Here is a 57648-nt window from a genome sequence, read left to right as displayed (position 1 = left end):
CAAGGACTTCATGTCTAAAACACCAAAAGCAATGGCAACAAAAACCAAAATTAACAAATGGGATCTAATTAAACTAAAGAGCTTCTGCACAGCAAATGAAACTACCATCAGAGTGAACAGGCAACCTACAAAATGGGAGAAAATTTTCCCAACCTACTCATCTGACAAAGGGCTAATATCCAGAATCTACAGTGAACTCAAACAAATTTACAAGAAAAAAACAACCCCATCAAAAAGTGGGTGAAGGATATGAACAGACACTTCTCAAAAGAAGACATTTATGCAGCCAAAAGACACATGAAAAAATGCTCATCATCACTGGCCATCAGAGAAATGCAAATCAAAACCACAATGAGATACCATCTCACACCAGTTAGAATGGCGATCATTAAAAAGTCAGGAAACAACAGGTGCTGGAGAGGATGTGGAGAAATAGGAACACTTTTACACTGTTGGTGGAACTGTAAACTAGTTCAACCATAGTGGAAGTCAGTGTGGCGATTCCTCAGGGATCTAGAACTAGAAATACCATTTGACCCAGCCATCCCATTACTGGGTATATACCCAAAGGACTATAAATCATACTGCTATAAAGACACATGCACACGTATGTTTATTGTGGCATTATTCACAATAGCAAAGACTTGGAACCACCCCAAATGTCCAACAATGATAGACTGGATTAAGAAAATGTGGCATATATACACCATGGAATACTATGCAGCCATAAAAAATGATGAGTTCATGTCATTTGTAGGGACATGGATGAAATTGGAAATCATCATTCTCAGTAAACTATCACAAGGACAAAAAACCAAACACTGCATGTTCTCACTCATAGATGGGAATTGAACAATGAGAACACATGGACACAGGAAGGGGAACATCACACTCTGGGGACTGTTTTGGGGTGAGGGGAGTGGGGAGGGATAGCATTAGGAGATATACCTAATGCTAAATGACAACTTAATGGGTGCAGCACACCAGCATGACACATATATACATATGTAACTAACCTGCACATTGTGCACATGTACCCTAAAACTTAAAGTATAATAATAAAAAATAAATAAAAATAAAAAGAAAAATCTGTTAAGCTATTAATCAGACTGGAATAACAGATAAAATCAGCTGTAAAGTTAATAAGAAACTATTTCTGCCACAGATATATGCAGCTGTAGAATGTCATAAAATTTCACCTCTGCTTTCTTACTGAGAAACTTTGTTCTCTTATAGACTAACAGAAACATGTTAGAAGTTATATCAGTAAGAATGGAACACTCTACTCTTCCTGGCACATCTGTCACTTTGACATAGAGAAGCAGCCTCAATTTACAACCCAATTCATGTAAGAAGTTTTTGGACACCATATTCTACACCTATCTTAATTTTGTGGTTCCCAAGGAAATGAGCCGGGGTGTATTTCATAGGCCAGACCTGATGACCCATTACTCACAACCCTGCTTGGCTGCATGCCCATTAAAACACTGCTTTATTTAAATTTCACTTAAACTCCACCCTTCCCCAAACTCTTATAATAACTTATGTTTTCTTTAGTTGGTGAGACACCCCACAGTTCTGGGGTGTTATCACCCTCATTGTAATGGGTCAATAACTCTGATTTTGTTGGAGTGCAGGTTTATTCCTTGTAGTCTGAGGCTGATTGGGCTAGGACAGGGATTACTGGACTTTGGCTCTGAATTGATGTTAAAACCTGGGAACCAATATATTACTGTTGTTCTCCAGGGTAGGAGCTTATGGAGCCAAGTAATGAAGTTGTAGAGTCCCTGAACCTACCCCATGGTTATTTATCAGACATAGAATACATAATATCCCTTTCTGTCCTCAAGTTGGAGCTTGTGCAGGTGACTGTAAGAGCAAGAAGCAAACTGTGCATCCAGGAAAAGAAAGGACAGACAGCCAGGTATCCTGACAGGGACCCCACATCCCTGGTTCTGATGCTGCTTTCATCCCTCTTACTAACATGTCCTGTCAATTCATTCCCTAAGTTTCTCCTTCCCAGCTCAATTCCATGCTCCCTGGGGCCCTGAAATTCCGTGGGAAATGAGGACGGGGTATCTGGAACAAGAGAAGAGATGAACCACTTTTCTCAAGTGAGAGTTGGCCCGTTATCACTGTGAGGCCTCTCAGGTGATTTTGTGAGCTGGAGATAAGAGTGTGGCATATAGTAGTTGAAGGTAGGAGCAAAGGGTCCTGGTTGGAGGCTGAGTGGAATCTTTCTTTAGGCACTGACTACTTCAAAATTAGATCCTTGGAGCTCCAGGAATTCATATTCAAGCTGTGAGGTCAGTGACCATAACAGCAAAGCTGAACATGTGCAGTGCTGTGTCCTTTACACAGAGGTGTTGCAAGTCACCAGGTGACTGTCATAGTACCAGGTCCTGCTGGGAGGCCACATACTCTCTCACAGAAGGGGCCTGATATTTAGAGATTACAACAATGTGTCCAAAGTCAGGACCTCAATATTTTGCCTCCAAGGTCCAGTGATTCTCCCACCATGTCTCTATCCTAAGTGAGTAGGACCCTGTCAACAAAGAGTGAAACTGTAAAATATTTGAAGAGATTTATTCTGGGCCAAATACAAGTGACCAATGGCCCTTGACACAGCCCCAGAAGATCTTGAGAACATGTGCCCAAGGTGGTCAGGCTACAGCTTGGTTTTATACATTTTAGGGAGACATAAGACATCAATCAATACATATAAGATGTACATTGGTTTGATCCAGAAGGGCGGGACAACTGGAAGCAGGGGCTTCCAATTTATAGGCAGATTCAAAGATTTTCTGATTGGCATTTGGTGTAAAGAGTTTATCTAAAGACCTAGAATCTGTAGAAGGGAGTGTATGGGTTAAAATAAAGGGTTGTTGAGACAAAGGTTCTTATTATGTAGATGAAGCCTCCAGGTAGCAGGCTTCAGAGAAAACAGATTGTAAATGTTTCTTATCTGACTTTAAAAGGTGCCAGACTCTTAGTTTATTCTCTCCTGGATCAGGGAAAAGACCTGAAAAAGAAAAGGGATTCTCTATAGAATGCAGATTTTCTCCACAACAGCTTTGCAGGACATTTCAAAATATGTCAAAGAAATACATTTTAGGGTAAAATGCTTTCATTTCATTCAAGGCCTGCACTCTGACATATGATGCTATATTCAAGTCAGGCTGGAATTTGGTGTCTTATTGTTATAAAAAATCTTCAGATCTCTGTTTTAATGTTAATGCTGGTCAGTTGTACCTGAGTTCCAAAGGGAGGAGAGTACAATGAAGCATGCCTGGCCCCTTCTTCTTGTTATGGCCTGAACTAGTTTTTCAGGTTAACTTTGGAATGCTCTTGTCTGAGAGGAGGGGTTCATTGGTTGTGGTGGGCTTAGAATTTTAATTTTGACTTATAACCCCTAACTAGCTCCATCCATGGGTCATCCCCAGGAGAGCAGAGCAGAGTGAGAAGAAGGGTCCACATTTTCATTCCCTTCCACAAGTTCTTTCTCAGAACCCCATGTCTGAGAAGACCTGGCTCTAGGAACCAAGGACCTCAATGGTTGTGCACCCAAGGCCTATGGGTAGGAGAGGTGACATTTACAACTGCGACAGCCCAGGCTTGAATAGCAAAGTGCTACCCTCAAAAGCTCCCACTCTTCATTTCTTCCTGCCTTGGCATTCAGCTGAAAGAGAAAGACAGTCAAGGAAAGACATATATCAAGACACATTTCTCACTGTCCTTATTCCACATGACCTAAAAGGAAGAAGCTGAGGCAAAATTTATGTAAGTAGACAGTTTATTTAGGCCAAACTTGAGAATTGTAACCCAGGATCAAAGATTTAATTTGCCCTGAAAATACACTCCAGTTAGCAGCAGTTATAGTGGATTTTTTTTTTCATTTTTTAACAGAGACAGGGTCTTGCTCTGTTGTGCAGGCTGGAGTGCAGTGGCACAATCATAGCTCTGTATAACCTTGAATTCCTGGGCTCAAGCAATCCTCCCACCTTGGCCCCATCAGTAGCTAGGACTACAGACATACACTACCATGCGCAGCTCATTTTTTGAAAGTCTTTTGTAGAGACAGAGTCTTGCTCTGTTGCTTAGGCTGGTCTCAAACTCCCAGCCTCAAGTGATCCTCACACCTCAGCCTCCCAAAGTACTGGGATTACAGGCATAAGCCACCACTTCCAGCCTATAAATTGATTTTTAAAGGGAAAAAAGAGGCTGTTCCTGAGTTATTTACCAAGAATTTACATTAAAATAAGCTATTGATTGGCTTTACATTGTTAAACTATGGGGTGTGGGTTTTAGTGCTCAGCATGGCATGTTTAGGTTAATTTGTAGCTACTTGTGGCGATAGCAAGCAGTTTCAGGAGATGAATACATAGCTAAAAAGTGGGGGAGTAGGATGTCATTACTGTTTTCTTTTAATGCTGCTCTGGGCCTAATAATTAAAAACACTCACATTCCTCACATAAAAGTTTTCTCTCATCTCCCTCTCTTGATAAAAAGTCTTTCTTCTAGAAAGCTTTGATGATCAAAATATGAGTGTCAAGGTGTCCCTTGTCACTGGGAATGTACATTTCCAATAGTCCTGTCAAAGACATTGATCTGTAGCTGTTATTACTTGTGGAATCATCTCTAGCCTTTGGAGTACCACGGAATTAGTTTTCTCAGAACAAGCATAACAATGAGAGATATGTAGTAGAAATATAATGTACATAAGAATTTTTAAAAATTTATATGCCAGAATTTTTTTAAAACCCTATTCCATTGGGAGGTCAACTAAAAACATGAAAATTAAAACCCAGTCTATTTTTAGAGACTTGTAGCAAGGACATCATTTAGGATTTAGTCCAAGTTGTAGGAAAATAATAAGAGCTCAAAAACAGTGGTCAGGTATAGAATCCCATAACAGGTATACTATAGTTTTTTTTCTGAAATTTTTTTCTCTCAAGTCCCCATGTTTTTTTTGTTTTTTGAGACGGAGTCTTGCTCTGTAGCAGGACAAGCCATAGACAAAACCCCTCAGACACCGAGTTAAGGAAGGGCTTTACTTGGCCAGGAGCTTTGGCAAGACTCACATCTCCAAAAACTGACCTCCCCGAGTGAACAATTCCTTTCCCTTTTAAGGGCTTACAACTCTAAGGGGGTCCATACGAGAGGGTTGTGATTGATTGAGCAAGCAGTGGGTATGTGACTGGGGGCTGCATGCACCAATAATCATAATGGAACAGAACAGGACAGGGATTTTCACAATGCTTTTCCATACAATGTCTGAAATCTATAGATAACCAGTTAGGTCAGGGTTTGTTCTTTAACCAGGCCCAGGGCATGGCGCCGGGCTGTCTGCCTGTGAATTTCATTTCTGCCTTTCAGTTTTTACTTCTTTCTTTGGAGGCAGAAATTGGGCATAAGACAATATGAGGGGTGGTCTCCCTTAGCTCTGTCATCCAGGCTGGAGTGCAGTGGCACAATCCCGGCTCACTGCAAGCTCTGCCTCCTGGGTTCACACCATTCTCCTTCCTCAGCCTCTGCAGTAGCTGGGACTACAGGCACCTGCCACTACACCCAGCTAATTTTTTGTATTTTTACTAGAGACAGGGTTTCACCATGTTAGCCAGGATGGTCTCGATCTCCTGACCTTGTGATCTGCCACCTAAGCCTCCCAAAGTGCTGGGATTACAGGCATGAGCCCCCATGCCCAGCCCAACTGGTTATGTTACTTCTTTTTTTTTTTGAGATGGAGTCTCACTCTGTCGCCCAGGCTGGAGTGCAGTGGCACGATCTTGGCTCACTGCAAGCTCCACCTCCCGGATTCACGCCATTCTCTTGCCTCAGTCTCCTGAGTAGCTGGGACTATTACTTTAAGACAAAATTCACCATACAGACTTTTTTCTCATACAAAAAGCAAAGGGAGTGGATTGCTCCTGCAGGGCCCAGGAGACACCCAAAATACTGTGAGTGCCCAAGCTGTGAAAGTGGGAAATGGGGATCATTCGACCCCAAACACACATCCTCACTGAGGAACCTGAAGGTCTAGATCACAGGAGAAGGATCTGACCTTACCTGGAGCTGCACCAAATTAGAGAGCCAAGCAAAATACAGGGTTAGAGGAAGCAGTGGGAAAAGCCCTGGGAAGCCATTTCTACCTTGTCTCACAGGGGTCTTTGGGGAGGGCTGCCAGAGGAACTGGGAAAAGACCAAAGGGAGAAGGAAACCTCCAGCTGAACTTTGTAGCAATTCCAACCAAACATGAAGTCTCCTGGCCAGAACTCACAGGAGTGTGTGAATTCAGTGTGCAGACTTGGCAGGTGGGGAGGCACGAATGCCCTCCTTGCTTTCTTAGCTGGGTGGCTGGTAACCTGTTGAAAGTTCCAGGCCTGCTCACCCACTGCTTAGAAACAAACTCAGTGCCACTGGGGGGGGGGTGCACAGTGAAAGTGAGACTGGCCTTTAGGATTGCATGGGAGCTGGGTGAGGCCTGTAATGTAACTGCCAGCTTTCCTCCACTTCCCTGACAACCTGCATGACACAGCAGAGGCAGCCATAATCCTCCTGGGAACAACTCCATTGACCTAGGAACCATACTCCCAACCCCACAGCAGCAGCAGCAAGTGCTACCCAAGGAGAGTCTGAGCTCAGACATGCCTAACCCTCCTCACACATGTTGGGCCTTCCCTACCCACCCTGGTAGCTGAGGACAAAAGTCATATTCTCTTGGGAGTTCTAGGGCCCTGCCCACTGCCTGATGCTTCCTATACTACCACAGGTGATGCTCTCTTGGAAGCACCACCTCCTGGCAAGAGGCCAACCAGCACAAAAATAGTGCATTAAACAACCACAACTATGGACCTTCACAAAGTCCATTTCACTCCCCTGCCACCTCCACTGGAGCAGGTGCTGGTATCCATGCCTGTGAGACCTGAAGATGATCCACATCACATGAGTCTGTGCAGACAACCCCCGATACCAGCCCAGAGCCTGGTAGCCCTGCTGGGTGGTTAGGTCTAGGAGAAAAATAGCAATCACTACAGCTCAGCTCCCAGGAAGTACTACATCAAAAGAATATCACATGGGACAAAAGAATCTGAACAGTAGCCTTGAGCAGCAGATCTTCCCCTGATATAGCCTACCCAAATGAGAAGGAACCAGAAAAACAATTCTGGTAACATGACAAAATGAGGTTATTTAGCACCCCCCAAAAATCACGCTAGCTCACCAGCAACAGATCCAAACCAAGAAGAAATCACTGACTTACCTGATAAAGAATTCAGAAGGTCAGTTATTAAGCTAATTAAAGAGGCACTAAAAAAAAGTGAAGTCCAATTTAAGGAAATCCAAAAAAATGATACAAGAAATGAGGGGAATCTTTAGTGAAATAGATAGCATAAATAAAAAACAATCACAACTTCAGGAAATAAAGGACACACTTAGAGAAATGCAAAATTTTCTGGAAAGTGTCAGCAATAGAATTGAACAAACAAACAGAAGAAAGAACTTCAGAGCTTGAAGACAAGGTTTTTGAATTAACCCAAACCAATACAGAAAAAAATTAACAAAATGAACATAGCCTCCAAGAAGTTTGGAATTATGTTAAACAACCAAACCTAAGAATAATTGGCATTCCTGAAGAAGAAGAGAAATCTAAAAGTTTGGGGAACATATCTGGGGGAATAATCAAGGAAAACTTCCCCAGCCTTGCTAGAGACCTAGACATCCAAATACAAGAAGCTGAAAAAACACCTGGGAAATTCATCACAAAAAGATCATCACCTAGGCACATTGTCATCAGGTTATCTAAAGTCAAGACGAAGGAAAGAATCTTAAGAGCTGTGAGGCAAAAGCACCAGGTAATCTATAAAGATAAGCCTATCAGATTAACAACAGATTTCTCAGCAGAAACTCTGCAAAATAGAAGGGATTAGGGCCCTATCTTCAGCCTCCTTAAACAAAAAGATTATCAGCCAAGAATTTTGTACCCAGTGAAACTAAGCTTCATAAATGAAGGAAAGACACAGTCTTTTTCAGACTAATGTTGAGATAATTCACCACTACCAAGCCAGCACTACAAAACTGCTAAAAGCGCTCTAAATCTTGAAACAAATCCTGGATACACATCAAAACAGAACCTCCTTAAAGCATAAATCTCACAGGACCTATAAAACAAAAATACAATTTAAAAAAACCAAGGTGGCAGGGTGCAGTGGCTCATGCCTGTAATCCCAGCACTTTGGGAGGCCGAGGTGGGCAGATCACGAGGTCAGGAGATCAAGACCATCCTGGCTAACACAGTGAAACCCCATCTCTACTAAAAATACAAAAAAATTAGCCAGGCATGGTGGCGGGCACCTGTAGTCCCAGCTACTCAGGAGGCTGAGGCAGGAGAATGGCATTAACCCAGGAGGCAGAGCTTGCAGTGAGCCAAGATCATGCCACTGGACTCCAGCCTGGGCGACAAAGTGAGACTCCGTCTCAAAAAAAAAAAAAAAAAAACCAAGGTATACCTGCAACAAATACCATGACGAACGGAATAGTACCTCATATCTCAATACTAATATTGGATGTAAATAGCCTAAATGTTCCACTTAAAAGATACAGAATTGCAGAATTGGTAAGAATTCACCAACCAAGTATCTGCTGCCTTCAAGAGACTCCTCACCTAACCCATAAGGACTCACATAAACTTAAGGTAAACACATAAGGACTCACATAAACTTAATGTCCATTTGCACGGAATGTCTTAAGGAAAAACACATTCCATGCAAATGGACACCAAAAGCAAGCAGGAGTAGCTATTCTTATATCAGACAAAACAGACTTTAAAGCAACAGCAGTTAAAAAAGACAAAGAGAAACATATAATGATAAAGGGCCTTGTCCAACAGGAAAATATCACAATCCTAAATATATATGCACCTAACATTTGAGCTTTCAAATTTATAAAACAATTACCACTAGACATAAGTAATGAGATAGACAGTAACACAATAACAGTGGGGGACTTCAGTACTCCACCAACAGCACTAGATAGGTCATCAAGACAGAAAGTTAATAAAGAAACAATGGATTTACACTATATTCTGGAACAAATAGACTTAATAGATATTTACAGAACATTCTATCCAATAACTGCAGAATATACATTCTATTCATCAATGCATGGAATTTTCTCCAAGATAGAACATATATAATAGGCCACAAAACAAGTCTCAATAAATTTAAGAAAATTGAAATTATATCAAGTACTCTCTTAGACCACAGTGGAATAAGCTGCAAATCAACTCCAAAGGAAACCTTCAAAACCATGCAAATACATGGAAATTAAATAACCTGCTCCTGAATTATCATTGGGTCAACAATGAAATCAAGATAGAAGTTAAAAAAATTATTTGAACTGAACAACAATAGTGACACAACCTATGAAAACCTCTGGGATACAGCAAAAATGGTGGTAAGAGGAAAGCTCATAGCCTTAAATATCTTCATCAAAAAGTCTGAAAGAACACAAATAGACAATCTAAGGTCACACTCAAGGAACTAGAGAAACAAGACAAACCAAACCCAAATCCAGCAGAAGAAAGGAAATAACCAAGATCAGAGAAGAACTAAATGAAATTGAAACAACAACAACAAAATACAAAAGATGAATGAAATAAAAAGCTGGCTCTTTGAAAAGATAAATAAAATTGATAGACCGTTAGGAAGATTAACCAAGAAAACAAGAAAGAAGGTCCAGTAATCCCAGCACTTTGGGAAGCTGAGTGGGCGGATCACAATGTCAAGAGATTGAGACCATCCTGGCCAACATGGTGAAACCCCATCTCTACTAAAAATACAAAAAATTAGCTGGGTGTGGTGGCAGGCGCCTGTAATCCCAGCTACTTGGGAGGCTGAGGCAGGAGAATTGCTTGAACCCAGGAGGCAGAGGTTGCAGTAAGCCAAGATCACACCATCACACCCCAGCCTGAGCAAAAAGAGCAAAACTCCGTTTCAAAAGAAAAGAAAAGAAAAGAAAGAAAGAAGCTCCAAATAAGCTGAATTAGAAAAGAAACAGGAGATATTACAACCAACACCACAGAAATACAAAAGATCATTCAAGGCTATTATGAAAACCTTTATGTGCATAAACTAGAAAACCTAGAGGAGATGGATGATACAAATTTAGGAATCCTCCCTAAATCACTGTATGAAGCCAGTATCACCCTAATACCAAAACCAGGAAAGAACATAACAAAAAAAAAAGAAAACTACAGGCCAATATCCCTGATGAACATAGATGCAAAAATCCTTAAGAAAATGCTAACTAACTGAATCCAACACATATCAAAAAGATAATCCACCATGATCAAGTGGGTTTCATACCAGGGATGCAGGGATGGTTCAACATATGCAAGTCAATAAATGTGACACACCACATAAACAAGAATTAAAAACAAAAATCACATGATCATCTCAACAGACACAGAAAAAGCATTTGGCAAAATCCTGTGGGTGAAAGATTACCTAGGTGCCAAGGCAAGAGACAGAAGGCACAAACTGTTTCAGTATAATAAAGAAAATAGTTAGAATAAGAATAGTCATAATACAAATTAGATATAGAGATGATCATGGACAATTATCTATCATTATAAACATTAATCATTAGCTTTTAATATTACTCTTTGTTGCATTACTAATATAACCTAGGAATAACCAGTGGGTATAGGGTCAGGTGCTGAAGGGACATTGTGAGAAGTGACCTAGAAGGCAAGAGGTGAGCCCTCTGTCATGCCCACATAAGGGCTGCTTGAGGGCTCCTTGGTCAAGTGGTAACGCGTGTCTGGGAAGATCCTCATTACTTAGCAGATCGTGAAAGGGAGTCTCCTTTCCTTGGAGAAGTCAGGGAACAGTCTGCTCCGCCAGCTTCTTGTGGAAGGCTGGATATTATCCAGGCCTGCCCACAGTCATCTGGAGGCCTAAACCCCTCCCTGTGGTGCTGTGCTTCAATGTTCATGCTCCTTGTCCACTTTCGTGTTCCTCCTGTACTCCTGATTCCTCTTTGAAGTTTGTAGTAGATAGCGGTAGAAGAAATAGTGAAAGTCTTAAAGTCTTTGATCTTTCTTATAAGTGCATAGAAGAAAATGCTGACGTATGCTGCTTTCTCTCTCTGCTTGGCTACCTAAAAGGGAAGGGCCCCCTGTCCTATGATCATGTGACTTGCTTCACCTTGTCAATCACTTAGAAGTTTCACCCTTCTTATCCTGCCCCCCTTGTATTGTATGCAATAAATATCAGTGTACCCAGCCATTCGGGGCCACTACCGGTCTCCACATCTTGATGGCAGTGGTCCCCAGGCTGAACTGTTTCTCTTTATCTCTTTGTCTTGTGTCTTTATTTATTACAACCTCTCATCTCCACATACGGAGAGAACACCCACTAAGCCCTGTAGGGCTATACCCTACAAAATCCAGTATCCCTTTATGATTAAAACCTTCAGCAAAATTGGCATACAAGGGACATACCTCAATGTAATAAAAGCTATCTATGATAAACCCACAGCCAACATAATACTGAATGCATCAAAGTTGAAAGCATTCCTTCTGAGAACTGGAACAAGACAAAGATGCCCACTCTCACCACTTCTATTCAACATAGTACTGGAAGTCCTAGCCAGAATAATTAGAAAAGAGAAAAAACAAAGGACATTCAAACCGGTAAAGAGCAAGTCAAACTGTCGCTGTTTGTTGATGATAGGATCATATACCTAGAAAACCCTAAAGACGCCTCCAAAAAGCTCCTACAAATGATAAATGATAAGTGAATTAGCAAATTTCAGGATAAAAAGTTAATGTACACAAATCAGTAGCTCTGCTATACACCAACAGCAACGAAGCTGAGAATCAAATCAAGAACTCAACCCCTTTTACAATAGCTGCAAAAAATGAAATACTTCAGAATATTCCTAACCAAGGAGGTGAAAGACCTCTACAAGGAAAACTACAAAACTCTGCTGAAAGAAATCATAGATGACACAAACAAATGGAAACACATCCCATGCTCATGGATGGGTAGAATCAATATTGAGAAAATGACCATACTTCCAAAAGCGATCTACAAATTCAATGCAATTCCCATCAAAATACCACCATCATTCTTCACAGAACTAGAAAAAACAATCCTAAAATTCATATGGAACCAAAAATGAGCCTACATTGCCAAAACAAGACTAAGCAAAAAGAACAAACCTGGAGGCATCACAGTACCTGATTTCAAACTGTCAGGCCTCTGAGCCCAAGCTAAGCCATCCTATCCCCTGTGACCTGCACGTACACATCCAGATGGCCAGTTCCTGCCTTAACTGATGACATTCCACCACAAAAGAAGTGAAAATGGCCTGTTCCTGCCTTAACTGATGACATTGTCTTGTGAAATTCCTTCTTCTGGCTCATCCTGGCTCAAAAGCTCCCCCACTGAGTACCTTGTGACCCCCCACTCCTGCCCGCCAGAGAACAACCCCCTTCGACTGTAATTTTCCTTTACCTACCCAAATCTTATAAAATGGCCCCACCCCATCTCCCTTCACTGACTCTCTTTTCGGACTCAGCCCACCTGCACCCAGGTGAAATAAACAGCCGTGTTGCTCACACAAATCCTGTTTGGTGGTCTCTTCACACAGACACACATGAAACAAACTATACTATAAGGCCATAGTCACCAGAACAGCATGGTACTGCTATAAAAATAGGCACATAGACCAACAGAACAGAATAGAGAACCCAGAAATAAACTCAAATACTTACAGCCAACTGACCTTCAACAAATCACACAAAAACATAAATTGGGGAAAGAACACCCTATTCAACAAATACTGCTGGGATAGTTGGCAAGCCACATGTAGGAGAATAAACCTGGATCCTCATCTTTCACATTATAAAAATCAACTCAAGATGGATCAAGGACTTAAATCTAAGACCTGAAAATATAAAAATTCTACAAGATAACATCAGAAAAACCCTTCTAGACATTGGCCTAGGCAAAGATTTCATGACCAAGAACCCAAAAGCAAATGCAACAAAAACAAAGATAAATAGGTGGGACTTAACTAAACTAAAGACCTTTTGCACAGCAAAAGGAAGAGTAAGCAGAGTAAATAGACAACCCACAGAGTGGGAGAAAATCTTCGCAATCTATACATCCAACAAAGGACTAATATGCAGAATCTACAAGGAACTCAAACAAATTAGCACGAAAAAATAATCCCATTATTAGGAGGCTAACGGCCGGGCACGGTGGCTCACTCCTGTAATCCCAGCACTTTGGGAGGCTGAGGCAGGTGGATCACCTGAAGTTGGGAGTTTGAAACCAGCCTGATCAACATGGAGAAACCCCATCTCTACTAAAAATACAAAATTAGCCTGGCATGGTGGCTCATGCCTGTAATCCCAACTACTCAGGAGGCTGAGGCAGGAGAATCACTTGAACCGAGGAGGCAGAGGTTGCAGTGAGCCAAGATCACACCATTACACTCCAACCTGGGCAACAAGAGCAAAACTCCGTCTCAAAAAAAAAAAAGTGGGGGGTGCGCTAAGGACATGAACAGACAATTCTCAAAACAAGATATACAAATGGCCAACAAACATGAAAAAATGCTCAACATCACTAATGATCAGGGAAATGCAAATCAAAACCACAGAACAATACCACCTTACTCCCACAAGAATGGCCATAATCAAAAATCAAAAAATAATAGATGTTGGCATGAATGTGGTGAAAAGGGAATACTTCCATGCTGCTTGTGGGAATGTAAACTAGTACAACCACTATGGAAAACAATGTGGAAAATCCTTAAAGAACTAAAAGTAGAACTACCAAGAAATACCATTTCGTCCAGCAATCCCACTGCAGGGTATCTACCCAGAGGAAAAGAAGTCATTATAAGAAAAAGATACTTGTATATGCATGTTTATGGCAACACAATTCGCAACTGCAAAAATGTGGAAGCAGCCCAAATGCCCATCAATCAACGAGTGGATAAACAAACTGTAGCATATATATATATGTGTGTGTGTGTGTGTGTGTGTGTGTGTGTGTGTATGTGTGTTTATATATGTATATATCTATACATATATATAGGGTAGTATTCCATCATACATATATCATATATATGATGGAATACTACTCAGCCATAAAAAGGAGTGAATTAACAGCATTCACAGCAACCTGGATGGGATTGGAGACTATTATTCCAAGAGAAGTAACTCAGGAGTGGAAAACCAAACATCGTATGTCCTCACTCATGAGAGGTATCTAAGCTAGGAGGATGCAAAGGCATAAGAAGGATACAATGGACTTTGGGGACTGGGACTCAGGGGGAAAGGGCGGGAAGGGCGTGAGGGATAAAAGACTACAAATTGGGTTCAAGGCATACTGCCCAGGTGATGGGTGCACCAAAATCTCACAAATCACCACTAAAGAACTTATTCATGTAACCAAACACCACCACCTATGGAAATAAAAAATGTAAAAACCTATGGAAATAAAAAAATTAAAAATAAATAAAAAATAAACATAAGTTCCAATTTCAGGCCATCTCTTTGTGAATGCATATGACTGTACGCTTTCAGAAAAAGGTATGTCACATCCTGAATGCTTTGCTGCTTAGAAATTTCTTCTGCCAGATGCCCTAAATCATCTCTCTCAAGCTCAAAGTTCCACAGATCTCTAGGGCAGGGCCAAAATGCCACCAATCTCTTTGCTAAAGCATAGCAAGAGTGACCTTTACTCCAGCTTCCAATAAGTTCCTCAACTCCAACTGAGAGCACCTCAGCCTGAACTTCAAAAAAATGGGGGGGGGGGAGGTTATCTAGACAGTGTTTCTTAAATTCCAATAGAGTTTGTCATGTATTTTTTATTATGAATTCCTGATTTTGATAGTTTAATCTGCCTGCAAAATGAACGTTAAAATATTTATGGGGTTTTTTTGGTTGTTTTTGTTTGTTTCTTTTTTTTGAGACAGGGTCTCACTCTCTCATCAGTGCAACGTGTGATCCTGGCTCACTGCAGGCACACATTCCCCGGCTCAAGCAATCCGCACACCTCAGCCTCCTGAGTAGCTGGGACTACAGGCGCATACCATCACACCTGGCTAATTTTTGTATTTTTTGTAGAGATGGAGTCTCCCTATATTGCCCAGGCTGGTCTCAAACTCCTGGCCTCAAGCCATCTGCCCGCCTCGGCCTCCCAAGTGGCATGGGCCACCGCACCCAGCCTTATTTGTATTCTTTATGTCCAAGTGTACAACTCATTTCCGTATTAGAAATGATCCATGCACAATCTCACGAAAACATATTATCTACTGAAGGAATTTGAATTCTTCCATGTATCTATCTAATCACTTACTGATTGAATGATTCAGATCTTCCAAAAAACGTATCCTTAGGTTTTTATCAAACTACAGTCTGTTCCGATTCTGGGGGCCTGTGTATTAAAATCTCCCACTACAACAGTATATCTCATTAACTCTGCATTTCTAATAATGTCCCCTTTTCTTCAGTTGCCGCCTTGTTCAGTGCAGGGGTCAATTCTGAAAAAAAGGGGAACAGAAGGGTCTCTGGCCTCAGGGTTAGCGGGACCAGATCTGGGGCTGAACCACAGAGTCGCCCCGGCCTCCCACCATCTAGAGAGGCTACGCTGGCCCAGACAGAACCAGCGGCAGGCCGGAATTTGGGGCGGGACTTCCGGGGGTCAGCCGGCATTGGCTGAGACGCCTTGGTGCGGTGGTGCTGCTTCCCTTCCAAGCGCGACCCGTTGAGGTTAGTTCCGCGAAGCTCCACGCCTCGGACCCCGCGTCCGGTTGTCCCCGATGCCCCCCGTGGTTGGGGATCCCAGGGGCCTCTCAGGGCTCAGACAGGGCGGGCAGCCAGAGGGGGACCCCGGGCGGGGGCGGAGTCGCGCGGGGGGTTGTGGGAGCGCCGGGGGCGGGGGGCGGGGCGGGGGCAGCTTGGCCTGGGCTGGAGGTCAGATCCTCTGGGGGCTGCCTCTGGGAGGGGGTCTCCGGGGGGAGCCTGGGGTAAGGTCACCGCGAGGGGCTGAGCCAGGACTCTGCCCACAGGTTGGTGGCATTCATGCCTGTCAGTGCCACCATTGGAGCTTGGGCGGAGCGACGGGGTGAAGGGGTGGCCTACCCCTCCACACCTGTGGGATATCTCATCAGGTGGGATGAGAGACTGAGAAGAGAAATAAGACACAGAGACAAAATATAGAGAAACAACAGTGGGCCCAAGAGACTGGTATTCAGCACACCAAGGACCTGCACTGGCACGGGTCTCTGAGTTCCCTCAGTTTTCATTGATTATTATTTTCATTATCTCAGCAAGAGGAGTGCAGTAGGAGAGCAGAGTGATAATAGGGAGAAGGTCAGCAAAAAAACATGGGAGCAAAAGAATCTGTCATAATTAAGTTTAAGGGGAGGTACTATACCTGGATGTGCACGTAGGCCAGATTTACATTTCTCTCCACCCAAACATCTCAGTGGAGTAAAGAATAACAAGGCAGCATTGCTGCCAACATGTCTCACCTCCTGCCATAGGGCGGTTTTTCTCCTATCTCAGAATTGAACAAATGTACAATCGGGTTTTATACTGAGACATTCAGCTCCCAGGGGCAGGCAGGAGACAGTGGCATTCCTCTATCTCAACTGCAAGAGGCCTTCCTCTTTTACTAATCCACCTCAACACAGAACCTTTATGGGTGTCGGGCTGGGGGACAGTCAGGTCTTTCTCATCCCACGAGGCCATATTTCAGACTATCACATGGGGAGAATCCTTGGACAATACCCGGCTTTCCAAGGCAGAGGTCTGCAGCTTATCGCGGAGCATTGTGCCCCTGGTTTATTGAGACTAGAGAACGGCGATGACTTTTACCAAGCATCTGCTTGTAAACATTTTGTTAACAAGGCACAGCCTGCACAGTCCTAAATTCCTTAAACCTTGATTCCATACAACACGTTTTTGTGAGCTCAAATTTGGGGCAAAGTGGCTGGGGCAAAGTTACAAATTAACAGCATCTCAGCAAAGCAATTGTTCAAGGTACAGGTCAAAATGGAATTTCTTATGTCTTCCCTTTCTACATAGACACAGTGACAGTCTGATCTTTCTTTCTTTTCCCTATGTGGGGCAGCAGTGTGATGGGGTGGTTCCCGGCGCGTGGGAGACAGGGTGGGTTTGCGATTCCTGGTGTTCCATGAGAAGTCAGAGATGCACAGAGCAGAGCTGGGGGAGAAAGGAGGTTTCACTCAGCCTCAGATGTCCTGCCTGGGAGGCCCAGTCAGTAGTGGAGTCACTCTGCGTGTGGAGGAGGTACTCTAGGAAGGGAAGAGAGTTTGGTCCAGTTCTCCCCCAAGGGGGAAGGTGCTGAGGGATCGGCCAGGGCCCATCCTGTGGCTGCTTGCTATGGGAGGGTGGTGGCTGGCTCTTCCAGTTGTGTGACTCCTAAAGAGTGGGCTTAGCCTTTAGTCAGGAGACTCCACTTCCAAGCTTGTTCAGGCTGTTGGCCAAATCTGTTTTTCTTGGGGTTGGTCCTCAGAAGTGCTGGCTGCCAGCCTGAGTGGCCCTTAGCTCTCTGAGGTCCTTCCACATGGCCCTCAGATCCTTCTGAGGCTTTGAAGGGCTCATTTGATTAGATTGGGTCCACCAGGGTAATTCATGTCCATAACTTTAATTCCCTCTGCAAAGTCCCTTTTGGTATGTAGTGTAACATAAGCACAAGTTCCAGGGATTAGGATATGGACCTGGGGGGGAGGGGGCATTTATTCTGTGTCCTGGTAAGCAAGATCCCACACATAATGAAGTGAGAAAAATAAGGTGTGAAGCCATAGCATAGTTGGGTGTAATTTATCATTAAAAGGCAAATGTATGTTTATATATTTGCTGTGTAAACCTAGATTAATCTGGAATGGTACACTAGAAACAAGGGAAACTGAGTGGATGTTTGGGGAATTTTTCACCATAAATCCTTTTTACCTTTTAAATTTTGAGGTGACTATGCCCCTATTCAGAAACAATGAGAATTTAAAGTATTTTTAAATAAAATGAACTAAATAAATATTGCAGATTATTACATCACCCCTTGGATGGGGAGAGGTTTCCCTCGAGGAAACTGGGCATCTGCACTGTAAGGGCAGGCAGATGCAGTCACTGAGGGCCTTGTCACCCCCATCGCCCATGTCTCCTCCATTTCTGCTGCCACATGGTAGGCACCTTACTGCTGTACCTGCTTTGAATCTCATCTCCCACCATTCCTCTGAGCACCCTGCCAAGTTAATCTTGAGATATTAGTTTTGTCTCTCCTGACACAGAAATGTGGCCAGTGCTTCACCTTCATCTGGCAGCCAAGGCCCCTTATCATTGGCCCATAGTGACCATCCTTGTAAGCTCTGTTCATATCTCCTTGCCTTCTCCCTCTAGCTTTTCCCTACACTTCTCCTCTGACCTTTTCACCCAGACCACTAGTTGTGCATTCCTCCTTGATGGTGATCTGAGTCCAGGAGTACCACCCAGCCCTTCTTTCTTCCCCACATAGCCTATGGGTGACAACTACCATCAAATTGACTCCCTGCACCATCCTTCTGCCACCTTTTTTCACATCCCCTTTGCAGATCCCCTTGACCACACCCTCATTCTCAGCTGGTGCTCGTGAAGGACAGAAGAGTCAATGTCAGTACAATGTGAGTGAAGGGCTGAGGTATGTCAGTGCCCCCAGTGGGCACCCGGGCAGGGTGTGGTGCATTTACACAGTGAGGAGGTAGGGGGAATCAGTAACATGGTCCATGTGAGGAGCCCATCATGCCTCCACATGGGAGTGTCCTCTCTCCTGCTCACAGGGAGTAGTTAGGACTGGAGATGAGCCCAAGTTTGTGAGTCTTAACAAGGGTGTTGGTGCCTTAAGCCTGGACATAATCACCAAGGAAGTTGGTGGCAGTGCAGAAGTGCACACTGGAGTGCCAACATGAAATGGGGGATGAGAGGCTAGGAGGGAGTAGCTGGTGCAAGTAAAGACAGGAACACCTGCTGTGAATGCTGCCAGGATGGTGCAACTCAGACAGAACTGACCACTAGGATTGGTAGGCATTGACACATAACAATGACATGTGGGGCTGCAGCACAGGCTGCCCCTGGCTGCTCACCCTTTGGAGCTGCTGTTCTCCCACTCTAGGTGGGTCTGGCATGCCCAGCTTCAGAGCATTGTGAATGTCAGCAACAAGGAGTGAGAAGAGTGGTCACAGCAGGATACAGGCCCACAGCAGGCTACGGCCCACAGCAGGGTACAGGCCCACAGCAGGACACAGGCCCCACAGCAGGACAAAGGCCCACAGCAGGATACAGGCCCACAGCAGGGTACAGGCCCACAGCAGGACACAGGCCCCACAGCAGGACAAAGGCCCACAGAAGGATACAGGCCCACAGCAGGGTACAGGCCCCACAGTAGGACACAGGCCCCACAGCAGGACACAGGCCCACAGCAGGGTATAGCCCACAGCAGAATACAGGCCCACAGCAGGATACAGCCCACAGCAGGGTACAGGCCCAAAGCAGGACACAGGCCCAAAGCAGGACACAGGCCCAACAGCAGGATACAGGCCCAATAGCAGGACACAGGCCCAAAGCAGGATACAGGCCCAATAGCAGGACACAGGCCCAACAGCAGGACACAGGCCCAACAGCAGGACACAGGCCCACAGCAGGACACAGGCCCAACAGCAGGACACAGGCCCCACAGCAGTACACAGGCCCCACAGCAGGATACAGACCCTGTGGGGGCTGCCCTCCTATCATGGCAGGTCTGGACACCGTGACCCCACTTTGCCTTAGGGTCAGGATCTTGCCCCTTTGTACCTGTGGCCCTGGCTTTTGAGTCTGTGTCTCCATGGCTGACTCCCTCTTTTTGGATCCAAGATCAGGGAACAGCCCCTGAGACCTGGCAGCACCAGGCCCTCTTCAGGTCTTGGGCTGCAGGGGTGGAGGAAGAGACCCTGGCCTGATGGGAGGATGAATCCCTAAAGCTAGCCTGTCTGTATACTCACCTGTGTTCTTGCCGGTCTTCAGGTCCTAGTCATGCCCAGCCTCAGAACTCGCCGTGAGGAGGCAGAGATGGAACTCTCAGCTCCAGGACCATCCCCTTGGACCCCTGCAGCCCAGGCCCATGTGAATGATGCTCCTGCTGTGACCCACCCTGGATCTGCAGCCTGTGGTACCCCCTGCTGTAGTGATACTGAGCTGGAAGCCGTCTGCCCTCACTATCAGCAGCCAGGTACTTTAAGAACAGTTCTCCGCTGGTGCCCTTATTCTGGGGAAGTGATGTCCATGGAACCCTGTGCTTACCCCTAGGAGGCATCTGTGTTCTGTGTCATCACAGGTGGGGAGGGTGAGGGGGGTACTCTGACTCAAGGAGCCAAGGCTGGATGTCAGCAAGGAAGTTGACCTGGCCTGGCCCCTGGCACCTTGAGCAGAACTGTGATTTCCCCACTTGACACAAAGAGGTATGACATGAAGGCCACCAGCGTCCTTTGACTTGCCCTATACTCTTGACCCCTTCCCAATTCAACAACCAAGCTGGTGGCAGCCCTCTCCCCTCAGGACTCTACTCTGGTCCAGGCCTTTGTACTGTGGTTACCCATACAGTTGGCCATCTAAAGCCTAGGAAGAAAAGCTGAGGAGTTTCTTGTGGGGAAATAAAGGCATTCAAAAGCACCCTTGGACTGGGTGTGGTGGCTTATACCTATAATCTGAGCACTTTGAGAGGCCAAGGCAGAAGGATTGTATGAGGCCAGGAGTTCAGGACCAGCCAGTATAACATGGCAGGACCCTATCTCTACTAAAAAATTAAGAAAGGTTGGGTGTGATGACTCTTGCCTGTAATCCCAGCACTTTGGGAGGCCAAGGTGGGTGGATTGCTTGAGGCCAGGAGTTCAAGACAAGCATGGCCAACATGGTAAAACCCTGTCTCTACTAAAAGTACAAAAATTAGCCAGGTGTGGTGGCACATACCTGTAATCCCAGCTACTTGGGAGGCTGAAGCTCAGGAATTGCTTGAACCTCATAGGCAGGGGTTGCAGTGAGCTAAGATCATGCCACTGCACTCTAGCCTGGGCAATTGGAGTGAGGCTCTGTCTCAGAAAAAAATAAATAAATTTGGGGAAAAAAAAGCACCTATATATTTTGGGGAATCCAGGAAGTCACATGCATGCCCAGGACTGGATGTGTGCTCAGAAAAGACCTGTTAAGACCATAAGCTTTCTCAAGAACTCTGTCTCATCTCTAGGCTCATTGAAGGCAGTCAACTCAGAAAGAGTTGTAAACAGTGTTTAAAAAGTACCCCCAACACAAAGTCAATCCACAAAGACTGGGAGAAGTGTTTTGTTTTTGTTTTTCTCTTGATAAAATCTCATCAAAACACTAGTTGAACACAAACTAAAGAAAAAGACTTCAGTGACTGTACTCGACAAAGAATCATCTTTCCAAAAATAGTTTGGAAAAGTCACTAAATGAACATGCGACTCTAGTCTTCAACAATCAAAAACAGCAAAGCCTGGGAGGGGGATACCACATTTTAATATTCAGTTGTGCAGTTTTTAACAAAGCAAAAATCATGAAGCATATAACAAAGCAAAAAAATATGTCCCACTCAGAGGAAAAAAGTAAACTGACAGAAAGTGTCCTGGAGAAAGCACAGACATTGGACTTAAGTAGACAAAAACTTTAAATCATCTGCCTCAAATATGCTCAGAGAGGTGAAAGAAACCATAGAGAACTAGGCTGGGTGTGGTGGCTCATGCCTGTAACCCGGCACCACGGTGGCTCATGCCTGTCATCCCAGCACGTTGGGAGGCCGAGGCGGGCGGATCACGAGGTCAGGAGATCGAGACCATCCTGGCTAACACGGTGAAACCCCATCTCTACTAAAAATACAAAAAATTAGCTGGGCATGGTGGCAGGCACCTGTAGTCCCAGCTACTCTGAAGACTGAGGCAGGAGAATGGCATGAACCCGGAAGGCGGAGCTTGCAGTGAGCCGAGATCACACCACTGCACTCCAGCGTAGGTGACAGAGTGGGACTCTGTCTCAAGAAAAAAAAAAAAGAAAAAAAGAAAAAAAAACCATAGAGAACTAAAAGAACCAGGAAAATGATGTGTGAACAAAATAAAAATATCAATAAGAAATATAAATTGTAAAAGAAACATAGAAAGTCTGGAACTAAAAAATGAAGTGGAAATTTTGCTAGAGGGTTTCAGCAGTAGATTTGAGCAGGCAGAAAAATCGGCAAACTTGAAGATAAGACAATTGAAATCATTCAGTCTGAGGAGAAAAAAGATCTAAGAAAAGTGAACTTAATGGCTGGGCATGGTGGCTCATGCCTGTCATCCCAGCACTGTGGGAGGCCGAGGCAAGCAGATTACTTGAGGTCAGGAGATCGAGAGCATCTTGGCCAACATGGTGAAACCCTGTCTCTAATAAAAATGCAAAAATCAGCTAGGCGTGGTGGTGCATGCCTGTAGTCCCAGCTACTCTGGAGGCTGAGGCAGGAGAATCGCTTGAACCTGGGAGGCGGAGGTTGCATTAAGCCGAAGTCATGCCCCTGTACTCCAGCCTGGGTGATGGAGTGAGACTCTGTCTCAAAAAAAAGAAAAAAGAAAAGTGAACTTAATGGACCATGAGACACCATCAAGTAGACCAACATGCATAGTAGGGATGTTCAAGAAGGAAAAGACTAGAGAAGGGGATGGAAAAAATATTTGAAGAAATAATGGGTGAGAGTATCCCAAATGTGATGAAAGACGTGTACACATGCAAGCAGTTCAACAAACTGAGTAGAGTTCTATTTAAAGAGATCCACACCAGGCCTCTTTCTAATCAAATTGTTGAAATACAAGGAATCTTGAAAGCAGCAAGAGAGGAGACCTATCCCTGAACAAGGGGTTCTGGGTAAGATTTCTAACCAGTTTTTCATCAGAACCCATGGAGGTCAGAAGGCAGTGGGACAGCTTAGTTAAACTGCTAAGAGGAGGAAAGAAACCTGTTAACTAAGAATTCTGTTATCTGGCAAAATTATTCTTCAAAATGAAGGAGAAATTAAAACATATCCAGATAGATAAATGCTGAGGAAGCTTGTTACAAATAGACTGCCCCACAAGAAATGCTTTTAAAGGGAGTCCTAAAGGTTGAAATGAAAGAACACTAGACAGGGACTCAAAGCCATACAAAAATAAAGACCTCCAGTAAAAGTAACTACATAGGTAAATATAAAAGTTAGTATCCCTGTATTTTGGTTTCTAAGTACACTTTGTATTAGGTTGGTGCAAAATTAATTGTGGTTTTTGCCATTACATATTTCCTAAATGATCTAAAGGACAAATGCATAAAAGGTCTGCATTATAAGTCTATGTTTTTTACCCCACTATGTATAAAGATGTAATCTGTGATGACAACAACATAAGGGGAGTAACATCTGTAGAGAAGCAGAGATTTTGTATGTTACTGAGACTAAACTGGTATAAGTTGTTTTAGGATGTTAGAACGTTCATTGCAATCATCATGGTAATCACTAAGAAAATATCTTAAAAAAGGGCTTGATGCAGTGGCTCATACTTGTAATAGCAGCACTTTGGGAGGCCAAGGCAGGCAGATCACCTGAGGTCAGGAGTTCGAGACCAGCCTGGCCAACATGCCGGAACCCTCTCTACTAAAAATACAAAAATTATCTGGGCATGGTGGTGGGCACCTGTAATCCCAGCTACTCAGGAGGCTGAAGCAGGAGAATTGCTTGAACCCAGGAGGCAGAAGTTGAACTCAGGCAGAGGCATGAGATTGTGCCACTCACTCCAGCCTGAGTGACAGAGCAAAACTCCACCTCAAAAAAAAATCTTAAAAATGGGCCGGGCATGGTGGCTCATGCCTGTAATCCCAGCACTTTGAGAGGCCGAGGCGGGCAGATCACGAGATCAGGAGATCAAGACCATCCTGGCTAACACAGTGAAACCCCGTCTCTACTAAAAATACAAAAAAATTAGCCAGGCATGGTGGTAGGCACTGGTAGTCCCAGCTACTCGGGAGGCTGAGGCAGCAGAATGGCGTGAACCTGGGAGGTGGAGCTTGCAGTAAGCTGAGATTGCGCCACTGCACTCCAGCCTGGGTGACAGAGTGAGACTCTGTCTCAAAAAAAAAAAAAAATCTTAAAAATGGACACAAGAGGCCAGGCACGGTGGCTCACACCTGTAATCCCAGCACTTTGGGGGGCTGAGGTGGGCAGATCACAAGGTCAGGAGATTGAGACCATCCTGGCTAACACAGTGAAACCCCATCTCTACTAAAAATACAAAAAATTAGACTCTCTCAAAAAAAAAAAAAAAATGGACACAAGAAGTAAGGCAAGAATTAAAATGGTACACTACAAAAAAGGCAATACATAAGAATACAGCAGTAGAGGAACTGAGGAACAAAAAGGTAAAAGATATATCAAAAATAAATAAAATGGCAGAAGTCCTTCCTTTTCAGTAATTACATGTGAAGTCTCCAGTCAAAAGGCAAATATTGACAGAATGTGTAAGAAACCATGGTCCAACTATATGCCACAAGAGGCTTTAGATTCAAAGACACAATAAGTTTAAAGTGAAAGGTGGAAAAATATTCCATGCAGAGAATAACCGAAAGAGAGTTGGGGTGACTATACCAATATTAGACAAAATAGATGACAAATAAGGACAGTATATATTTATAAAAGGGCAGAGTCATCAAGAAGATACGGCAATTATAAGCAGATGCACATCAGAAAAAAATCTCCAAACTATCTGAAACAGACATAGAGAGATTGGAAGGGAGAAATAGCTCTATAGTAATAGAAACTTCAGTACTCCACTTTGAAAAATGGATAGAACATCTAGACAGAAGATCATTAAGGAAATAGGGGATTTGAATAGTGCTATAAACCAACTAGACCTAATGGACTTCGCTGTGGTCTAAATGTGCCCCTCCCCCAACCCCTCCCCTCTGCATTCATATCTTGAAATCTAATCTGCAGTGTGACGTTATTAAGAGGTGGGGACTTTGGGAGGTGACTGGGTCATGAGAGCAGAGCCCTGTGAATGGGATTATCCCCTTATAAGAGGCCTGAGGGAGCTTGTTAGCTTCTTTTCTTGCCCTTCTACCATGTGAATACACATAGAAGGCAATACCTAGGAGGAACCAGCTCTCATCAGGCAGTGAATCCACTGGCACCTTGATCTTGAACTTCCCAGCCTCCAGAACTGTGAGCAATAAATTTCTGTTGTTTATAAATTACCCAGTCTAATGTACCTTGTTACAGTAGCCCAAATGGGCTAAGACAGAAGTATATAAAATACTGCATTCAGAAAAGAAGATATACATTCTTCTCAAGTGTACATGTAACACAAACCATATGTTAGACCACAAAACAAGTCTCAATAAATTTAAAAAGATTGAAATTACACAAAGTACCTTCTCTGACCAGCAATGGTGGGGAAACTGGAAAGTTTACAAATGTATAGAAATAAAACAACCAATGGATCAAAGATGAAATCAGACAGTTAGACAATACCTGCAGACAAATGAATGACAATACAACATACCAAAACTTATGGGATGCAGTGAAGGCAATGTCAAAAGGGAAATTTACAGCAGTAAACACCTTTGTTAACAAGGAAGAGAGAGGCCAGGTGTGATTGGGAGGCTGAGGTGGGTGGATCACTTAAGCCCAGGAGTTCAAGACCAGCCTGGGCAACATGGTTGAGACCCCATCTCTACTAAGAATACAGAAAATTAGCTGGGCGTGTTTGCTTGTGCCTGTAGTCCTAGTTACTTGGGAGGCTGAGGTAGGAGGATCACCTAAGCTTAGGAAGTTGAGGCTGCAGTGAGCTGAGATCATGCCACTGCATTCCAGCCTGAGCAATGGGAGTGAGACCCTGTCTCAAAAAAAAAAAAAAAGGAAAGAAAGATATAAGTCAGATTTAAAAGTATAAATCTTTTAAAGGACTATAAAAGAAGAGCAAATAAAATCCAAAGCTAGCAGCAGGAAGAAAAAAGAAGGATTAGAACAGTGTTAAATGAAACAGAGTAGAAAATGGAATCAACAAAATCAAATGTTGCTTTTGTGAAAAGATAAAGTTGATAAACCTTTACTTAGATTGATTAAATAAAAAGACACAAATAACTAAAATCAGAAGTGGAAGTGGGGACATTACTAGTGACCTTACCAAAATAAAAAGAGAATATTGTGACTAATTATACACTAACAAATTAGATAACCCAGATGAAAGGGATGAATCAATAGAAACACACAAATTCCTAAAACTGACTCAAGCATAGGTAGAAAATCAGAACAGACCTCTAACAGAGATTGAGTTAGTAATAAAAACTCTCAATAAAATAAAGTCCAGGACCACAGTGGCTTTTTTTTTTTTTGGGGGGGGGGGATGGAGTCTCACTCTGTTCCTCAGGCTGGAGTGCAGTGGCACGATCTCAGTTCACTGTGACCTCTGCCTCCTGGGTTCAAGCAATTCTCCTGTCTCAGCCTCCTGAGTAGCTGGGACTACGGCATGTGCCACTATGCCCAGCTAATTTTTTGTATTTTTAGTAGAGACCATGTTCCCCAGGCTGGTCTCAAACTCCTAAGCTCAGGCAATACACCCGCTTCGGCCTCCCAGAGTGCTAGGATTACAGACTGAGCAACCACGCCTGGCCCACGATGGATTTAAAGGTGAATTTAATGAATTGATACCAAACCTTCTCAAACTCTTCCAAAGGAGGAGAGAACACTTCCTAATTCTATAAGGTCAACATTACACTGATTCCAAAGCCAGATGAAGATATGGCTTGAAGACAAGAAAAGAAAATTACAAACCAATATCCTTTATGGCTAGAGATATAAACTCCCAACAAAGAAATAGAAAACTGAATCCAATAGCATATGACCAAGTGGGATTTAACCCAGGATATAAGGGTGGTTCAATGTAAGAAAACCTAGTGCTGTAATTCATCACATTAATAGAAGGGTGGTTCAACATAAGAAAACCTAGTGTTGTAATTCATCATATTAATAGAACGAAGGAGAAAAACTATGATCATCTCAATTTATGCAAATAAAACATTTGACAAAATCTAACACTTTCACAGTTAAAAAAAAAATTCATAAAACTTGTAATAGAAGGGGACGTCCTGAACATGATAAAGGACATTTGTGAAAACCCTCAAGCTGACATCATACGCAGTAGTGAAGAACAAAACTTTTCCCCTAAGGTCGGGAACAAGACAAACATGCCACTCTGCAGCCTTGTATTGCAAGTTCTAATCAGAGCAGTTAGTCAAGAAAAAGAAATAAAAGACAACCAGTTGGGAAATGAAGTAAAATTCTTTTTCCATAAGATATGACTCCGTATATATGAAATCCCAGAGAATCCACAAAAAAGCTACTAGAGCTAATAAACAAATTCAGCAAAGTTGCAGCAACTGATCAACACACAAAATCAGTTGTTTCTGTATACCAGCCATGAACAGTGTGAAAAGGAAATTAAGGAAGGAATTCCATATACAATAGCATCAATAGGAAAAATTAAAACCTAGGACTAAATTTGACCAAGGAGATTTAAGACTTATTCACTGAAAACTGCAAAATATTGTGGAAAGGAATTAAAGAAATCACAAATAAATAGAAGGCATCATGTGTTCATGAATTGGAAGACAATATTAATTGTCAAAACTACCTAGAGTGTTCTACAGATTCAATGCAATTCCTATCAAAATTACAATGGCCTTTTTTTGCAGAAACAAAAGATGATCCTCAAATTCATATGAAGTTACAAAGAGCCCTGGGTAGCCAAAACAATCATGAAAAATAACAAAGTCAGAGGACTTAGACTTTCCACTTTCAAAACTTGCTACAAAGCTGCAGTAATCAAAACAATGTGGTACTGGCACAAAGATGTACAGACTAGTGGAATCAAATTGAGAGTCCAGAAATAAACCCATACATATGTGGCAGGGGGATTTTCAACAAGGGTACCAAGTCCTTTCAATCAATGAGAAAAGATAGCCCTTCTGCAAATGATGCTGGGACAAGTAGATATCTAAACGTAAAAGAATGAAGTTGGGGCCAGATGTGGTGGCTCATGCCTGTAATCCCAGCACTTTGGGAGTCCAAGGTGACAGGATCGCTTGAGGCCAGGAGTTTGAGACCAGCGTGGGCAACATAGCAAGACTCTGTCTCTACAAAAAAATACAAAAAAAAAAAATAGCCAGGAGTGTTGGTGCCTACTCCAGGGGTGCTGAGGCAGGAGGATCACTTGAGTCCAACAGCTCAAGGCTACAGTCAGCTGTGATCACCACTGCACTCCAGCTTGAACAGCAAAGCAAGACCCTGTCCCAAAAAATGAGCGAAGTTGAACCCCTACCTTATGCCATATGCAAAAATTAACTCCAAATAGATCAACAACCTAAATATAAGAGCTAACAACTCTAAAATTCTTAGAAGAAAGTGTAGGGGTAAATCTTCCCAATCTTGGATTTGGCAATGGATTCCTAGATATGGCACCAAAGCATGAGCAACAAAAGAAAAAAATAAATAAATTGGACTTCATCAAAATTTAAAACTTGACTATCAAAATATATTATCAAGAAAGTGAAAAGAAGCCAGATGTGGTGGCTCAGCCTGTTATCCCAGCATTTTGGGAGGCCAAGGCAGGCAGATCACCTGATGTCAGGAGTTTGAGACCAGCCTGGCCAATATGGCAAAACCCCTTCTCTACTAAAAATACAAAAATTACCTGGGCATGGTGGCATGTGCCCATAGTTCCAGCTACTCTGGAGGCTTTTGCTTGAACCCAGGAGGCAGAGGTTGCAGTGAGCCAAGATCACACCAGTGTACTCCAGCCTGGGTGACAGAGCAAGATTCTGTCTCAAAAAAAAAAAAAAAAAGACAAAAAGTGAAAAAAGCATCCTGCAGAATGGGGAGAAATCTGCAAATCATATTTTTGATAAGGGTGTATTATGTAGAATATATAAAGAAGTCTTACTTCTCATCAACAAAACACAAGCAACCCAATTTAAAAATGGGCAAAGGCTGGGCACGGTGGCTCACACCTGCAATCCCAGCACTTTGGGAGGTCGAGGCAGGTGGATCACTTGAGGTCAGGAGTTCAAGACCATCCTGGCCAATGTGGTGAAACCCTGTCTCTATTAAAAATACAAAACTTAGCCCGGAGTGGTGGCATGCACCTGTAATCCCAGCTACTCGGGAGGCAGAGGTTGCAGTGAGCTGAGATCATGCCACTGCACTCCAGCCTGGGTGACAGAGCAAGACTCTGTCTCATAAATAAATAAATAAAGGGCAAAGAACTTGAATAAACATTTCTCCAAAGAAAACATATGAATGGCTAACAAGCAAAAGAAAAGATGCTTAACATCATTAGTCATTAGAGAAATGCAGATCAAAACCATAATGAGATTACTATTTCACATTCTTTAGGATGTCTATAATCAAAAAACCAAAAGATAAAAGAGGATGTGGAGAAACTGGTATCCTCATACATCGCTGGCCAGAATGTAAAATGGCACAACTACTCTGAAAAATAATTTGGTGAGTCCTCAGAAGTTTGAACATAGTACTACTCCTAGATATATACTCAAAAGAATTGAAGACACATACTCAAACAAGTACATACATATCATGTTCACAGCAGTAGTATTCATGGTAGCCAGAAGGTACAAACAGCCCAGATGTCTGTCAATGGATGAATGATTAATTGTGGTGTCTACATACAAATGAATATAATTTAGCCATGAAAAGGAAGCACGGTACCTGCTACACGCAGATGAACCTCTGAGACATGCCAAGGAAAAGAAGCCAGACACAAAAGGTCACATACTATATAATTCCTTTTGTATGAAATATCCAGAATAGGTAAATTCATAGACACAGAATACAGATTAGTGGTTGCCAGGGCCTGGAGGGAGAGGAAGATGGGGATAAACTGCTTAATGGGTAAGAGGTTTTACTTTGGAATGATGGGAATGTTTTGAAAATAGAGGTGGTGGTCGCATAACATTATAGATGTACTAAATGCCACTGCTCATTTTAGAATGATTTTATGTTATGTTAATTTCACCTCAGTAAATTTTTAAATCAAATGAAAACAACTTGCTGCAGGAGATGAAGAAGTAAGGAGTGCCCCATCTGAGTGTGAGGTGCCTCTGGGGTTTGTTCAACACACAGCCCAGCTGGGGCACTGAGGGAGGTCGTGGTGCAACCACTGATGCATCACAGCCACACGCAGCATTCACACAGGCATGGTTTATGACTTGGGTAATTATCCAAGCTGTTCCACAAACCTGTAGGTCACTCATCATAAAAGTCTTTAATCATAAAGATGTTTCCTCTTCACAAAAGGTGTGTTTTGTTCTGGAAAGGTTCAGAGCCCTTGTCCTTTTTTCCAATTGGGTGTCAGAGTACAGTGCAAGCAACTGTATTTGCTTTCAAATCTTTTTCTTCACCTTTAAGCCCAAATTTTACTGAATTTTTAAAAAGATTTTCTTTGGCCAAGTGTGGTGGCTCACACCTGTAATCCCAGCAGTCTGGGAGGCTGAGGCAGGTGGATCACCTGAGGTCAGGAATTCGAGAGCAGCCTGACCAACATGGAGAAACCCTGTCTCTACCAAAAATACAAGAAAATTTAGCAGGGCATGGTGGCACGTCCCTGTAATCCCAGCTACTCGGGAGGCTGAGGCAGGAGAATCACTTGAACCCAGGAGGCAGAGGTTGTGTTGAGCTGAGATGGCACCATTGCACTCGAGCCTGGGCTATAAGAGCCAAACTCTGTCTCCCAAAAAAAAAAATTTCTTAAAGGAAAATAAAATTTTTCATTTTATATTTCCTTTCTATAGAGGAACTCATTTTTTCCCCACAGTTCTTATATTACAGAGAAGAATTACATTGAATTTAGTCAGTCCAAAAAGTGATCTCTCACCATTCTCACCTACAGAATTCACCTTTAGTTCCTGTCTCAATAAAAGACTTCGATCTATCTAAACAGTGGCTCGGGCTAGACAACCCGTTCCTCATGGTCGCCATCTCCTCGTCCACACCAGTGACATCTCATCTCAGCCAGAGGCCACCAAATCCAGCTAGTGGGCTGGTTTTTATGTCCTGCAAGCTAAGAATGGTTTTGAGGTGTTTTTAAGGGTTTTAAAAACAACAAAGACCATATGACAGAGATCATACAGCTGTAACACCTAACACAGCTCCTCTCTGACCCTTCACAGAAGTACCTTCCTGATTCCTGTCTGTGTTGTTGCCACAGCCTTCTACATCCTTCCTTGGGTCACTTCTCCACACAGCCAGAAGACAGCAAGGGTCTCCCAAGTCAGGGTCTTGGCAGGGGTGGAGGATGGGGGACGGCAAGTCCCAGGACATCCCTGTCAGGGCTGAAGACTTCTGTCCAGACCTCACCTGTCCCAGCAGCCCCCATTCCTCATTGCTCCTGGGAGCCCAGCAGCATGTAGATGCCACATTTCCCAGACACCCCCTGGAGCCAGGGCTGGGGCTTCGGACATGGAGAGCTGAAGCTCATGGGGGACATTGGGGAAGCCCCTGCAGCCCATGTGGAGTGTATAACAGCAGGCCTGCCAAAGGGCAGCAGGGTGGTAAAGAAAGGCACCCACATCTGTGTGCTGGCACGTATGGCAGCTCTGTGGGAGAGGAGAGGCCTGATCCCAGACTCCAGGAAACAGGGAGCTGCAAGAGGGTGTTCTGGCTGAAAGTGGCACAGCACGATGTGTCTGCACCACAGGTGTCAAGTGACCTGACATGAAGTGTCACCAAGAGACACGTGGGTGCAGTGGGTAGAGTGGCAAGTCCCAGGAGGGTCATGGTGAGGGCTGGGCCAGTTTGGATCTGCATTCACACCACAGCTCCTTGAGAACAGACAATTCCAAACTGGAGGTGGAAATGGAATGCTGTTATGGCAGATCCTGAAAGTCCCAGACAGGGAGAGGCAGGGAGGGAGCAGGGTGGACGCCGCAAGGTGGGAGGGGCATTGGAGGGGCATCCTTCACACCCACTCAGCACTACCAACTACAGCTAGACCAGAGGTCTTCCACTTTGGGGGATGCAGTCCTGTGTCAGGGAGTGATCCAGGCTGTGGGTGACAGCCAGGGTGGGGGCAACGAAAGTAGGTGGGGTGCTGGCATTTATGATCAGGGAAAGGCTCCCAGCGACGCCTGTGCAAGGGAAGCGGGTAGCATAAGGGCCATGTGGAGAGTGCTCTGGGCAAGGCAGACCCAAAGGTGGACACATCTGTCCTGCTCAGAGTATAGCAGGAGCAGAGGTAGAGGTGGGGTCTAGGAGGGCCTGGGCTACACAGGCCCAGGAGGCACTGAGAGGAGGTTTTGAGTGTGTGATGGTGCTAGGTCTGATGTCACCAGGCTGTGGGCAGGAGGGGAGGTTGGGGGCCAGGAAGGCTGCTCAGCATCCAGGTGGCAGTGTGGCCTGGGATGTCAGTTTGAATGAAAGACTCTCGACATCTTCATTTGAGTAAGGGACACAGAGACATGAGGGTTTCTTTGTTCTGCAGGTATGAAAGGGGAGAGGGAGATGCTGAAGCCTTTTCTGGCAGACACGGAGCTTTGTGTGCATTTCTGTCTGCAGAAAGATGATGCACATTGTTACTAGGCCAGAAGTCATCAGCAAACACCAGTCAGAATTGCAGTTTTTTGGAGGTACAGGTGGCTTTGACAGGACACAGCAGTCTCTAAAGGGTCCTCTGTTGAACAGGATGGAATCTGATGTTCCACACAGGTCCCTGCTGCACAGGAGTGGTTGAATGATGCCTCCATGCAACTCAACTTGCCAGGCCCTGAGAGCCAGCTGGGTTTCTTCTCTGTGTACAACGGGGTCTCTCTCCACACTGGTGACTCCTAAGACCAAGCTCAGTGCCATTAGCATGCACTAAGAGAACTGGAGATAGGCTGGTAAGGCTCACACCTGGCAGTGTGGAGAGAAAAAGGGTGAAATATGTAACAGTGTAAGGAGTGGTGTGAGACGTTTTTCTGGTACAGGTGGGAGAGGTGAGAAGCACCTGGATTTGGGCTGCACTCTGAGGTAGAGCTGACAGGACTTGCCAGTGATTTGGTGTGGGTGTCAAGGAAGAGGGGAGTCAAGGGACACCCAGGATTTTGGCCTGAGCCAGAAGGCAGACTGCAGTAATGTTTGCTGAGATGTGGAGTCCCAGGGAGGGTGGGTCAGTGGTCATCAAGAGCTCTCACTCATCTGCAGCCCCATGCAGCCTAGTTGCCCAGCACTCCTCCCACCCCTCCCTGATGCCCTCTGATCTGGACTGCCACCCCAGAGGGTCCCCTGCTCCTCTTGCCTCCTCCACAGTTAGTGGGTGCAACTGTGACTGTCTGTGTTCCTGCTCCTGCTGCAGCACTGCCTTCCAAGTGATATTCTATTTATTGTTTCAGATTGTGACACCAGGACTGAAGACAAGGAGTTTCTTCACAAGGAAGACATTCATGAAGATTTGGAATCACAGGCAGAAATATCAGAAAACTATGCTGGTGATGTTTCCCAGGTACCCGAGCTTGGAGATCTGTGTGATGATGTATCAGAAAGAGACTGGGGAGTTCCTGAAGGCAGGAGGCTGCCACAATCCCTCTCCCAAGAGGGGGACTTCACACCAGCTGCCATGGGGCTCCTTATGGGCCCCTTAGAGGAGAAAGATCTGGACTGTAATGGTTTCGACAGTCACTTCAGTCTGAGCCCAAACCTGATGGCATGTCAGGAAATCCCTACAGAAGAGAGACCACATCTGTATGATATGGGGGGCCAGAGTTTCCAGCACAGCATGGACCTAACTGGTCTTGAGGGGGTTCCCACAGCTGATAGTCCACTCATATGTAATGAGTGTGGGAAAACCTTCCAAGGAAATCCTGACCTTATTCAGCGTCAAATAGTCCGCACTGGGGAGGCTTCCTTTATGTGTGATGATTGTGGGAAAACCTTCAGCCAGAACTCAGTTCTTAAAAACCGTCATCGATCTCACATGAGTGAGAAAGCCTACCAGTGCAGCGAATGTGGGAAAGCCTTCCGAGGGCACTCAGACTTTTCTAGGCATCAGAGTCACCACAGCAGTGAGAGGCCTTATATGTGTAATGAATGTGGAAAAGCCTTCAGCCAGAACTCGAGCCTTAAAAAGCACCAAAAGTCTCACATGAGTGAGAAGCCCTATGAATGCAATGAATGTGGGAAGGCTTTTAGGCGGAGCTCAAACCTCATCCAACATCAAAGAATCCATTCTGGGGAGAAGCCGTATGTGTGCAGTGAGTGTGGGAAGGCCTTCAGGCGAAGCTCAAACCTCATCAAACACCACAGGACTCACACAGGAGAGAAGCCTTTTGAGTGTGGTGAGTGTGGGAAAGCCTTCAGCCAGAGTGCACACCTGAGGAAGCACCAGAGGGTCCACACTGGAGAGAAGCCTTATGAGTGTAATGATTGTGGCAAGCCCTTCAGTCGGGTCTCCAACCTCATTAAGCACCACAGGGTTCACACTGGAGAGAAACCCTATAAGTGCAGCGACTGTGAGAAAGCATTTAGTCAGAGCTCCAGCCTTATTCAGCATCGGAGAATTCACACTGGAGAAAAGCCTCACGTGTGTAATGTATGTGGAAAAGCATTTAGTTATAGCTCAGTGCTCCGAAAGCACCAGATCATCCACACGGGAGAGAAGCCATACAGATGCAGTGTCTGTGGGAAGGCCTTCAGCCACAGCTCAGCCCTCATTCAGCACCAGGGCGTGCACACAGGCGACAAGCCCTATGCGTGCCATGAGTGTGGGAAGACCTTTGGTCGCAGCTCCAACCTCATCCTTCACCAGCGAGTCCACACTGGAGAGAAGCCCTATGAATGTACTGAATGTGGAAAAACCTTCAGCCAGAGCTCAACCCTCATTCAGCATCAGAGGATTCATAATGGGCTGAAGCCCCATGAATGTAACCAGTGTGGTAAAGCCTTCAACCGAAGCTCAAATCTCATTCACCACCAGAAAGTTCATACTGGGGAAAAACCCTACACCTGTATTGAATGTGGTAAGGGCTTCAGCCAGAGCTCACACCTCATTCAGCATCAGATAATCCACACTGGTGAGCGCCCCTACAAATGCAGTGAGTGTGGGAAAGCCTTCAGTCAGCGTTCCGTCCTCATCCAGCACCAGAGGATTCACACTGGGGTGAAGCCCTACGACTGTGCTGCTTGTGGGAAAGCCTTCAGCCAGCGATCAAAGTTGATCAAACACCAGTTGATTCACACCAGGGAATAGCCTGTTGGGCTGGCAGGAGTGAAACTGAGCATAGTTTCCTCTCCAACTCCTCTTTGGCTGTTGTCTCAGCCTCTGCCACTTCCCAGACCGAAAGCCTGGACTCAGCTCACTGCCTACATCCAGTGGCCACATAGCCTGGGACCCTCCTTTGAAACATCCTTTACAGGCTCCCTTCTCACTGCCACTACTCTTGCCTCTTGTGATGTCTTGGGTTTGGGCTTGTTTTTACAGCTTGCGAACGGACTGCATGTTTGTTACAAGGGAGAAGATTATGGAGGCTGCATATTCATAAATAGTTTTTTATTGTAATCAAAAGTTACCAAAAAAGTAAAGTGACATTTGGTTTGAGATAACCATAGTAGTTTTTTTGATTGGTAATGAGTTGTGTGGGGTGAATTCTTTGTCACTGGCTGTAATTGATATTTTGGGTAAGTTGAGAGTTTTTCAGGTCCAGTTGCTCTGTCATCTTCCTCAGAAGTGGCACCTACTCATCACCACCAATTCCCTGCCCTTCTTTGTCCCTCCTGTTCCAAAACTTGAACCCAAGGCTCCCCCGCCACCCTACTTTTCTTTATACAGATCTGCAATCTGAGGTCAGCTTTCTCCTCTCACTTGTCTGCTGTGACTTAGGCCCCCATATCCTGTTCTGGGCTGCTGCACAGTTCCACATGGCTGTTCCAGCTTGTAGTTTCTGGGCCACAGAGGAAGCTGTCTCCATGCACCTCAAATTCATGCCCATGAGCTTCCAGGCTGTTTTTTCCACCTAGTAAGTGCCCTGCCTTGAGGGCCCAGCTCACTCACCCCCATCCTTAGTTCTCAGAGCTGTACTCCTGTTCCCTGAGCAAGGAGAAAGCCCGGATGCTGAGAGGCCCCTCCCTGCTGGCTAGCAGGTCTGGGGCTGTCAGGACACAGTTTCATGGAAAACCTAGCCATGACCTGTTTTAGATAAAAGTTTTGTTGGAACACAGCTATGCCCATTTGTTTACAGATAGCTGTGGCAGCTTTTGCACCACAGAATCTAGCAGTTGTGATAGATTCCATATGGTGCACAAAGCCAAAGTATTTACTTCTGGTCCTTGATAGGAAAGTTTGCTGACCCTGCCTTAGGATGCTCCCTGTGACCTAAGTTGCCTCTTGGGACTCAAGAGTTCTTGCAGGAGTTGAAGTGCGTTTTGTGACCAAGGGACTATTCTGTACTGTGGAGTGGTTGGCTGTGTGCAGGTGGATGATTGCTGCAGAGTTCCCACAGCCACAGAGCATCCATCCTCCTTACCACTCCCCAACACAGAGTACGTCCTCTGGAGAGATGCAAGACCTAAGTGTTGACCTGAGTTCTTACTGCAGTTAAGAGTTTTGTGAAGATTGAATAAAATGGTAAGTGTAAGTGTTTTATTTCTTTTTTTTTTTTTTTTTTTGAGATGGAGTTTCACTATGTCACCCAGGCTGGAGTGCAATGGTGCGATCTCAGCTCACTGCAACCTCTACCTCCCGGGTTCAAGCGATTCTCCTGCCTCAGCCTCCCAAGTAGCTGGGACTACAGGTGACCACCACCACACCCAGCTACTTTTTGCATTTTTAGTAGAGACAGGATTTCACCATGTTGGCCAGGCTGGTCTCAATCTCTTGACCTCGTGATCCACCTGCCTTGGCCTCACAAAGTACTGGGATTACAGGCATGAGCCACCATGCCTGGCCATGTAAAGTATTTTAAACTGTACCTAGTCCTTGGCAATCTCTGCTAGGCATTACTAACATTAACTGAAAATTAGTATCTCACAGAAACACTAAGAGCTGATGAAATAGACTGGAGTCCGAGCTTCCAGGAAAGAATCCAGAATCATCCCATGGAGCTCCTCCACCAAGGGAACTGCTGACTACTTAGGAATCCCATGGCTCTGCTGTGACCTAGGTGAACATGCAGAAGTCCAATTTTCCTATTTAACTCTGCTTTAAGTCTTGTGCAGACGGATCTGAACACTCGAACCAATTCTTGTTCTCCACTAGCAGCAAGGGAGGCCAGGAAGTGTAGATGGTGGCTTCTGTGTTGGAAAGGCTGCAGAGAGCTTCTAAAACATGAGGTTTTATGAGATTTTGAATAGTCATAAATGATATATGTCCACTATAAGCTACGTTTTTGTAGTTTTTAAATTGTGAAATAATTTCCCACACAAAAGTATTATGAGTACCATAAAGAACACCCAAATATCTTCACTTAAAAGTATTAGGAGTACCACAAAGAACACCCAAATATCTTCACTCAAATTCCCCAGTTAGCATTTTGCCACATTTGCCATATCATCTTCTTCTCTCTCGCTATAGATACACTTTTGCCCTGAGACTAAGTTGTAGATGTGATGTACCTTACCCCTAAATACATCAGCATGTGCTTCCTAAGAACAAGGATGTTCTCTTTCATGACCATAGTATTCGTTGGAAAATGAATTGGGTTTTTTGAGGCAGGATCTTGCTCACCCTGGCTGGAATGCAGTGGTGCAATCACAGCACACTGCAGCCTCAACCTCCTCGGCTCAAGCAATTCTGCCACCTCAGCCTCCTGAGTAGCTGGGACCACAGGTGTGTGCCACCACCCCTGGGAGGTTACTTTTGTTTTTTGTAAAGATGGGGTCTTCCTATGTTGCGCAGGCTGGTCTTGAACTCCTGGCCTCAAGTGATCCAACCAAAGTGCTGGGATTATAGACATGAGCCATTGTGCCTGGCCAGAAAGTGAGTGTTGGTGACATGCTCTAATCTATAAACCTTGTTAAAGTGCTGGGATTATAGACATGAGCTATTGTGCCTGGCCAGAAAGTGAGTGTTGGTGACATGCTCTAATCTATAAACCTTGTTAAAGTGCTGGGATTATAGACATGAAGTATTGTGCCTGGCCAGAAAGTGAGTGTTGGTGACATGCTATAATCTATAAACTGTATTAATGTTTTGCCAGTTGTCCTGGTAATGCCCTTTATAGAAATTTTTTTTTTTTTTTCTTGAGATGGAGTTTTACTCTTGTTGCCCAGGCTGGAGTGCAATGGCGTGATTTTGGCTCACTGCAACCTCTGCCTCCCGAGTTCAAGTGATTCTTCTGTCTCAGCCTCCCAAGTAGCTGGGATTACAGGCATGCGCCACCACATCCAGCTAATGTGTACTTTTTTTAGTAGAGACAGGGTTTCTCCATGTTGGTTAGGCTGGTCTCAAACACCCAACCTCAGGTGATCCACCTGCCTTGGCCTCTGAAAATGCTGGGATTACAGGCATGAGCCACTGCACCCAAGCTATAGAAATTTTAAAAAAAATTCCTGGCTGAGGATCCGGTCTGAGATCACCCATATGTAGTTGTCATGTCCTTCCATCTGGAGTACTTCTTTAGTCTCTTTTTTCTTTTTTTGAGACACAGTCTTGCTCTGTTGCCCAGGCTGGAGTGCAGTGGTGTGATCTCGGCTCACTGCAACCTCCACCTCTCAGGTTCAAGCAATTCTCATGCCTCAGTCTCCCAAGTAGCTGGGACTACAGGCGCATGCCACCATGACCGGCTAATTTTGTGTGTGTGTGTGTGTGTGTGTGATTTTCAGTAGAGATGGGGTTTCACCAAGTTGTCCAGGCTGGTCTCGAACTCTTGACCTCAAATGATCCTCCCACCGCAGCCTCCCAAATTGCTGGGATTACAGGCATGAGCCACCATGCCCGGCCAGTCTCTTGTTTTTCAAAGATAAATATTGCCATCTTTGAAGAGCATAAGGCAGTTATTCTGTAGAGTGTACTTCATCTTGGGTTTGTCCAGTGTTTCCTGATGATTTTGCCAGGAACCATGGAAGAGATGTGTCCTTGTGTGTCATATCAGGAGGTCCATGATGGGTTTTGTGGTCCCTTCAGGTGATGTGATCTTTATCACTTGGTTAAGACTGTGACTGCCAGGCTTCCCCACAGTAAAGGCCCACCTGTGGAATAAGTTCTTTTCCCAGAAGCCTGGTGCCTTTCTGTGGAGAATAGTTTTTAGAAAACAAGATCTGGGTGTTAGCTGTGCTCACTGTCATGAGGGTGTCACTGCTTCTGGGCCCTCTCAGCAGAGAGCTAGGAAATAAATGTGTGTGTATCTATGTAAACACACCATCTTGTATCAATTTCCATAGCCATCAATGTATTTAAAACCATGAATTTATTCCAGTGCCACCAATTCCAGTCCAGTACCACAGGGTTCAATCTAACCTTCCCTTTCTCCATACTTGTAGCCCCCAACACCCCCTTTTTTTAAAATGAAAATATGGTCCTTATTACCCTCAGTATATTTACACAATAGATTTTCTCAATCTTGGAATATACTAAAAGTAGTTTTTGAATTGCTAATCCATAACCACTGTGTAACAACAACTATTGATGGTCCAATATCTGTCTACTGGATTTTGCACTTTGATTTGAGGCTATATAGTCAAAATACTGCATACAAAAGATACTTGCATCTTGGTTTTGTCTTGGTTTTTTTCTCTTTCATGGTGGCTGTGTTATTCACATGTAACAATTAGTTGTATTTGTTTTTGTTGTGTTCCTTATTAGTGGTTTCCCTCATCCTTGTTGATTTCCTTTTTTTATAGGTAAGTGATCTCCCTTTTTAAACCATAAAATTCTTCAGAGGGACGTTAGGAAAAGAGCAACATGAATAAATACTGAAGTCTATCTTCTTTGCTCATGGACTCAATATCATGAAGATGAAAATTTTTCCTAAATTGATCTGTGAATTCAGTGCATCCCCAGTCAAAATCCAAATAGGAAGCATTTGGGAGCTAGTCCAAATTATCTCAGAGTTCACCCAGAAAAAGACACATGTAAGTAGCAGGTGTCTTAATGTTTGTTTGGTAGCAAATAAAGACATCCACTCGACTAGCATAAGTTAGAAGGGCATTTTTTGTCATGGGGAACAGGAAGTAGATGTGGCAAGGAAATGGCTGCCCCACAGTCTGCTCCCCGGCTTACTTGTCCTCACATGTCTAGGGACAGAACCAATCTGTGAAAGTTGCTGTGTCCTCAGTTCATGGCCTCTAGGAGAAAGTCTGACAGGGCCAGCCTCAGGCAGGTAACCCAGTTCAGTCACCTCTCTAGGATGGCAGGGTGTGGGTCTTGGCCTGCAGGCCAGTGCCAGTGGGTGGAAATCAAGATTTCTCTTTTGGGCATGTTAAACTTGAGGTGTCTGAGAGATACAAGAGAAGTTGAGATCTCAGTTAACTATTAATCTGGAGCTTAAAGACAGATTTGAGATAGAGATGTAAATTTGGGAGTTATTAGCATTTTTCTTGAATGAGATATGCATCTTTGGGAAAGCATGAGTTACTCTGGGAAGATCATTAGAAAGAGAACTCGGGACAAAGGTCTAAGATTCCCCAGCTTTGAACATTCTGGTGGAGGAAGAGAAGCAACAAAGGCACTGGAAGGGAAGAGACAGAGGTGACCAGGACAGGAACCATCTCATCAAATGCTAAGGAGGAGGGAGTTGAGACTTGGCTTCAGGGAAATGGCTGGTGGTCCTGCCAGGGCCCATCTCAATGTAACAGAGGGACAGAGGCTGGGTGGCATGTGAAGGTGACTGAAAGGTCTGCACAGTCAAGGAGAGCAAAGGTGGTAGGGGCTGGTGGAGCTGAGAGGAAGGGAGAAGGAACGATGATCCCCTAGAGGTTGAGGAGTTTGTCTTGGATAGACAAACACCTCCTGCTTTTCCAAGAAGAAAGAAGAAAAATGGGGCAAATGTAGTCAGTTTGTAGGTTTGATGGGATGGTCTCAAGGATTCAGGAGACAAAGTCCTCAGTTGCAAAGGGGGAGGGAGAGGTTGTGAGAAATTTGAAGAGAGAAGAAAGTGTGGAAGTGTGGACATGAAGATGGGAAGGTCGGTCCCACAGGCTTGAGCCTGTGCTCACCTCAGAGGCCAGCACTCCACCCACAAGGTGTTGGCTGCCCACACACCCCACCCCAGGTCTCACCATCACCTCCACCACAGCGCCCTTTCCCAAGGCAACACCCAGAATTTCAACAGCAGCATGGCCCTGTTACCCTCCTAACTCGCCTGCCCAGTCTTTCAACATCATGCTGGCCAGTCTGCTGACATGTGCCTCCTCAGTCAGGCTCTTCTCTGGCCTCATGTTTCTCCCTTTCTAGCCTGGATTTGATTACTCATTGTTCCAGTAAATACTTGTTGAATGCTTTCTATCTGCCAGGCATGAGGCGCCAAGGTGCAAGGATACAACAGGAACAAGAGAGGCATAAGTGTCTGCCTTGTGGAGTTTATGTGCCAGTGGGAAGAGAAAATGACCTAATGGTGATGATTGCTGGAAAGCAACACTAAAGCAGGAAGGGATTGGGGTCCATGTGGGGTCCAGGAGCAGTTTGGTTTTAAATGGGGACAATCAGGGAAGGTCTCACTGAGATGACATTTGAGCAGTGATGCAAAGCATGTGAGAAAGTGTCAAATGAAAATAAAAGGATATTCATGTATCAGGCAGAGAGAATAGTTAATGGGACACCAGGCCTGAGACCTGGAGTGTTTCAGGGCAGCATGGCTAGAAGTAGAGTGAGCAAAGGAGAGAGATGCCGGGGTGTGTCATGAAGGTCTGTGGCCATGACAAACTTTGGTTTTTACTCTGTGAGATGGGGAGATCCTGGAGGGTTCTGGGCGCGATCTCAGCTCACTGCAAGCTCTGCCTCCCGGGTTCACGCCATTCTCCTGCCTCAGCCTCCCAAGAAGCTGAGGCTACAGGCACCTGTCACGATGCCTGGCTAATTTTTTGTATTTTTAGTAGAGACGGGGTTTCACTGTGTTAGGCAGGATGGTCTCGATCTCCTGACCTCGTGATCTGCCCACCTCACCCTCCCAAAGTGCTGGGATTGCAGGCATGAGTGCCTGGCCTTTCTTTTTTAAAATAAAAATCTTAGTAGGCTAATTATTTTTCTCAAAAGATCCTTAATTATTTAGATAAGTACTTAATATCTAATTACTTACCAAATACTGGGCTTTCACGATTGTGAAACAGAGAAATTGGAGAGAGGAGAAGAGAAATGAAAAAGAAGGAGGGGAGGGTGGAGAGAAGAGACACTTATTCTGTCTGCTGGGACTGGCAGTCTGAGTACTGACCCCCGAATCTTCCACCATAAAAGGTCCTTCCCTTTCTCCCAGCAGCGGCCATGTGGCCCCTGCCATGCACTCATTGCCCTATGTCTCAGAATGGTATTTGTAAAAGGGCTTGAAACTGCCCCTATAAATTTTATCAAATTAATCAGGGAAGAAGAGGGGGGGAAATGAAAATAAACAAAGCTTGCAGCACATTCAGCATTCATCATTAGGTCAGCTACTCCCTGACATGCTTCCACATAGTCGTTTGGTACTGATGTCCTAGAATCACATAGACCCTAGATTATAGTTCCCTTGAACTGCTGTACAGATAACAACTTGAACATTATGAAATGTTAAGTTTTCCCTTTGAGATACGCCTTCAGGTCCTGCATATTTTTTTTTTTTGATTAAGTATTTATTGATCATTCTTGGGTGTTTCTCAGAGAGGGGGATATGGCAGGGTCATAGGATAATAGTGGAGAGAAGGTCAGCAGATAAACACATGAACAAAGGTCTCTGGTTTTCCTAGGCAGAGATCCCTGCGGCCTTCTGCAGTGTTTGTGTCCCTGGGTACTTGAAATTAGGGAGTGGTGATGACTCTTAAAGAGCATGCTCCCTTCAAGCATCTGTTTAACAAAGCACATCTTGCACCACCCTTAATCCATTTAACCCTGAGTTGACACAGCACATGTTTCAGAGAGCACAGGGCTGGGGGCAAGGCCATAGATCAACAGCATCCCAAGGCAAAAGAATTTCTCCTCCCAGACGGGGCGGCTGGGCAGAGGCGCTCCTCACTTCCCAGACGGGGTGGCCGGGCAGAGGCACTCCTCACTTCCCAGATGGGGCGGCCAGGCAGAGACGCTCCTCGCTTCCCTGAGGGGGCGGCCAGGTAGAGACGCTCCTCGCTTCCCTGAGGGGGCGGCCAGGTAGAGGTGCTCCTCACTTCCCAGATTGGGTGGCTGGGCAGAGGAGCTCCTCACTTCCTCCCAGATGGGGTGGCGGCTGGGCAGAGGCGCTCCTCACTTCCCAGAAGGGGCAGCCAGGCAGAGGCGCTCCTCACTTCCCGGATGGGGCAGCCAGGCACAGGTGCACCTCACTTCCTCCCAGATGGGGTGGCGGCTGGGCAGAGGTGCTCCTCACCTCCCAGACAATGGGCGGCCGGGCAAAGGCGCTCCTCACTTCCCAGACAATGGGCGGCCGGGCAGAGGCGCTCCTCACTTCCTATATGGGATGGCAGCCGGGCAGAGGTGCTTCTCACTTCCCAGACAGGGCGGCCAGGCAGAGGGGCTCCTCACATCCCAGACGATAGGCGGCCAGGCAGAGACGCTCCTCACTTCCTAGACGGGGTGGCCAGGCAGAGGCGCCCCTCACCTCCCAGATGATGGGCAGCCAGGCAGAGACGCTCCTCACTTCCTAGATGGGGTGGCGGCAGGGCAGAGGCTGTAATCTTAGCACTTTGGGAGGCCAAGGCAGGCGGCTGGGAGGTGGAGGTTGTAGCAAGCTGAGATCACCCCACTGCACTCCAGCCTGGGCAACATTGAGCATTGAGTGAGCGAGACTCCGTCTGCAATCCCAGCACCTCGGGAGGCCGAGGCGGGCAGATCACTCGAGGCCAGGAGTTGGAGACCAGCCTGGTCAACACGGCAAAACCTCGTCTCCACCAAAAATACAAAAACCGGTCAGGCATGGCGGCACGCGCCTGCAATCCCAGGCACTCCGCAGGCCGAGGCAGGAGAATCACAGGAGCCCTAGGCAGGGAGGTTGCAGCGAGCTGAGACCAGGGCAGCACAGTCCAGCTTCGGCAACAGAGGGAGACCGAAAAAAGAAGGAGAGGGAGATGACAGGGAGAGGGAGAGGAGGGAGAGGAGGGAGAGGAGGGAGAGGAGGGAGAGGAAGGAGAGGGAGAGGGAGAGGAGGGAGAGGAGGGAGAGGGAGAGGAGGGAGAGGGAGAGGAGGGAGAGGGAGAGGAGTGAGAGGGAGAGGAGGGAGAGGGAGAGGGAGAGGAGGGAGAGGAGGGAGAGGGAGAGGAGGGAGAGGGAGAGGAGGGAGAGGGAGAGGAGGGAGAGGGAGAGGAGGGAGAGGGAGAGGAGGGAGAGGAGGGAGTGGGAGAGGAGGGAGAGGGAGAGGAGGGAGAGGGAGAGGAGGGAGAGGAGGGAGAGGGAGAGGAGGGAGAGGGAGAGGAGGGAGAGAAGGGAGAGGAGGGAGAGAAGGGAGAGGGAGAGAGAGCAGGGAGAGGGAGAGGGAGCAGGTCCTGCATACGTTTAAGACCACTGACTGTGCTAGTCTGAAGGACACCACAAGGAGCTGACCACACCAAAGCATGCAGTTTCCACATCCTGATGATGTTATCCCCTTTGCCCTGGCCAATCAACTACCCCCATTTTCCAACCCCTCACCCTCCATGATCCCCTTAAAAACCCCAGATGGATTTGAGGGTCTCCTCTCATCTCCTCACTTGGTGCCCTGCAATAATTAAACTCTCCGCTGCATCCCTGCTGTCTCAGTGTCATTGGGCTGTTACTGTGCAGCCAGCATACAAACCTGTTGGTCCTATAACAGGCTTAATCAGTGAACAAGTGACAACTGGTGCCCACCCCCACCCCTGCCCACTCTGGTGCTGCCAATCCTCAACTGTCATGTATGATCCCTTCTCACCTCATGCAGGGGCTGGGGCCCACCCAGGACTGCAGCACTGAGGTGGTGTCATCCCATGCTGTACAGAAGCCCTTGAGAGGGTTGTGGCCCAGATTTCAAATGTGACTTGCCCAATTTAATTTTTTTAATTTTAAAATCAACATAATTCTAGAAAATGCAAATTTGAAAAAGAGAAAATATGTATCACACGTAATTCCACCACTTAACACGTTCCCTAGGGACACCACTTCCAAACTGAGACTTAATATCTATTAAGCTCTCTCTAGGACCATTTTTGGCAGGAGCATGAAAGAATCCTTTGCAAGTTTAGATGGACAGAAAAATACACATGAGCAAGGAGGAAGGATTACACATTGTATCCAGAGATGTGTAATGGAGGAAGGATTACACATTGTGATTCTACTGTAGGAAAACAACCTGTTGCACGGCAGGAGTGGTGTCATCTTCAAGCAAAATTGCCATAATGGCCAATGGTTGACTCCTGCACCAAGGTCTTTACACAATGCCTGTAGCATAGATAACCCCTCAAAGATGCTTACCTAACTTGTCCAGCAGTCATGAATTTTGCAAGAAAGTCTGAGATGTGACAGCTGTACATGTTTTACCAAAAAAGCTTGCTCTATAAACAATACTTTCTGGAGGACAGATGTGGGGATCCACTATCTCTGAGCCTCCTGAAACATCACTTCTGTTTGCAAATTCCTATTAAATGTTTATTTTCTGAGGAACTGGATTTGTCAGCCTCTTTCTTCAGTCTCTCAGCTTTTGGGGGTAGGTTTGCATAGACCTGCTCACCATGGAACATTTGGCAATCCCAGCTGAGAGACCAAGAAATGGGCGGAGGAAACCCCAGAGTGGCAGTCACTTCCACGTGCAGTGCTGCGGCTCACTTTTTAGACAGTTCTGGACAACCTCATGAGTGTGGGGACTCCCTGAAAATGCCGGCGGCTTTAGAGGGATTGGGAATAGAGAGCCATCTGTCATACTGTGGTAAGGAAGGGTGGTGAGCTATGCTGCAGTGTGGTGGCCACTTCTGTGGGCTGCCCATTTGGTGACAGAGCCCAGCTAGCAGCAGAAGTTAATGTAAAATGGCTTGAGGAGGAATTGTCATTAGAGAAAAGATCTTTTTAAAGGAGCTCTGTGGTCAGAAGTCAGCTTAATTAAAAGCAGATATTCAGGCTCTTATATATTTTGCAGTGGGGGAGAAGACCTTTCTGCTTTTTTCTATTTTGGACCCTGTTTCTGGGAATTTTCTTTTCAGTCAGCTAAAACACCCTCCTCCTTTTTCATATTATATGTTTGGCCCCTGTAGTTTGATGTTGGCATGACTGTTGCCTTCTGGAAAGCTGAAGAGCTCCTGCCTTTTGCCTTCTGGAAAGCTGAAGAGCTCCTGCCTTTTGCCTTTTGGAAAGCTGAAGAGCTCTTCAATTTTGCTCCTCTAAGACTTGTTCTTCCATTTCCTCCCACTTCTGCTTCTCCTTCCCTTTGCCATCTTTGATACCACATGCAGAAATCTAGAGACTTTTAGCAGCCCTGAGACCCCTTGAAGAATACAGAAAAAGGCATCACACATCCCCTTTTGGGAGTCCTCTGACTTCCTTGTAGAGTCCCAAGTCATGAGAAGGCTTCTCTCAAGTGTAAAGTTCTGCTGTCTTTGGCATTGAGTTCCTGATCCCTTTAGCTTTGGTGGATACCAGGAATTATTTTGTACTGTGAGATAACAGGACCTTTGGATGTATAGTGATTGACAAGTCCCTGGTGAGGGCTGCAGTTTTGGAGATGGCTGACAGTGTTTGCAATGAGTGGTTATTACTGTAGGGAGCTACTCATTTCTTTATGTGTTTAGATAAGAAAAACATGGTTTGGACACCTAGAAGCCATGGAAACACTCGCCACTGAGAGATAAGCCTCCTGTGGGGGATGGGCTGATTGGTGATAGGTCACTCAGCCTCAGGGAATGTCTTTGCTGTGAGGTGCACTGTGGAAGACTCACTCTGTCCCATCCCATAGTATTGCCCTCTTTTGGGGGATGCAGGATTCTGTGTAAAATGGAATCCTTGGTTTTGGGAGATCTAAGTGTTTTGCCTTCTAGTTGAACCTGCTTTTCACATATACAAGTATTAGACCCAAGAAACTGCAAGTGCCTTCTTGGCCCTATTAGTTAATGGGCTGTACCTGAGCTCAGTGGTCCAGTTGGAAAATGGAGGCTCAATTTGAAGCTACCTATCTAAATGGAATTAGTTTCCTTGTAAAATGCTATGGTGAATTCCTAAGATTTTGTGTTACCTTGGCATCCATTTTCTACCATCCTATAACAAACTCAGACTCCTTTTTAAAAAGCGTAGGCTGGGTGCAGTGGCTCACACCTGTAATCCCAGCATTTTGGGAGGCTAAGGCAGGCAGATCACAAGGTCAGGAGTTCAAGACCAGCTTGGCCAATATAGTGAAACCCCATCTCTACTAAAAATACAAAAATTAGCCAGGCGTGGTGGTGGGTGCCTTTAGCCCCAGGTACTTGGGAGTCTGAGGCAGAAGAATCGCTTGAACCCAGGAGGCAGAGGTTGCAGTGGGCTGAGATTGTGCCACTGCACTCCAGCCTGGGTGACAGACCAAGACTCCATCTCCAACAACAACAAGAAGTTCCTCCCTGGCTTGGCATGGTGGCTCATGCCTATAATCCCAGTGCTTTGGGAGGCCAAGGCAGGTGGATCGCCTGAGGTCAGGAATTCAAGACCAGCCTGGCCAGCATGGTGAAACCCCATCTCTACTAAAAATACAAAAATTAGCCGGGCATTTTCGTGAGCACCTGTAATCTCAGCTACTTAGGAAGCTGAGGCAGGAGAATTGCTTGAACCTGAGAGGCAGAGCTTGCAGTGAGCCAAGATCCCACTATTGCACACTAGCCTGGGCAACAGAGCGAGACTCCATCTCAAAAAAAAAAAAAAAAAAACTTAAATTCTTGCTCTGTGCTTTGAGATGTAAATTTGTTACCCTTTTTTCTTCTAAAACTCAGTAAGGGCTTTGGTCGTGTGGGACAGATAAACTTTAACTTGCTTCATTTTCAAAGTTTGTATCCAACTGTTGTTTTAAACTAGTGAGTTTGACCTATCTCGTTGCTAAAATTTTAAAATCAAAGCTATAAAATCTTTGTATTTTATGTGTGTGTGTGTGTGTGTGTGTGGTGTCTACATGGTACCAAATTGATTTATAAATAAGTGCTCATAAGTTAATAAGCCCAAATATTTTTCAAGTTCATGTGACTTTAGTAATCTTTGGTAAATAAAACTAGTTTTTAAATTGTTGGTAAGATAGGTGTGGCTTCAGGACTGTCAGTATTAATTTACACAGGTTCTCCTTGGGCTACTAGTCAGACAGGTTTAGGATATCTCTGCTAGATGTTTTAAGGTCATAAAACTGTTGCTTCTGTGATATTTTTAATGCTTGTTTAACTTGTCTGTGAGCTTAGGTCTTAAAACCATTCGATTATGGGCTCTAAACAAATGGCCATGGTGAGGCCTGGTGACATATGTGGAGTTCTGTCTGCCCCAGCTGTGCCTCCTGACTATGCTGGGAAATGTCAGACATCATCTTCACATCTGTCCTCTGTAATGAGCTCTCTATACATAAATTCAGGACCCAGATGGGCCATGCTCTCCATAGTCATCCCTGGGTGCCATGTGGGTACTTCCCAGAATGACTGGGGAAGATATTAGGAAGGTACTTGTGTCATAGTTTCAAAATTATTTTCAGTAATTTTAAATCTTAAAGTCACATTTTTGCCCAGCACTTTGGGAGGCCAAGGCAGATCACTTGAGGTCAGGAGTTTGAGACCTGCCTGGACAATATGGTGAAACCCAATCTCTACCAAAAAATACAAAAATTAGCTGGGTGTGGTGGCACGTGCCTGTAGTCCCAGCTACTGGGGAGGCTGAGGCACAAGAATCCCTCAAACCTGGGAGGCAGAGGTTGCAGTGAGCTGAGATTGCACCACTGCACTCCAGCCTGGGTGAAAGAGTGAGACCCTGTCTCAAAAAAAAGTCATGTTTTGTTACATTAATACATAAAATATCTGATCCATTTCTAGGTAACTTAAAATACTGAAACATTATTAAACATAAGTTTAAGTTTATACACTTTAGCTAGCATGTTTTGTTTTGTTTTTTTTAATTTTTTTTTTGTTTTTTTTTTTGAGACGGAGTCTCACTCTGTCACCCAGGCTGGAGTGTGGTGGTGCCATTTCAGCTCACTGCAAGCTCCACCTCCCAGGTTCACGCCATTCTCCTGCCTCAGCCTCCTGAGTAGCTGGGACTACAAGTGCCCGTCACCACGCCCAGCTAATTTTTTATATTTTTAGTAGAGACAAGGTTTCACCGTGTTAGCAAGGATGGTCTCAATCTCCTGACCTTGTGATCCGCCTGCCTCGGCCTCCCAAAGTGCTGGAATTACAGGCGTGAGCCACTGTGCCCGTTTTGAGACAGAGTCTCTGTCACCCAGGCTGGAGTGCAGTGGCTCAATCTTGGCTCACTGCAACCTCCACCTCCTGGGTTCAAGCAATTCTCCCACCTCAGCTTCCTGAGTAGCTGGGATTACAAGAGTGCACCACCATGCCCAGATAATTTTTGTATTTGTAGTACAGACAGAATTTCACCATTTTGGTCAGGCTGGTCTTGAACTCCTGACCTCGTGATCTGCCCTCCTCAACCTCCCAAAGTGCTGGGATTACTGGCGTGAGCCACCATGCCCAGCCTAGTGTCTTATTTTTATAAGGTACAGAAAAGCTAAGTATATTTAGACATGCAAAAATTGAGTAAATGTCTTCCTAAAAAATTATGAAATAGTTTTTATTTACAAATACTGATACAGAACAGTTCAAAATTACTTTCTAAGTTTTTCACTGGAAATTAGGGCTACTAAAACTGTAGTTAATACATGTAATTAAAACTACTAGATATAGGCTGGGCATGGTGGCTCACTCCTGTAATCCCAGCACCTTGGGAGGCCAAGGCAGGTGGATCACGAGGTCAGGAGATCCAGACCATCCTGGCTAACATGGTGAAACCCCATCTCTACTAAAAATACAAAAAATTAGCCAGGCATGGTGGGGGGCGCCTGTGGTCCCAGCTACTTAAAAAGCTGAGGCGGGAGAATGGCGTGAACCCAGGAGGCTGAGCTTGCAGTGAGCCGAGATCGCACCACTGCACTCCAGCCTGGGCAACAGACTGAGACTCCATCTCAAAAAAAAAAAAACTACTAGATATAAAAGAAACAATTGTATATACAGAGTATACAAAGAAGGATATGTTCTTGGTGAAGAAGTTTATAAAAAAAGATATGAGGTCTGGTGCAGTGGCTCAGGCCTGTAACCCCAGCACTTTGGGAGGCTGAGGCAGGTAGACACTTGAGGTCAGGAGGTTGAGACCAGCCTGGTTAACAGGGCAAAACCCTGTCTCTACTAAAAATACAAAAATTATCTGGGCGTGGTGGCACACGCCTGTAGTCCCAGCTACTCAGGAGGCTGAGGCAGGAGAATTGCTTGAACCCAGGCAGCGGAGGTTGCAGTGAGCTGAGGTCATGCCGCTACACTCCAGCCTGGATGACAGAGCGAGACTCCATCTCAAAAAATAATAATAAAACATCAGGGTGTGGTTTGTTTGGGTTTGTTTTGTTTTGTTTTGTTTTTTGAGATGGAGTCTCACTCTGTCACCCAGGCTGGAGTGCAGTGGTGCGATCTCAGCTCACTGCAAGCTCCACCTCCCAGGTTCACGCCATTCCCCTGCCTCAGCCTCCTGAGTAGCTGGGACTACAGGTGCCTGCCACCACGCCTGGCTGATTTTTTTTGTTTTTTGTTTTTTTTTAGTAGAGACATGGTCTCACCATGTTAGCCAGGATGGTCTCGATCTCCTGACCTCATGATCCACCCGCTTTGGCCTCCCAAAGTGTTGGGATTACAGGCGTGAGCCACCGCGCCTGACTGGTTTGTTTTTTTCTTTTGTTTTGTTTTCTGGAAACAAAGTCTGACTCTGTCACCCAGGCTGGAGTGCAATGGTGTGATCATGGCTCACTGAAGCCTCAAACTCGTGGGCTCAAGTTATTCTCCTACCTTAGCCTCCCATGCAGCTAGGACTATAGGGGTGTGCCACCACACCCAACTGCCTTTATTTTTAAGTTTTTTATTTTTATAGAGACGAGGTCTCACCATCTTGCCCAGTTTCATCTTGAACTCCTGGGCTCAAGCAGTCCTCCTGCCTCAGCCTCCCAAAGTACTGGGATTACAGGCATGACCCACCACACTCAGTGGTTTTTGCTAAAGAAAACATAATTTTCTCTAGTTTAGAGGTTATTTACAGGTTGTTTCAAAATGAAAGAAAAATCATACAAGTCTAAATTGATCTAAAAAGTTGGGAAAAGGAAAAAATAGAAAAAATTTGTAAGAAGTCATAAATGGGTTATGGAAATCTTGTGTGGTCAAAAGCTGAGATTGGATGGATTAGTTTATAAGGTTGTATTAAAATTAGCTTTAGTATTGATAATGGATTAATATAAAAATAAAATTTGTTTTTCTCTTTTGAACAATAATTTCATGTATAATATTAATAACAGACAGCAAAATATTTTTGTTCAGCTTTTGAGTAAATTCCAAAAAAAATAGGGAGAGGAGAGACAGATTCTGTCTCATGCTGTCTTTCTTAGGTCTTTCAGTTGTTCAAAAAACTGAGTCTCCTCTCTATCATTATTTTTTATTATTTTAATTTATTTAGTTTTTCTTCTGTCTATGGAAGAGTAGAGGTTTTTGCTTTCTGAAATCTCTGAATTATCACTTCGGCTAAATGAATGACTATTATCTTACAGTGACCTGTCATCCTATGTTGATCAAGTGTTTTAAACCTTTCTTATTTTAACATCTGGTGTTTTAAACCTTTGATATTTGACACACTTCCCAAAATCATGTTTCAAATTCTAAAATTAAATCTTTTTGACCTGAACTAACTTGGACATAACAATTAGGGCCCCTGGTGGCCAGGCACGGTGGCTCATGCCTGTAATCCCAACACTTTGGGAGGCCAAGGTGGGCAGAACACTTGAGTCCAGGAGTTCAAGACCAGCCTGGACAACATGGTGAAACGCTGTCTCTGCAAAATATACAAAAATTAGCCAGGCATGGTGGCTCATGCCTAAGCCTGGGAGACAGAGGTTGCAGTGAGCTGAGATTGTGCCACTGCAATGTAGCCTGGGTGACAGAGCAAGACCATGTCTCAAAAAAAAAAAAAAACACAACTTGCCACATTGTTTCCAGGCACAGTGGCTCATGCCTGCAATCCCAGCACTTTGGGAGGCCAAGGTGGGAGGATCACTAACAGAGTTCAAGATCAACCTGGTTAATATAGCAAGACCGTGTCTCTAAAAAACATAAATTAATGAATTTTGAAAAAACAGGCCAGGCGCAATGGCTCACACCTGTAATCCTAGCACTTTGGGAGGCCAAGGCAGGCAGAGTGCCTGAGCTCATGAGTTCAAGTCCATCCTGGGCAACATGGTGAAACCCCATCTCTACTAAAATACAAAAAATTAGCCAGGTGTGGCAGCATGCACCTGTAGTCCCAGCTACTCAGGAGGCTGAGGCAGGAGAATTGCTTGAACCCAGGAGGTGGAGGTTGCAGTGAGTTGAGATCACACCACTGCACTCCAGCCTGAGTGACAGAGCGAGATTCCGTCTCCAAAAAAAAAAAAAAAAAAAAAAAATTAGGGCCCCTGAAAGGCCAAGAGAGACATATTAGGCTAATTTGGTAGGTTAAAATTATATAGGAAACATTGTCAAATAAGAAATGGTGTCTAGGCAAGGCACGGTGGTTCACGCCTGTAATCCCAGCACTTTGGGAGGCCAAGGTAGGTGGCTCACCTGAGGTTAGGAGTTCGAGACCAGCCTGGCCAACATGGTGAAACCCCATCTCTACTAAAAATACAAAAATTAGCCAGTTGTGGTGGCACATGCCTGTTTTAAGTTTCTTCATGATGTTTTGAAGAAACAACATTCCATTAATGAGTTGGCTCATTAATGGAATAGGTTCTTTCTTTTTCCATTTTGGCATACAAATTATCTCTCCTCTATCTCTCTGTCTCTCTTTTTTAAAAAAAGAAACAGGATGTTACTCTGTTCTTCAGGCTAGGGTGCAATGGCACAATCACAGCTTGCTATAGCCTTGACCTCCCAGACTCAAGTGATCCTCCCATCTCAGCCTCCACAGTATCTGGGACTACAGGTGTGTGCTACCATGCCCGGCTAGTGTGTGTGTGTGTGTGTGTGTGTGTGTGTGTGTGTGTGTGTGTGTATGTGTGTAGAGACAGAGTCTCATTATGTTGCCAAAGCTGGTCCCAAACTCCTCAAGCATTCCTCCTGCCTTGGCCTCTCAAAATGCTAGGATTACAGGTGTGAGCCACCACACACAGCCCAGATTCTCTCTTCGATTGTAATCCTTCTGCACATTATATTTCTACTATTCAAGTTATTGTTACATATCTCTCATTTTACTTCTTCTGAGAAAACAAGAATGGTATTTGTATTAGTCTGTTCTCACACTGCTGATAAAGACATACCCAAGACTGGGCAATTTATAAAAGAAAGAGGTTTAATGGACATACAGTTCCACATGGCTGGGGAGGCCTCACAATCATGGTGGAAGGCAAGGAGGAGCCAGTCACGTCTTACATGGATGGCAACAGGCAAAGAGGAGAGCCTATGCAGGGAAACTCATTTTTTTAAAACCATCAGATATCATGAGACTCATTCACTATCACAAGAACAGCTCAGGAAAGACTTGCCTGCATAATTCAACCACCTCCCATCAGGTTCCTCCCACAATGGCAATTGTGGGAGTTACAATTCAAGATGAGATTTGGGTGGGGACAGAGCTAAATGATATCATTCCACCCTGGCCCCTCCCAAATGTCATCCTCACATTTCAAAACTAATCATGCCTTCCCAATAGTCTTCCAATGTCTTAACTCATTTCAGCATTAACTCAAAAGTCCACAGTTCAGTGTCTCATCTGAGACAAGGCAAGTCCCTTCTGCCTATGAGCCTGTAAAATCAAAAGCAAGTTAGTTACTTCCTAGATACAATGTGGGTACAGGCATTGAGTAAATACAGCCATTCCAAGTGGGAGGAATTGGCAAAAACAAAGGGGCTACAGGCCCTGTGCAAGTCCAAAATCCAGCAGGGCAGTCAAATCTTAAAGCTCCAAAAATTATCCCCTTTGACCGCATGTCTCACATCCAGGTCACGCTGATGTAAAAGATGTGTTCCCATGGTCTTGGGCAGCTCTGCCCCCAAGCTATACCTTGGCCCCTTTCAGTCATGGCTGGAGCAGCTGGGACACAGGGCACCAAGTCCCTAGACTGCTCACAGTAGAGGGACCCTGGGCCCAGCCCACAAAACCATTTTGTTCTCATAAACTTCTGGACCTGAGATGGAAGAGGCTGCTGCAAAGGTCTCTGACATGCCCTGGAGACATTTTCCTCATTTTCCTCATTGTCTTGGTGATTAACATTTGGCTCCATGTTATTAATGCAATTTCCTGCAGACGGCTTGAATTTCTTCTCAGAAAATGGGATTTTCTTTTCTATCGCATTGTCAGGCTGCAAATTTCTCAAACTTTATGCTCTGTTTCCCTTTTAAAACTTAATGCCTTGGCTGGGCATGGTGACTCACCACTGTAATCCCAGCATTTTGGGAGGCAAGGCAGGCAGATCACTTGAGGTCAGGAGGTCAAGACCAGCCTAGCCAACATGCCAAAACACCATCTCTACTAAAAGTACAAAAATTAGCCAAGCATGGTGGTGTACATCTGTAATCCCAGCTACTCAGGAGGCTGAGGCAGGAGAACCTCTTGAACCCAGAAGGCAGATGTTGCAGGGAGCCAAGGTCATGCCACTGCACTCCAGCCTGGGTGACTAACAGAGGGAGACTCTGTCTCAAAACAAAACAAAACAAAAAAACCTGAATGCCTTTAACAGCACCCAAATCACCTCTTGAATGCTTTGTTGCTTAGAAATTTCTTCCGCCAGATAACATAAATCATCTCTCTCAAATTCAAAGTTCCACACATCTCTAGGGCAGGGGCAAAATGCTGCCAGTCTCTTTGCTAAAACATAACGAGAGTTACCTCATCTTTGCTCCAGTTCCCAAGAAATTCCTCATCTCCATCTGAGACAACTTCAGCCTGGATTTCATCATCCATATCATTATCAGCATTTTGGTCAAAGCCATTCAGTAAGTCTCTAGGAGGTTCCAAATTGTCCCACATTTTCCTGTCTTCTTCTGAGCCCTCCAAACTGTTCCAACCTCTGCTGTTACCCGGTTCCAAAGTTGCTTCCACATTTTTGGGTATCTTTTCAGCAACTGGTAACAATTTACTGTATTAGTCTGTTCTCACACTGCTGATAAACACATACCCAACATTGGGCAATTTACAAAAGAAAGAGGTTTAATGGACATACAGTTCCACATGGCTGGGGAGGCCTCACAATCATGGTGGAAGGCAAGGAGGAGCAAGTCACATCTTAGGTGGATGGCAGCAGGCAAAAAGGAGAGCTTGAGCAGGCAAACTCCCATTTTTAAAATCATCAGATCTCACAAGACTCATTCACTATCACAAGAACAGCACAGGAAAGACCCACCCCCAGTAATTCAACCAACTCCCACCAGGTTGCTCCCATGACGTGGGAATTGTGGGAGCTACAATTCAAGATGAGATTTGGGTGGGGACACAGCCAACCATATCCGTATTCCAAAGACTAGAGATGATTCAGCAAAGCTGGCAAATCTCCCTCCTTTGGAATCCTGCTGGGCACAGTCTGTTTTCCGTTGGCAATGCTCTGTGGCTAAAGCTATATATCAAGCACTCTCCCTGTATGCCCAGGGACTCCTCCAGAAGAGGAGGGCATGTGAGGTTGTAAGGGTGGGTTTCACTGAGTGGAGTGTAGGAAAATAGCCTGTTGCCTGGCAAGAAGTATGCCCTCTTGAGGCAAAACCACTATGATGAGCAGTGGTTGACTCCTGCATACCAAAGGGTCCTGCGGCAAGGTCTTTATACAATGCCTGTAGCATAGATAACCCCTCACAAGGATGCTTATCTAACCTCCCCATTGGTCACAAGTGTTGCAGGAAAGTCTGAGACATAACCAGCTGCACGTTTTACCAAAAAAGCTTGCTACTTTTTGGAGGGCAGGTGCAGGGATCCATCATCTCAAAGCTGCCTAAGACATTGCTTCTGTTTCTAAGTCCCTGTTAAATGTTCTGGGAAACTGGACCTATCAGCCTCTTCCTTTGACCTCTCATCTCTCTCTGCCTTTGGTGGTAGATTTGCATAGACCTGCTCCCTGCAAAACATACTTCTCCCGTGGCATAATGAGCAATCTGGGGCCATTTTTTGATGTTTGATAATTGTCAGTGTTTAAGTCTCACCCTCCCTCTTTCCTTTGTGCTCACATCTGGGGAAACTGGTAAGAAAGCCTGGGTGCTCCCTTCTTTGGTGACACCAGAAGATTTGAACCACACAAGCCCCTGCCTGTATGTGGGGACTCTCCCATCAGTCCCACCCCCAACCACAATAAAAACCCAGTCCAGCCTCCTTTCCTTGCTGTCTTAAGCCATTTTGGACCTGCCTGGGAAGCCTCGCTGCTGCCCTCAATTATGTATAAAATAAACCTTTTCACACCCTCCTTGGGGTGTATGTGTTTGTGTGCATCATCAGTCTCAAAATTGTGCGTGGGTCATCTGAGTCTGCAGGTAACCACACAGTCGGCACTGTCAGCAGATGTCTGGGTGATGACCAACCCACCCAGTGGTATGGCTTCCATTGCCTCAGCATATTCATTCACCAGCTCTCTGCTGGCTGGCCAGCATGTGCTCTGAGCTGTGCTGCTTTGTGTGTCATTGTTGAGTCCAACAGAACCCTCCAAAAAAAGCTCCAGGGCCTGGGGGGAAAATAGGGGCTTTACTGGGCAAATTTCAGCTGGACAACTCGCCTAAGGCTTGAGGGGCAAGAACCACAGTCACCACTGGCCCCTGTGGGTGTGGGGAGGGGTGGGGAGCACCGTGGCTCCCAGATACCCCATGTGGCTTCTTCTATGTGCAGAGTTTTCTCTGCCCATTGGCTAAGCTCTGAGCAGTTCCAAATGTCAGAACATCAACTGTGGAGACTGCTCCCCTATGGAAATTTGATATAAGAAAATGATGGGTTAAGGATAAATGTCATATGTGGGTACTGGAATAACCAGCTAGCCATTTGGAAGATAAAATTAGATCCATTCTTCACACCATGTAGCAGAATAAACTGCAAATGAAACAGAGAGGTAAATGTAAAGAAACAAAACCAAACAAGTACTAGATTAAAACATGAATAAATTATTCTAGAAACTGAGAGGGAAATTTTTACTATTACTCAAAATCAAGAAACAAAAGAGAAAATATCGACAAATTTAACCACATGAAATATTTTTACATGACCAAAACCAACATAAAGTAAAAAAACGATAAACTGAGAAAAATATTT

At 45.0% G+C, this 57648-nt stretch overlaps 1 protein-coding gene across 2 annotated transcripts; it reads left to right on the top strand.

Annotated features, from left to right (window-relative positions):
- Positions 1 to 15706: 15706 nt before the first annotated feature.
- Positions 15707 to 35705, top strand: ZNF16 (zinc finger protein 16). 2 transcript variants are annotated; one of them, XM_054499442.2, is made up of 4 exons: positions 15707 to 15790; positions 18634 to 18702; positions 20081 to 20285; positions 33500 to 35705. In XM_054499442.2, the coding sequence occupies exons 3-4, from the start codon at positions 20090 to 20092 to the stop codon at positions 35350 to 35352; spliced, it is 2049 nt and encodes a 682-aa protein (XP_054355417.1). In that variant the 5' UTR covers positions 15707 to 15790; positions 18634 to 18702; positions 20081 to 20089; the 3' UTR covers positions 35353 to 35705. The 2 variants fall into 2 exon arrangements, with proteins under 2 accessions (XP_054355417.1, XP_054355416.1); XM_054499441.2 differs by lacking the exon at positions 18634 to 18702.
- Positions 35706 to 57648: the final 21943 nt, after the last annotated feature.

This window comes from Pongo pygmaeus, chromosome 7 (assembly GCF_028885625.2).
Source record: "Pongo pygmaeus isolate AG05252 chromosome 7, NHGRI_mPonPyg2-v2.0_pri, whole genome shotgun sequence".
Classification (NCBI taxonomy): domain Eukaryota; kingdom Metazoa; phylum Chordata; class Mammalia; order Primates; family Hominidae; genus Pongo; species Pongo pygmaeus.
Note: the sequence above shows the minus strand (reverse complement) of the source record. Positions and strands in the feature narration are given on the sequence as shown.

Excerpts from the sequence above, each read along its gene's own strand:
- ZNF16 (XM_054499441.2), top strand. The coding sequence starts at position 20,090 with ATGCCCAGCCTCAGAACTCGCCGTGAGGAGGCAGAGATGGAACTCTCA. Across the intron at positions 20,286-33,499 it reads CCCTCACTATCAGCAGCCAG|ATTGTGACACCAGGACTGAA; the intron begins GTACTTTAAGAA and ends TTATTGTTTCAG.